This window comes from Aedes aegypti, chromosome 2, assembly GCF_002204515.2.
Source record: "Aedes aegypti strain LVP_AGWG chromosome 2, AaegL5.0 Primary Assembly, whole genome shotgun sequence".
In the NCBI taxonomy this organism is placed as follows: domain Eukaryota; kingdom Metazoa; phylum Arthropoda; class Insecta; order Diptera; family Culicidae; genus Aedes; species Aedes aegypti.
This window is the reverse complement of record NC_035108.1, coordinates 16,973,455-17,045,543: the sequence shown is the minus strand read 5'-3', so window position 1 is coordinate 17,045,543 and position 72,089 is coordinate 16,973,455. Positions and strand designations below refer to the sequence as shown.

At 38.5% G+C, this 72,089-nt stretch overlaps 2 protein-coding genes across 2 annotated transcripts; both read left to right on the top strand.

Moving 5' to 3' along the window:
* Positions 1 to 15,348: 15,348 nt before the first annotated feature.
* On the top strand, positions 15,349 to 41,195 carry LOC5563734 (superoxide dismutase [Cu-Zn]). The gene is made up of 3 exons (XM_021840038.1): positions 15,349 to 15,659; positions 40,586 to 40,804; positions 40,860 to 41,195. Exons 1-3 carry the CDS (start codon positions 15,465 to 15,467, stop codon positions 41,100 to 41,102), a joined length of 657 nt encoding a protein of 218 aa, XP_021695730.1. The 5' UTR covers positions 15,349 to 15,464; the 3' UTR covers positions 41,103 to 41,195.
* A 726-nt stretch (positions 41,196 to 41,921) lies between these two features.
* LOC110676452 lies at positions 41,922 to 50,789 on the top strand. Its single transcript, XM_021844349.1, has 3 exons — positions 41,922 to 42,548; positions 50,328 to 50,596; positions 50,654 to 50,789. Exons 1-3 carry the CDS (start codon positions 42,072 to 42,074, stop codon positions 50,787 to 50,789), a joined length of 882 nt encoding a protein of 293 aa, XP_021700041.1. The 5' UTR covers positions 41,922 to 42,071.
* Positions 50,790 to 72,089: the final 21,300 nt, after the last annotated feature.

Sequence of the window (72,089 nt, the reverse complement as noted above, 5' to 3'; positions counted from 1 at the left end):
ACAAAACTGAACGTTTGTTCAAAGTCGTCTTGAAAGGTCTCTCAAGTGACTATAAGTCACCTGAAGAGATCAAAAATGGAATAAATGATTTACTTGGATTTTCCCCAGTCCAAGTAATCATTATGAAAAAGAGAACCCAATCTGGCATTGTTCGGAAAGGGCTTTCTCAAGAATATTATTTAGTTCACTTTAACAAAAAAGAACTAAATAATATTAAAGCTTTAGAAAAAGCTAAACTTATGTTCGATGTCCGTGTGACGTGGGAACATTTCCAGAAACCTGGAGGAAATTACCAGAACCCCACTCAGTGCCGTCGGTGCCAAAAGTGGGGTCATGGTACAAAAAATTGTCGCATGGATGCTAAATGCATGATTTGCGGAGGTTCTTCTCACGCTAAGGACGACTGTCCTGTGAAAGAAGATACCAGAAAATTTCAATGCGCCAATTGCAAGGGCCCTCACAAAGCTAACTTTTGGGAATGCCCTTCACGCAAAAGAGTCGTTGAGGCTCGTGCCAGGCAGATGAAGGATAATATCCGTTACGATAACGGTCGTTTCCGGAATTTGCCTGGTAGAGTATCGAACAATGCTCATTTTTCAGTTAACGATCGCTTGATTAGGAATCATACCCACCAGGAAGATCATAATCATGCTCATTCACAAACAAATTTTAATCCGTCGGGTAGCCGTTCGAATCTTTCAATTTCGAATGTATCTACCCACGGTAAATCCTTTGCCGATATCGTAGCAGGTAATTTGAACTCTTCCCCTGTTCGTTCCATGAGTACCCATTCTACTCGTTTCAAATCAAATGGAAAAAACCCTACCGCCACAGGTAACTCCTACCCCGCTTCTTCGTCTACCGAAAATTCCAATGGGAAATCATCAGATGATATGTCTGCCTCTGATTTTAATTTTCTAACTGAACAATTGAATCTAATGATTGATGCAATGTTCAAAGCCACCACTATGACTGAAGCAGTCCAAGTAGGTGTAAAATTTACAAATAAAATTGTTATTGGATTACGTTTTTCTAATGGATCCAAATAAAAATTTAAATATTTTAAATTGGAATGCTCGTTCTCTGAATGGTAAAGAGGACGAGCTGTTTAATTTTCTTAAAGCTAATAACGTGCATATAGCAGTTATTACCGAAACTTATTTAAAACCTGGATCCAAATTTAAAAAAGATCCTAACTTTTTTGTTTATCGTAATGATCGACTTGATGGGGCATGTGGGGGAGTTGCAATCATCATTCATAGGCGTATAAAACATCAACTGTTTTCGTCATTTGAAACTAAAGTTTTTGAAACTTTAGGTGTTTCTGTTGAAACACAGTTTGGTAAATATACTTTCATAGCTGCCTATTTGCCTTTTCAATGCTCTGGACAGCAAGTTCATTGGCTTCAAACTGACTTGCGAAAATTAACTCGCAATAAGTCAAAATTTTTTGTCATTGGTGACTTTAATGCCAAACATCGGTCATGGAATAATTCTCAAAGTAATTCCAACGGCAGAATTTTATTTGATGAGTGCTCTTCAGGATATTTCTCAATTCAATACCCTGATAGCCCTACATGTTTTTCCTCTTCTAGAAATCCATCTACGATTGACTTGGTCTTAACTGACTCTAGTCATCTTTGTAGCCAATTAGTTACTCATGCTGATTTTGATTCTGATCATGTCCCTGTTACATTTCAAATATCGCATGAAGCGATTCTCAATCCTATCAGCTCCACTTTCAATTATTTACGAGCCGACTGGAATATATATGAAACGTATGTTGACTCTAATCTTGATGTTAACATTTCTTTAGAAACTAAAATTGATATTGACAATGCTCTTGAAACTTTAACAAATTCCATTGTTGAAGCCAGAAACATTGCAATTCCAAAATGTGAAGTAAAATTTGAATCCGTGATTATAGACGATGATCTTAAACTCTTGATCCGTCTTAAAAACGTGAGGAGAAGGCAATTTCAACGCACTCGTGATCCTGCTATGAAAATTATATGGCTGGATTTGCAGAAAGAAATCAAGAAACGTTTTGCAGATTTAAGAAACAAAAATTTTGAAAATAAAATTTCTCAATTGGACCCCGGCTCTAAGCCCTTTTGGAAATTATCTAAAATCTTGAAAAAACCTCAGAAGCCTATACCGGCATTGAAAGAGGAAAACAAATTATTACTAACTAATTGCGAAAAAGCTCAAAAACTTGCTATGCAGTTTGAAAGTGCGCACAATTTTAATCTAGGACTTACTAGTCCAATTGAAAATGAAGTTACTCAGGAGTTCGAAAATATTCTCAATCAAGAGAACGTTTTCGAAAATGCCTGGGAGACTGATTTGGAAGAAGTGAGAACTATTATTAAAAAATTCAAAAATATGAAAGCTCCTGGCGATGATGGAATTTTCTACATCCTCATCAAGAAACTTCCAGAAAGTAGCTTATCATTTTTAGTTGATATATTTAACAAATGTTTTCAATTAGCATATTTTCCTGACAAATGGAAAAATGCTAAGGTTGTTCCAATTTTAAAACCAGACAAAAATCCTGCAGAAGCTTCTAGCTATCGTCCAATCAGTTTGCTTTCCTCCATCAGTAAACTTTTTGAAAAGGTTATTTTGAACAGAATGATGGCCCACATCAACGAGAATTCAATTTTTGCCAATGAACAGTTCGGATTCCGCCATGGACATTCGACCACTCATCAACTTTTACGTGTAACAAATTTGATCCGTTCCAACAAATCTGAAGGCTACTCTACTGGTCTTGCTCTTCTAGACATAGAAAAAGCATTCGACAGTGTTTGGCATGAAGGTTTGATTGTAAAATTGAAAAATTTTAATTTTCCAACATACATTGTTAGAATAATTCAAAGTTATCTGTCAAATCGTACACTTCAGGTTAATTATCAGAACTCCAGATCTGAAAGACTTCCTGTAAGAGCTGGTGTTCCCCAAGGCAGCATTTTGGGACCAATATTATACAATATTTTCACATCTGACTTACCTGAGTTACCTCAGGGATGTCAAAAATCTTTGTTTGCGGATGACACAGGCCTCTCCGCCAAAGGACGAAGCCTGCGTGTCATCTGTAGTCGATTGCAAAAAAGTTTGGATATTTTTTCTTCATACTTGCAAAAATGGAAGATTTCTCCTAATGCTTCCAAAACTCAACTAATAATATTCCCACATAAACCAAAAGCTCTTTATTTGAAACCTTCAAGTAGACATGTTGTCACGATGAGAGGGGTTCCAATAAATTGGTCAGATGAAGTTAAGTATCTAGGACTCATGCTAGATAAGAATTTAACTTTCAAAAATCACATTGAGGGCATTCAAGCCAAATGTAACAAATATGTAAAATGTCTCTATCCCCTTATTAATAGAAAATCAAAACTTTGTCTTAAGAACAAGCTTTTGATATTCAAACAAATTTTCAGGCCAGCCATGTTGTATGCTGTACCAATATGGACTAGCTGTTGTAATACCAGGAAGAAAGCTCTGCAGAGAATTCAAAATAAAATTTTGAAAATGATTCTGAGGCTTCCTCCCTGGTATAGTACCAATGAGTTACATAGGATATCCAATGTTGAAACATTGGAACAAATGTCAAATAAAATAATCAATAATTTCAGGCAAAAATCGTTACAATCTTCTATTGCCACGATTAATGCGTTATATGTTTAGGTTAAGTTAGGTTAAGTATATTAAAAACTTTTTTTTTCTCTTATAAGCAGGTGAAATCAACTCACCTGTAAAAATCTGAACTGCTACGGCAAATGAAATGTAATATGTTGTTAACAAAATGTTAATAAAATCTTAGATTTGTTTTACCAAATTAGGATGATAGTGTTGTCTAATAACACAGAACACCTAGATATAAGAAATAATGAATGTAATGTTTGGAATGATACTAATAAAGAAATTAAAAAAAAAAAAAAAAAAAAAAAAAAAAAAAAACCGCTAAGCGACGCTAGTGAGCATACAAACTATGCACAAACTCTACAGATATACATTGGTATCTCATGATCCTGATCATAAAAAAGGACGATTTCTTCGGCAAGTTTGTTCAGGTTGAAAATAACTGTCAATTAAACATTTTGGAATCCAAGATGGCAGCCTAGAAAACAAGATGGCGACTTCCGGTCCATAAAAATCATTGTATCTCAAGAACATGATCATTTAGAAGTATGGATTTTTCCTACAAGTTTGTCCAGGTTGAAAATTGCTTTCAATTGAACATTTTGGAATCCAAGATGGCGGCCTAGAAAGATGCCGGATGGATTTCCGGTTCATGAAAATCATTGTATCTCAAGATCCTGTTCATTTAAAACAGGCCTGCCCAACGCCTACGCCCTCGTAGAGCAATTTTGTCACCGAATCAAAGTAGGATTCCACTGAATGATTGCAATGACAATCACCAAATACTGGATATTAGTATGCAAAATTGGCTTGAGCTATGCTTAGTGAATTTTTTACAGGATTCTGAGTGGGACAGAGTTCTCCAGATTCTAGATCAGGATTTTATAATAATTTGAAAGTGGGGTTCTGCGGAATATTAAAACCATTTTCACAGAATCCTACGCTGGATTATCTCAAAATCCAGAGCTTCAATCTTACATAAATCTTGTCAGGGTTTTTCAATTAACACTAAATAAGATTGTGACAGAATCTTACGAATATTTCTCATAGAATTCTTAGGATAATTTTATAAAATGCTGAGCAACATTCTCACAGAATTTAGAAAAATTACTAAAAGAATCCTGGGCTGGATTCAGGCGTAATCATAAGCACAATTCTCACAGAATTATTTAGATTACCATGGAAGCAAATACTATTGATATGTCTCCAAAAGATTTTTTTGTTAAAATTTATTTCACCCCACCTTTTTCTTATTTCTGCATTAAAAAAAAAAACATTGGCCCGCCGCACAATATTGTTTCTAAGATTTGGCCCGCGGTTTAAAAAGGTTGGGCAGGCCTGATTTAGAAGGAAGATTTCTTCGGCAAGTTTGTTCAGGTTGAAAATTGCTAACAATTAAACATTTTAGAATTAAGGCTAAGTAGCCCGTCATTCGTTTTGGCATCAATGATGACTTTTCAGCTTGCATTTCAAAGTGATAAAACTCAGTCTTGATAGTTTATATTGACTTGAAAAAGTATTACTGTACGCGCTAACATTAGAGTTTCCATTCCCGGGAACAATTCCCGGGAATTGAGATTTCCCGAGATTCCCGTTTCCCGGGAAATGATTTTATGTTTCCCGGGATTCCCGTATTTCCCAGGATTTCCATATTTCCCAGGGAGGTTCATGAAAAAAAAGAATTTACTATCTATTTCCAAAAAAAAAACTATCGCACAATTTACTTTTCATATAATTCTAACCAATGAACTCACTTCGTCGCTAGTTATATTTCGGGGCTGATTTTTTCGTTTTTCGTAATGAAATAGTTGTTCATAAAATGGACATCGTTTTTGACGAAAAAAAAAATGCTATATAAAACAAAGGAATTTTCGAGGGACTTTTTCTATGAATTGAGTAGACTTATAAAGGTTTCATGGATGTAACAGCCACAATTTTTAATATATAGACTCTAGTTGGATTTTATTCTAAACGATATATCAAGAATAAACTCCACGTGGATTTTTGCCTAATGATATAAACTTTGTTGTTTTGAAGCCTAGCGTTTGAAATGGTGCTAACATTTTTTAGAGAATCATGAGCAATTTATTTAGAAATAACCAATAAATTTACTGGTACAAAATACATATAGGGTTGATGTAACATGTACATATTGAAATTTGAAGCCGCATAACTAAGAACAAATATTCGAGTAAAATCGAAATATAAAGCCAGTGGCATCATTTTTACGTCAACCGAAAGCTATTTATCTCAGTTTTGTGAAAAAACATAAAAAAACGAAAACTCAAATTTTTGTATTTATTGTCACTTGTGCTACTATAGGAACACATGTATAATATAATAGTACAAGGTTAAATACAAATCAAAACCGTATTTTTTACAAAACTATTATATTTTCCCTTAAAAGTGTGGATCAAAAGCTTTCAATTAATATAAGAAAAAGTCCTGATTTATTTAATTATTTTGTTTTATGAAAAAAGAGTTTCTGTTGGTATTGATACTATAGGAACAATTGGTTTGCTATAGATACAAGGGAGCTTAAATAATAAGCAAAACTATATTTCGATCATTTTTTTTTTTTAACAAAATCGAATAGTGTGTCAATGGTACTTAAATAAATAGTTCCTGAACTTCATGTCAAAAAAATATTTTGCAACGATTTATAGCAAAACGGCCGCAAAAAGCCACTACTGCGACTATAGGGGACTGTCTACTAAGGGAACACCGACCCTACACGAAATACGAATAATTTGAAAAGAAAATTTAACCAAATTTGCTTCATTTTCACGCTTGTTATAATTTCCCGGGATCCCGGGAATTCCCGGGAAATGGTAATTTTATTTCCCGTTTCCCGGGAAATCAAATCCCGGGAAATTTGGAAACTCTAGCTAACATGCATAAAGCATGCTGATACTTTTTCAGCTCTGTCAGTGCAAAACCAACTGATTTTCTTTGATTCTAAATCGTGAGATGAATTAGCAACAATCATCAACGACGCGTACAAATTTCGCCTTAAAGATGGCGGACTGTAAAACATGATGGCGACTTCCGTTCCATGAAAATCATTGTATCTCAAGACCATCATCAGAAGCATGATTTTTTCTACAAGTTTTTCCAGGTTGAAAATTGCGCTCAATTGAACATTTTGGATTTCAAGATGGCGGCCTAGAACACAAGATGGCGACTTTTCGTTCATGAAAATCATTGTACCCAAATTTCCTGATTTTTTGGAAGCATGATTTTTCGACAAATTTGCCCAAGTGGAAAATTACTTTCAATTGAACATTTTATAATCCAATATGGTGGCCTAGAAAACAAGATGGCGACTTTTGGTCCATGAAAATCGTAGGAAATCTATAAATAATGGGTATTTACAGAAAGTGTTCTTTAAGTAGGTGTTGGGAATCGTAGTGTTACGTTCCTGTAATGCTTTCAACCATATGTTGTATAAATTTTGCATGATTGTCGTAAACCCGGAAGGAGATCCTGAACTGATTGCGTCTTTGGCAAAGTTGTTCAGGAGCACTTACCTTACTGAATCACTTTGCCGAAGACACCATCTCTCTAAGTGGTAAGTTTCAGGCTTTCTAACACTTTTATATAAAATTTCACGATTCAGAAATACCCTTAAAACAAAAGTTTTATGAACACTTACGCCACCAAGGTTCGAATCTCAGGACTTGTATAAGAGTATTTGCTCCCAATATGACAATTCGTCCGGTGGGGTGTGCTCTTGTCGTCATGATGATGGTTGGCGAGAGCAATGTCAAACTCATTCATGGTTTCAAAACATTCGGAACAAAATATTTATTTTCACCGCTTACTTCACTTATGTATGAAATTGAATGAGATCCAATGGTAGAGAATTTATTTATCTACCCAATGGTATTTTTAGGGGCAGCGGAGAATGTCCCGAAGCGTGTTTTATTCAAGCGCAAAAATCGCTCAGGCGAAAGTTCCAATGAAGCTAACCTCACATATCCTGGTTTTTCAACCTCAAACTAGTGCTCCTACCAGCCGGATCTCAATTTTTATGAAAGTAGTGCAATAATACAAAAAACAATCGTATGTAGAACATAGAGAATAGATATTACTACCTTTTCCGCCTTACTGTTTCACTGTGAACCGTCTTATATCAGGAAAATAAAACACTTTTCCCCACAGCGGCATGTGATGGATGCGAGAAAAATCAAATCTCTCATCATCTGACTAGTTGCGCTACCAAAGTATAGATGGCTAACAGCATGTTGCGTTTTGCGATTGGAAGCGTATCCCTTGAGCTACTGAAGTGTGATGCAATGTGTACATATAAAATACTTTGTTTTTAACCTGTTATGCGGCTTCTGATTGTCTGGGCTACAACATACGGTTGGGAGCGTTACAGGAACGTAGCACATCAATTTTCAACATCTAATTAACGAGCCCTGCCTGAAAATACCCATTATGCATAGATTTCCAATGATTTACATGGACCGGTACCATCTTGTTTTCTAGGTCGCCATCTTGAATTCTAAAATGTTCAATTGAAAGCAATTTTCAACCTGGAAAAACTTGCCGAAAAAATCATGCTTCTAAATGATCAGGATCTTGAGATACAATAATTTTCATGAACCGGTAATCGTTATCTTGTTTTCTAGACTGCCATCTTGGATTTCAAAATGTTCAATGGATTACCTGCTTTCTCCATTAAACATTTGACAGTTTAACAGCCGACTAAATTGGTTGGAAAATCGGTGGAGTTTAATACAGCGATCAACAGACTAATCGCCATATTAAATCGATTGACCGAGGAAATCTGATGTTTAGTAGGTCAAATTGCTTGGATTTTACTTGAAATACCGATTTATCCACCTTTTTAGTAGGATTACGTCGGCCCACCCTATTAAATCGAGTGATATTCGGTTGATCCCTGTGTTATTCTTCCATAAGCGTCGGTGCAACAATCGACTGATTTTTCAACCAATTTAGTCGGCTGTTGAACTGTCAAATGTTTAATAGGGCTGCTCTCGTCCACAGTTGATCAGCAGAAGTTTTCTCGTTTTATTTTGTATGGGAAAAGGCATCTAACATCAAATTTATCTTAAATGAACGCATTAATCGAAAAAATATTTGGTAGGCGTGATAGTCATTATCATCACGTACAACCAGTACCAAATATGTTTCGCATTACCTTTTAGCGATTTTTCGTGCAGACACTAGCGCATGTCCGTTACTGTGCGGTGAGTAGCGAATCAGGCCATTCATGTAACCCATTGAAAGTAATTTCCAACCTGGGCAAACTTGTAGAAAAAATCATGCTTCAAATTGATCAGGATTTTGAGATACAATAATTGTCATGAACCAGAAGTCGCCATCTTATTTCCTAGGCCGCCATATTGGATTCCAAAATGTTCAATTATAAGCAATTTTCAACCTGGGCAAACTTGTAGAAAAAATCATGCTTCTAATTGATCAGGAAGTCGCCATCTTATTTCCTAGTCCGCCATATTGGATTCCAAAATGTTCAATTATAAGCAATTTTCAACCTGGGCAAACTTGTAGAAAAAATCATGCTTCTAATTGATCAGGATCTTGAGATACAATAATTGTCATGAATTGGAAGTCGCCATCTTGTTTTCTAGGTTGTTATCTTGGATACCAAAATGTTCAATTAAAAGCAAATATTGACAAATATATTTACAGTTGAAATTTTAGGAATAATAATGATCAATGCAATGTAGTATGAGATAGTAGAGATTAATTTTTTTACCGGAATAATGGACGAAATTGAGGCAAATAAACTCAAATTAAATGACTAAAACAATATATTAGAACATTCATAATGGAATTTTGTTGACTTGACAAGTAACAAGAAAATAAAGAAAGGTTCAAAAACGATTTGGATAAATAAGTAGAGTGCCATCCTTTTGCTTAAATTCCTAACGATTCTTTAACGTAACTTTTCCAACTGTATCGAAAGTTTTCTCAACGAAGTTTAAGACTAGACTCGAATACAATTTATATATTTGCAGATCAAGTAATAGGACGTAACCGGAAACCGAAAAACGAACCGTAGCCTGAAAAAAAACGAAGAAAAGAGTTTGACTCTTCATCATAGAGTCATGTAATTCCTCGTGATATTATGACAGTATTACTGTATGTATTTTTTCGTGATTTTCTCGAGGAATTTCGTGAGAATTCAGATTTGTTTCCAAAGATTCAGAGATTATTCCGAAGATGTCTCCAGAAGTTCATTAAGTCGTGGAAGTCCTCCGAGAATTTTCCTAAGAAATTCTTACAAAAATTTTGTTTCGGATAGGGTGTTTTATGTATTTTGGACAGAGCGTTACGTGTATATAATTTGGCCACCTCTATTTGATTTAGCCGTAAATGGCCAAATTATATACGCGTAACGGTCTGTCCAAAATACTTTGATCACCCTATCTCAACAATATAACCTGGATTTTTTCAAGGATAACCATAGAAATTACCTAAGAGATCTGATTGTTTCTCTGGAAGAACTCCTAATATAGTTTCTGGAAAAAAATAATCGGAGTAACCCCTGAGGAATTTAATGGAGGTAGTATCATTGGAGTGCTCGAGGATTTCAAGGAGAAAATTATTTAAGCATCATTTGAAAAATCGCAAGAAGTATTTCTAGGAGAATTGGTAGAGGAATCTCTAGAAGAATTTTCAGAGAAATCCCTGTATTAGTCCCTGAAAGTATTTCAGGTGATATCTTTGGACAAATCACTAGAAGATTCTTGAAGTTTTTCCTCAAGACATGTGAGATGAAATTCTTGCATATAGCCGCGTAAAAATCTTTGAATTTTTCTCCAGAGAATTTTTCAAAAAATGATACCTTTAAGAAATTCCATTTAACTTGAGACCGAGGCCCTTGAAAAAAAAACTTGCTACACCGATTTCTTCTACTCAACATTGTTAAATAAATCTGTATGGTCAACAACTTGAATATTAAAACATGAATAGAATAAGCATAATTTGATTTTAAGATACAAATAAGAAGGGAATCATGAAATGAATTTTGTTGTTGACATGTATGCCCCAAGAAACATTGAATTCAACCTGTGAACATATAAAATCTGCAAGTATATAGGAACAATATAATTAAGAAAACAGTCAAATTAATTGAAACGTAAAATTTGTTTACGTTTATAAGCATTTTTTAACTTTATAAAATAGTTTGATTTCTGATAATGAAATCCTTAGGCAGCATTCACAAATTACGCTCTAGGAGGAGGGAGTAGGCTCAAGCGTTACGGCTCATAAAAAATGAAAAAAGGCGTTAGGGGAGGGTCAAAAATTTCCAATTTTAGCGTTACTTAATATATGGACGCTGCCTTACAAAGAACATCAAAAATATTTAGTCTATTCTAAAGTATCAAAATGCTTCTTTGGGAAAATGGCCCCCACCAAAACAATGGGTAATGGGCACGTTTGTAAATCCGTCTCTGTCTGTTTAGGTTATGAATATTATTTCATAAGTCTGTTCTGTATATTATGTAAGACTCTTGAATTAAAAACCAATACTTCTTATGTCGTAATTGTATATAAAAAAAATCGTGTGTCCCTCATGTGTTCCGTTTCCTAAGTGAACATTAGTATGGTCCATAATGATCGAACTACAAAAATATTTAAATTACACCCCCCAAATTTGTTTATTTGGACCCCAAGAAGATACTGTACATATTTGAATATAATCCGTCAACTCTGAAGGGGAGCTAAACAAGCTTCAAAAGAAAATCGACCTAATATGTGGGAAAACCTGTCCAATTACATGTTCGAGCATAGATGGCGCTGAAGTCGATGAATTTCTTCCATTATTGGTTTGGAGATTCTCCAATCAATATAGAAGAGACTACAATAAAACCGAAGTCTCTCCGTTCAGCAACAAAAATGTTATACATAGCTCTAGTTTGTTAAAATGCAGGTTATCTCCTGGAGGGAGTCTCTGAAAGTATTCTGGATGAAATCTCTGGCTAAATCGTTAGGATAATCTGAGATGAAATTCTTAAAAAACTTGTTGAATAGTTGCGTTACAGACTTTGAAAGTTTCTCTGGCAAAATGTTGTATCATAGGTTGGTTGGTTTGACTTTATTAACGAGATTTTTAGCCCTGGGCTAGTTCATCTCGGGACCAACGGCTTTACTTCCCTTCCGAAGGAAGTCGTCACTATAACTTTTTACGTCATAAGTGACTATGTCGGGGATGGGATTCGATCCCAGGTCCTCGGCGTGAGAGGCGAGTGTTCTAACCACTACACCAGGTCCGTCCCCATGTTGTATCATAATTCGCTGCAAGCAGAATAGAAAAAAAGGGACTTCAGAGACCATTTTGGTTAAAATAGACTAGAGGTGGCCCATTTTTATGTGAGAAAAACAGATAAAAAATAAATACAGTCAACTCTCCCTTACTCGGTATTCGGTATCTCGATATAGAGTTAGAGAACCATAGAAAAAGTTGATGTTCATGGACCCTTAAATCGCATGAATGCAATGAAAAAATAGTCATTTACATATGCTCTCAGTTAAAAACTCAAAATAAAAATAATTAAAACGATTTATGGAATATACAGTGAGTCACAGTGAAAATCGTCCACCCTCATATTGTCCTTTCCAAAGTTCTGTTATTATTATATATGAAAAAGCTGTGGTTTTCTAATTCATACAATTATTTGGATATTTCCATTACTTCATTGTGGCACTGTTTTTATAAATATTAAAAACAAAATGGAATCGAAAAATAATAAAGTTAATTTAAACCTCAAATATAAGTCACAGTGAAAATCGTCCACCGATATCAATTTATAGTTGATCTAAAAGAATTGTCATTTTTTCAGGTGTCAACCCTTAAACTAGTATCGAGTAGGTAAGCCTTTGCTCTTTAAAACTTTCCTGAGACGATTTGCCATTCATCGCACAAGTTTCTCATTTAGCGATCTTAATCCACTCAATAGTAAGCGTACTTTTCGAAGTACATCTGCTCGTTATTTGATGTTTCCTGGTTTAAACATCCAACAGATGCCATAAGTTCTCGATAATATCGATTGATGATTGATGGGCATTTTTTAACCAAGCTTTCGGTTTGGCGCTGTATGTTGCAGATGTTTATCCTGGTAGATGTAATGCCCATCTTTTTGAGATAAGGTAGATAGGTAAATTAAAAGCCATTTTTTACGCTAGGCTTTCGATTCTTCTTCAATGAATCAAGATAGACGTATTGAGCCATGATCCCGTCGATAAAGTGCCAGTTACTAACATCAGATACTAACATGAAGCCTCAAACTATCACGGAACTACTACCATGCTTAGCAGTTTCACAAAGATTTTTCATTTTCAGGTCTTCATTCGGTTTCCAGCAAACTATAACCCTGCCGTCAGATCCGAAATTATTAAACTTGCTCTCATCTGTGAACAGTAAGTGCTTCCAGAAGTTGAAATTCTTTCCAACGTGTGTTTCTGTAAACTTCATACGACATTTCACGTACTTCGGTGATACAAACGTCTTCCGAGTTGCAACTCGGCCATGAAACGTTATGTTTTCAAAGCACTCTACGTATAGTTTCTGGCTTTATGAGATACTTTTTCTCAGATACCTGCTTCCTGAGATACTTTTTCGCTTCAATTGCGAGTTTCGGTGCACTTATCTTGGGGTCAGCATCAACCTGACGAAGAAGCTAACGCTCAACCGCTCCATTGATAATTTTCTTCAACGATATTTTGGGTTTGATTTTACTTCAATGGTTAATTTTGTAGCGATTCATTATACTCTATACGGTAGTACACCCTTTTCCAACAAATTTGGTGATTTTCAGTTGATTTTTGCCATTTTTGTGTAGTTTTATCACAAGTTTTCTTATATCTGACGATGTCTGTTTATTTCGTCTCATTTTAATGGAAATACTTTAAAAAACTAAAACCTTTTTTATTCTTGCATAGCAGATCGTGCTTGAATGTATGTGTGTGCGCGAGTTAAAGTAATGATATGAATGAAAACTTTATAATATTACCCCAAAAATCATGCATAACGGCAAGGTGGACGATTTTCACTGTGACCTTATTATTGATTATTTTTACAAATTTAAAGCTTAATTTATTCTTTAAATAATCAATGACTTGAATTGCATACAATTATCAAGACCCTTGCCGAACTAACGTAATGAGCCATTTAATTTGAATTCTTGTTCTATACATGAATACCCAAGTAACCACAAGTATTATACCATTGCATTAATTTGGTCGAAAGTCAACATTTTTTGCATTAATAATGTTATCATGCATTTATTCAATAACTGTCAAGCAATGATGCATTTGATTAACATTGTAAATGCTTTGTAGCATTATTTTAATATAGCATTATGCTAAGCGTTTAGAGTGAATATACAGTTATGCTGTCATACAAGATTACATAACCTCATTAAACGCACTCGAATCTGTAATAAATAAGTAAGACGATCGAGCACGTTCGCACTCGCTCATTGCGTTTTGTGGGATATGGAAGAATAATGAAATGACTTTCTTTCATCTCGAACCCCCATTTCATGATCTAAGGATATATGTATTCATTCAAAATTGTTGTATTTTATCTATGAGACTCTTTTATTCATAAGGAGTGATAGGAAATGTTGATCAATTTCTCTCCCCCCGAAATCTGTTTAATGCGCTAGGGCTTTGTTTTGTGGGTTACGTTCTGTTATTTCCTCTACGAGAAAGAATGGTGATCAAATTATTTCTATTGATGTTTCATTTGGTGAGGAAAGGAAATCAATCGCCGAAGAGAATTCTTTCTATTCGTAATAACTGGGCGAATAGTAATGTTAACACACACAGTGGCTTCGTTTATAAGGAACTTTTATCCTACCTTATTACATCAGCAGCTTTAGCACAGGACACCAACGCGCCAGGCATCCAGCACACCATCATCCTAGTTGTGGGTTCGAATTCTGATTCCAACAAAATAAATTCATTCAGATGGTAAAGAAAACCATTGGAAGGTAGCCAATGGATTCATTGTTTTGTTTATTTTTAACGCAAGCCCTAAACATACATTATTTTAAGCTTATATACATCATGAACCCTAAATATACAAACATAAATGCTTTAGTAGGGCTTGTGAATTAAAACTGCTTTACCAAGTATTGCATTAATTTGGTTGTTGTGGGGCCCTTTCCCACTTCAATTATGATTTATAAAGCTCTTAAAGGTTATGTCACTTTAAAACAAAATCTGATAGCATACTATAGAGCAAACATAAAGTATTCATATATAGCTTCGTGGTTACTTGGGTAGTACGCATTACTTTTCTGGTAATGTTCAAGGTGGACGATTTTCACTGTGATTCACTGTAGAAAGCTCTCAGTTAAAATTGTAGAAGAATTCATAACACTAAGCTGGAAAGCCCTGTGCACTGTTTTGTATGGAAATATATTCTAAAACATATCAATATCTGAAGATATGTGCTATAGTTTGTGGAAAGAAGGTCGACGGGGTCAACAGCGACGACAATCGTTGATCCATGAAGTTGATTTCATTAAGTTATTAACCATCGTTTTTTACTTTTACAAACATACTATCGGTAACAGGAATGAGCTCTCAGATCCGCTTATGACGTTCATGGTGCTGCCCAGGCCCTACCCAGAGAACCCCGTCAACCGTTTCCCATCAGAACAGCCGAAGCTTATTAATACAACCCCCGGGCAGATGCGTTCGCTTAGTCTTGCTGAAATCATTAATCGCGCAACATCGGCCCACCCGCACGCCAATACGTTCAGAGATCCATACGCGGTTCAAAACACGGTCGTAAGTGCCAAGTGACAATGACCAACGGTGGAAAGTACGCACCCTTGGCCCTGCATTTCCTAGTCGTTTGTTCCGTTGCATCCGCCGCGAAGTTCGCCCGTGCTATAACCGACGATGTGGAATTCATTACCCCTCGAGGGTTGGGACTGGGTCCAGGCGGATTGGGGCCACTAGGACCCGGCGGATTCAGAGGCATCGAGATTCTACCCCGAGTAAGCAATTGGAAAATTGGGACAGGAAATTAAACGCCCGTATTTGCATCTAACCTGCACCTATCAAAGTAGGCCTTCATCGAAAACGGGAAGATTAACTATCTCCGCACTGCCTACTTAGATTACCCGATGTGCCAGTGACCAGTGAATTATAGGCTCTATGAATTGAGTGATTGTGAGAAAATTCTGCGGAAAAGTGCATTGTTGTGTTGTTTCTACGATCTGCGATAGCGACCGGAATGCAGTTAAGGCTTAACGCACCCGGCGACGCATTCGCTCAATGAATGGCGCACGTCAGAAGTGGAACAACGAAATGTTCCCATCACGGGCCATGCGGTCAACGTTCATTGGTCATAAACACGTGCAAATCAGCATTTGCTGATTCTGGGAAGTTACATTGTTACACGGGTAAATGGGCGTTGGAGAGTTGTAGGCGTTTGGAACAATGTCGTATTTGAAAGATAAATACACACGTTACCGAACAAGAATTTCAGAATAAGCTACTGGTGTGAAAATTTCTTCAAAATGCATAGAAGTTTCCTTGGGAAATTCTAGGAAAAATAGTAGGGGTAGGCGGGGCAAGATAAGCACCCTTTATTTGGGACGTTCTAATTTGATATGACGGTCAAAAATGTCGACTAAAAATTAATATCACAACGCAAATATTGTCAAAGGTTCATAGTAGTCTCAAAATTTAAAATTTGATCGTTTAAAAGTTTTATTATTGTTTCGTAAACAAATTCATTCATACTTGTTTGGCCGTATAGTTATAGAACAATTTTCTGTAAATAAATTGAAGCAAAACTTTTATCAAATTTGATTTTGTTTTATTTGAACTTCTAGTTACCCTACGCACAACGAAAATACGGGTTTCTGGTCACTTCATTGGCTGTTTTGATTCTAGGATTTTATTGCTAGTAATGGACCCCTTAGTAGCTGAGATTCACTTTTGCCGCTTTTTTTGTAATGATATCTTAAACGAATATACCTTTCGTATATCCTGACAACAAGATTCACGTCTCTACTTCATATTACGCACTAAAAATATACAATATTACTCGATTTGTCCCGTCAAACATGCGTTTGAAATGCGGATGTTTATATTCCTATTATGGACGCATCATATTATGAATCCTCGATTTGATTCCCATGTTATCCGGCTCGCATCCGACATGCATATTATGGACCCAACTGGAACGGCTAATCTGGTGTGATTTCATTTACAACTGTTTAAATATCTGTATTTATCTAGTGCACACAAAGAGCTGCTTTAAGGGTTCCGGGCCATTTGGCCGAAATTGAAAACAATAGTGAACTATAGTTAGCATGCATTTGTAATGAATTTCAAAGAACAGTTTATTCTTAAATAAGCATAAATCATCACTGATATACAGCTCTTTAGTGTTAGTTCAAGTGGTTCAATGAACAGTCAATGCTGAAAGAATCTAAATGTAAGCAATTACCGGGTACCCCCGTTGGTATGACCACATTTAATCTGAACAATTTTTAATCTGTACCCCGCTTATTTTGCACATCGTTCAGATTAAAAATGGTTCAAACGTCATTTAGCTCGTGGAACGGAGTGAAGTAAGATGGAACACTGTGGAACGGAACGCAGAATCAAAACAAAACAGTGAATGAGGTAACCAGAAACACGTTTCTAGGGTAACTAGATGTTCAAATTAAAAATGAACCCCGATGGTTTGCATGAGGTACCGTTCAAATTAGCGGGGGTGCACGGTATTCACTTTTCTGCTAGCAGTAATAGCTGCCAGCATAGGTTTTCGCATTGCGTTTGTAATTAGCTTTTGACAGTTACTAAAACGGTTTACGACTTATTCGTCTTTGTGCAGCATCGATTTGCTTTAATCCTTCTGATAGTAAATTAATTAATTTCTGGCAACCACAAGTTTGGCTTCTTTTTTTTTAAACGGAGAAACAGTTAAGCTTCTTTAACATATGTGTTCACCGCCTCGTTCGCCTAAGTTCCATTAGCTATGAAAAATATTGAAATATGAAAGAACAACCTATAATCAAAAAAGGGAAAATCTCTTTTGAAAATTTAAGCTAGTGTTAAGCAAATTATTGTTATATGAGTATAGCCATAAAGAACTGCCGATGAATCAAAGAAGGTCAAATTTCCATTTAAAATATAGGCTACCCAGTCAACATTTTGGTCGGTATAACTTTTGTTATACATCATTCTATATGAATCAATTACACTTGGCATGACTTTTTCAGACTTTCTGCGATCAGATATACGATGCCACAAAATTTGGATGAAAATAAAAATAAAGGTTCCAGCTAGCCTCGAACACGGGACCTCTGGATCATATACCAGACACCTTACCACTATACCACCAAGTGTTTCATGATAGAGTTCTGATTATTTGCCAATATCAATGCATGTTTCATGTACAACGACACTTTCTTTGTTGTTCTTTGAGGCCCATCGTGAGCAGGTACCAAGTTTGGGTGTCAATTTTTGCTAAGTTATTGCGACTCCATATGATGTTTTCTGGATTGATATATGATCTGTCAGTTTTTACAACTTGACGCGATTCTATGTTGCTCTATTTACGACATGTTTTGTTGTCAACACAGATTGTCGTTTATGAATCGTAGTGGGGATTTAAATACAACTTGTGTTGACATTGCTGATAACGCCTTATTTGGCATATTGTGCGATTCCGATTTTTGACGTACGAATATGTGATTTAGGATGCACATTCTTATACGATACGTGGTTTACTGGGTAAATTATTGCCAATAGTAATGAAACCAGCACAAGTTGAAAGAATAGCCTGTGTTTAAAAGAAGGAATAATTTATTATAAAATTATCAAAAACATTTCAAATCCTAGCACACCGCTGGTAGCCCAAAATAAATAAGAGACAAACCAACAATGAGCGCAGAGTCTTGACGCGAGTTCACAACTTCGTCCTGAATGAACGGATAGTTTTATGTATTCTTTTGGAGCACTTATATAGCGATAAACATGACGTTCCGCCACATCATAAAGATCAACAAGGTAACTAGCCGATCAGTTATTGGGCCACACTTATGAATTCTACACATCGGCGTTGAAAAAAAATGTTTTTTTTTTTGTTCTTGATTTGACCAAACGACCCTTTCGGCCAAATGGGTTGAAGAATAATTAGCCCTGTACAAGCCCTATATCGCCGATTTAGAGCGTTAAGTGCTTGGTGGTTATTGGATACTTTGTTACAAACAAGTATACGCCTATAATCAACATTTTATATTTCAGTTTTTTAATGATTATCTCCGGCAATAATCTCAATAGAATAGTTGCGTCATATGAAACTCCATCTATTCAGGCATCAATTTACTGGAATATAAATTCAGGATAAGGATGAATTCAGCAACGTTCATTCAATGTTTTTCCTCCTACCTGCAAGCTCTCAAATATTTTTTTTCAGGAATTAATATTGGTGCTTTTTCTAGGATTATAACATGAATAACTTCAAGAATTTTTTTTTATTTATTTAATTGCTACGTCTTGGATCAATACCTCAATCCGCCAGACTGTTACGTTTATTTTGTGAGAATTTCTGGGATTATGCCACAAACAAATCATCTAGGAATTTGTCAAAGGCTTCTTAAGGGAATCCTCAGTGGTTTCTATACGATTCTTTAAAGAACCAATAATAATTTTAAAGATTCCTTCGTGGTTTACCCCAAGCATATTGTTGGCGATGTTCTTGTAGCCTGTAGTTGTAGGTACTGTTCGATGACTATCGATTTTGCACTAATGTGCGCACCCGCGAATACACCTGTTCGGCCGTATTTAGCATTCGAAACCCGGTGATACGATCACTAAAAAACTTTGTTTAATTGAAACTAAACCCTCGAAGTGGACTGTATATTATAAACCGACACCGGCGGCGAATGGTAAGCAACTGAGCTTTCTCCTATCTCTGCCTTATCAGGGATGCTGCGAGAGCCTATCTCTTCGCACACGGTCACTCATTGAGAGTTTATCTACCACATAAATTCCATATTCTGTTCTACAGTAAAGGCCAAAAATATAGTTAATTTAAAATAATCTCCCTAACATACCGGCCGCCTTGAGTTCACTCAAAACAATTAATTCAAATATTCTAAAGGTAAAGAAACAATTCAAAATGTGGTACTAGATAATTCACGGTTCCTTCAATTCTCGTCGAACTCTACCCGAGCTGATGCATCCACTCGCTTTGCGATTGGGCCATTCAGCCGGTCTGAAAGTCAGCGATAACTTCGACCTGATCTGTTGATTTCCTGATGATGACCTTTGGTGGCTTCACTACCCACAAACTTCCGCTGCCTGGAACAATCTTGAGGACCTTGACCACTAGAGTTGATCCCCGTATCCTTGTTTCCTGTTGGAGAATAAGATGGCTTAAGTCCGACGCTAATGTTGAAAGATGAGGGACGTAACTTAGGAGTCGCCCCCTGGCGATACCAGATGAAACTATCTGATTTGCCGAAGTGTGCCCCAAATGGGGGCGTGAAACGATTGAGCGGAAGTTGTAGTGGTAGAACGAGCTTGAAGGCATCTCCGATTATCGTTGACTGCCAGAGATTGATGATGATCCGTGGAAGAGTACTTGTCCGGCGAGTTTGCGTACCGTGGGTTGATGCTGATGGAAGGAAATTCGATTGGCTTCCGAAATAATACTTAACGCTAATAAACATAACTTGTGCTGCGGCCCCTGGCATATACGACGTTAACCGTCGTGAATCGCCAATTGTTGCCCCAAATGGGGCCATACTTAGCTGTGTTGATCTCCAGTGATCTCAGCGATGACCGCAAACGAATTGGTAGAGTTGATCCGTATCTGCCAAAGAATAACAGCGATTGGGATCCGGAATTCAAGATTGGATGAATGAAACATAACTTAGGTGTCGCCCCCTCGGCGGATGTGGCTAGGATGCCACGGATTGCCAATGGATGCCCCTAATGGGGGCGTACTTAGCTTCGATGAGATTTACAGGATAGAGCGACGATATAAGCCAGAACAGATGATGGCTCCACGCAGGATTCGTAATGTAGATGAACACTGTCAAGGGAGAACGCATCAGAATGGACCCGGACACACAAATGATAGACTACATAACTGTAGGGTTGCCCCCAGGCAGTAGCGATATTCTATACCGCAGGATGCCTAAAGATGCCCCATAAGGGGGCGTAAATACTTAGTCCTGGTCTTCCTCGGTCTGGTTGTCGCGTATCGGGAGAATACAGATTTTCGATATTGCCCGTTGAAAGCGACCGTCCTGTGTGCGAACGGCGACAACCCTCACGTTCCCGTCTTGGCCAGGGTAGATCTCCATCACTCGTCCCAGCTTCCACTTGAGCGGTGGAATGTTGTCCTCTTTCAAAAGAACCATAGTCCCGACGTTAAGGTTGTTTCGCTGCCTTGTCCATTTGTTGCGTTGTTGGAGGTTTGACAAATAGTCAGTAGACCAGTGTTTCCAGATCATCTGACTGTAGCGCTGCACTTTCTGCCATCTGGAGAGTCTACCTTCTGATAGGTCCAGAAGATTTGGCTCGGGTATCGCAGTAAGTGGACGTTGGATCAGGAAGTGTCCTGGGGTTAGCACCTGCAAGTCGGCTGGATCGTTGCTCAGCGGAGTCAGAGGCCTCGAATTGAGGCATGCCTCTATCTGTATCACAACTGTCTGCATCTCGTCTTGACTTAGCCTTCTAGTGCCGATGACCTTCCGCATATGTCCCTTTAGCGACTTGACTGCGGCTTCCCATAAGCCACCGAAATTGGGTGACTTGGCCGGAATGAAGTTGAAGGTGATGGAGTTTCGCGCTGCTTCTGTAGACAGTCGTTCTTGGAACTGCTGCTGTCTAAACATGCGATTGAGTTCACTTAGCTGCCTACGCGCTCCCACGAAGTTTGTCGCATTGTCGCAGAATATTTGTTCCGGCCTTCCACGTCTGGCAACAAACCTCCGTAGAGCAGCAAGAAATGCATCAGCTGTAAGGTCCATAACCACTTCAATGTGGACGGCCTTGCTGACCATACAGACGAACAGGCAGATATAGCATTTTAACGGAGCACCCTTTCGTCTCGCATTCTGCAGCTCGAACGGTCCGCAGTAATCAATTCCCACACGTTGAAATGCAGGGGCTGGCGATACTCTCTCGAACGGTAAATCACCCATCAACTGCTCGTGAGCTCGTGGTTTTGCTCTGAAACACTTTATGCACTCGTGAGTCACCTGCCTAGCCAGGTTTCGAACGTTCAGTGGCCAAAATCTTTCGCGAACACAAGATATCATCAACTGCGGTCCTCCGTGCAGCAGTCGATGGTGATAATCGATCATTATCAACTTCGTCAGTGGATGCCGGTTCTCCAGTATGATCGGGTGTCTACGCCCGCGGGAGACTGGAGCATTACCGAGCCGGCCGCCGACGCAAAGTACTCCATCGATCATCTTCGGGTTCAGGGTACGAAGTTTCGATGCTGGCCTAACAGCACTCGTTGCTGCAAGATCCGATAACTCCAATGGGAAGCATTCCGACTGAGCTAGTTTTACTAGAACTAGTAAGGCTTCTTCGTGTTCCGCGACTGTGATGATTCCCGATCTCCGTTGCTGCCTGTTCTGGGGTTTACAGTTGAAGGAAAACCGGCGTAACCAAGCAGTCAGACGAACGAGGTTCGAAAGGCTCGAACGTAACTTGAATATCTCACTTGGAGGCAGAATCTGCAGAACTGCTGACACTAGCGGTCTCTCCTCCAGAGTAACTGAATCGAACTGCTGTTCATGAACCTGTGCGTTTTTCGGCCAATGGTGAGTTTCCTTTCTCAGCCATTCCGGACCATTCCACCATAGCGAATTATTCGCTATCTCAGCCGGAGTGGTGCCTCGCGAAATTATATCCGCGGGATTCTCGATTCCTGGAACGTGGTTCCATATTCCCTCCGTCGTGGCATGCTGTATCTCCGATACACGATTGGCAACAAATGGCTGCCATCTAGACGGATGCGAAGATATCCAGCATTTTACAATTGTCGAGTCCGTCCAAAAGAAAGACTTCGCAGCTATCATCATGCTGGAAGAGACAGATTCAAAGAGATGCGCCAACAATAGCGCTGCTGATAGCTCCAGCCGTGGGATATTCTGCTTCTTCTTTCTTTTGCTGAGGTCTTCCAACGGCGCAATCCTTGACTTGGCCATTAGAAGATTGATTGTGACTTGACCGTCTTGATTCACGCAACGCAAATATATCGCAGCTCCGTACGCCTTGTCACTTGCATCGCTGAATCCATGGAACTCACACGAGACTACGTCTTTTCTGAAGTTGATCCATCGAGGAACAGATATGGCATCCAACTCACGCAGATTCGTTCGGAACTCCAGCCATTTCAGCTGGAGCTCACCGCTTAGTGGTTCATCCCAGGAGTATTTTCCTCTCCAAAGATCTTGAAGAAAAAGTTTTCCGAGGACTATCACTGGACCAACTAGGCCGTAGGGATCGAAAAGGCGTGCTATCTCCGACAGCACAATACGATGCGTAATTGGCCCACCTGGCCTCCAATCTGGAACCTTCATCCACAGCGTATCCGTAGCTGGCTCCCACGTGAGCCCTAGTGTCTTCACAGTTGCCTTCTCATCCAAATCCAGCTTCACTCGATCGTCTCGAAGACGCAAAGGGATTTCCTTCAGAACATCCGGATTGTTAGAGTTCCATTTCCGCAGATTGAACCCAGAACCCTTCAGAAGTTCCAGAACTTCCTTACAGAGCTGTTGACTTTCCTCAACTGTGTCCGCACCTGCAAGCATGTCGTCAACATAGAAGCTCTTCTTGACCACCACTGATCCCAATGGATATCGCTCTGCTCCATCTTCAGCACACTTGTTCAAGCACCGCGTGGCGAGGTAAGGCGCTGATGCTGTTCCGTATGTTACGGTGGTGAGCTTGTACGCTCGCAATGGTTCATCAATCGAGTCTCTCCAAAATATTTTGTGTAACTGCTGATCGGATTTGTGCTGCCATACCATCCGGTACATTTTTTCCGCGTCTCCTACTACTGCATACTTGAACAACCGGAACCGCAACAATATGCTTCGGAGGTCGTCCTGAACAACAGGTCCCACCATCAGAACGTCGTTCAGAGACACACCTGTGTCCGTTGAACAGGATGCGTCGAAAACTACTCTTAATTTTGTAGTAGTGCTGTCTGGTTTGATCACTGCGTGGTGTGGAACATAGTATTCTGGACCCGGCTCTTCATCATCGCTGGCTACCTCTTCCATATGACCCATGGAAAGGTACTCGTGCATGAATGCCGTATACAACGAGAGATCGGCTTCTTTTTTTTTAAACGGAGAAACAGTTAAGCTTCTTTAACATATGTGTTCACCGCCTCGTTCGCCTAAGTTCCATTAGCTATGAAAAATATTGAAATATGAAAGAACAACCTATAATCAAAAAAGGGAAAATCTCTTTTGAAAATTTAAGCTAGTGTTAAGCAAATTATTGTTATATGAGTATAGCCATAAAGAACTGCCGATGAATCAAAGAAGGTCAAATTTCCATTTAAAATAAGGCTACCAGTCAACATTTTGGTCGGTATAACTTTTGTTATACATCATTCTATATGAATCAATTACACTTGGCATGACTTTTTCAGACTTTCTGCGATCAGATATACGATGCCACAAAATTTGGATGAAAATAAAAATAAAGGTTCCAGCTAGCCTCGAACACGGGACCTCTGGATCATATACCAGACACCTTACCACTATACCACCAAGTGTTTCATGATAGAGTTCTGATTATTTGCCAATATCAATGCATGTTTCATGTACAACGACACTTTCTTTGTTGTTCTTTGAGGCCCATCGTGAGCAGGTACCAAGTTTGGGTGTCAATTTTTGCTAAGTTATTGCGACTCCATATGATGTTTTCTGGATTGATATATGATCTGTCAGTTTTTACAACTTGACGCGATTCTATGTTGCTCTATTTACGACATGTTTTGTTGTCAACACAGATTGTCGTTTATGAATCGTAGTGGGGATTTAAATACAACTTGTGTTGACATTGCTGATAACGCCTTATTTGGCATATTGTGCGATTCCGATTTTTGACGTACGAATATGTGATTTAGGATGCACATTCTTATACGATACGTGGTTTACTGGGTAAATTATTGCCAATAGTAATGAAACCAGCACAAGTTGAAAGAATAGCCTGTGTTTAAAAGAAGGAATAATTTATTATAAAATTATCAAAAACATTTCAAATCCTAGCACACCGCTGGTAGCCCAAAATAAATAAGAGACAAACCAACAATGAGCGCAGAGTCTTGACGCGAGTTCACAACTTCGTCCTGAATGAACGGATAGTTTTATGTATTCTTTTGGAGCACTTATATAGCGATAAACATGACGTTCCGCCACATCATAAAGATCAACAAGGTAACTAGCCGATCAGTTATTGGGCCACACTTATGAATTCTACACATCGGCGTTGAAAAAAAATGTTTTTTTTTTTGTTCTTGATTTGACCAAACGACCCTTTCGGCCAAATGGGTTGAAGAATAATTAGCCCTGTACAAGCCCTATATCGCCGATTTAGAGCGTTAAGTGCTTGGTGGTTATTGGATACTTTGTTACAAACAAGTATACGCCTATAATCAACATTTTATATTTCAGTTTTTTAATGATTATCTCCGGCAATAATCTCAATAGAATAGTTGCGTCATATGAAACTCCATCTATTCAGGCATCAATTTACTGGAATATAAATTCAGGATAAGGATGAATTCAGCAACGTTCATTCAATGTTTTTCCTCCTACCTGCAAGCTCTCAAATATTTTTTTTCAGGAATTAATATTGGTGCTTTTTCTAGGATTATAACATGAATAACTTCAAGAATTTTTTTTTATTTATTTAATTGCTACGTCTTGGATCAATACCTCAATCCGCCAGACTGTTACGTTTATTTTGTGAGAATTTCTGGGATTATGCCACAAACAAATCATCTAGGAATTTGTCAAAGGCTTCTTAAGGGAATCCTCAGTGGTTTCTATACGATTCTTTAAAGAACCAATAATAATTTTAAAGATTCCTTCGTGGTTTACCCCAAGCATATTGTTGGCGATGTTCTTGTAGCCTGTAGTTGTAGGTACTGTTCGATGACTATCGATTTTGCACTAATGTGCGCACCCGCGAATACACCTGTTCGGCCGTATTTAGCATTCGAAACCCGGTGATACGATCACTAAAAAACTTTGTTTAATTGAAACTAAACCCTCGAAGTGGACTGTATATTATAAACCGACACCGGCGGCGAATGGTAAGCAACTGAGCTTTCTCCTATCTCTGCCTTATCAGGGATGCTGCGAGAGCCTATCTCTTCGCACACGGTCACTCATTGAGAGTTTATCTACCACATAAATTCCATATTCTGTTCTACAGTAAAGGCCAAAAATATAGTTAATTTAAAATAATCTCCCTAACATACCGGCCGCCTTGAGTTCACTCAAAACAATTAATTCAAATATTCTAAAGGTAAAGAAACAATTCAAAATGTGGTACTAGATAATTCACGGTTCCTTCAATTCTCGTCGAACTCTACCCGAGCTGATGCATCCACTCGCTTTGCGATTGGGCCATTCAGCCGGTCTGAAAGTCAGCGATAACTTCGACCTGATCTGTTGATTTCCTGATGATGACCTTTGGTGGCTTCACTACCCACAAACTTCCGCTGCCTGGAACAATCTTGAGGACCTTGACCACTAGAGTTGATCCCCGTATCCTTGTTTCCTGTTGGAGAATAAGATGGCTTAAGTCCGACGCTAATGTTGAAAGATGAGGGACGTAACTTAGGAGTCGCCCCCTGGCGATACCAGATGAAACTATCTGATTTGCCGAAGTGTGCCCCAAATGGGGGCGTGAAACGATTGAGCGGAAGTTGTAGTGGTAGAACGAGCTTGAAGGCATCTCCGATTATCGTTGACTGCCAGAGATTGATGATGATCCGTGGAAGAGTACTTGTCCGGCGAGTTTGCGTACCGTGGGTTGATGCTGATGGAAGGAAATTCGATTGGCTTCCGAAATAATACTTAACGCTAATAAACATAACTTGTGCTGCGGCCCCTGGCATATACGACGTTAACCGTCGTGAATCGCCAATTGTTGCCCCAAATGGGGCCATACTTAGCTGTGTTGATCTCCAGTGATCTCAGCGATGACCGCAAACGAATTGGTAGAGTTGATCCGTATCTGCCAAAGAATAACAGCGATTGGGATCCGGAATTCAAGATTGGATGAATGAAACATAACTTAGGTGTCGCCCCCTCGGCGGATGTGGCTAGGATGCCACGGATTGCCAATGGATGCCCCTAATGGGGGCGTACTTAGCTTCGATGAGATTTACAGGATAGAGCGACGATATAAGCCAGAACAGATGATGGCTCCACGCAGGATTCGTAATGTAGATGAACACTGTCAAGGGAGAACGCATCAGAATGGACCCGGACACACAAATGATAGACTACATAACTGTAGGGTTGCCCCCAGGCAGTAGCGATATTCTATACCGCAGGATGCCTAAAGATGCCCCATAAGGGGGCGTAAATACTTAGTCCTGGTCTTCCTCGGTCTGGTTGTCGCGTATCGGGAGAATACAGATTTTCGATATTGCCCGTTGAAAGCGACCGTCCTGTGTGCGAACGGCGACAACCCTCACGTTCCCGTCTTGGCCAGGGTAGATCTCCATCACTCGTCCCAGCTTCCACTTGAGCGGTGGAATGTTGTCCTCTTTCAAAAGAACCATAGTCCCGACGTTAAGGTTGTTTCGCTGCCTTGTCCATTTGTTGCGTTGTTGGAGGTTTGACAAATAGTCAGTAGACCAGTGTTTCCAGATCATCTGACTGTAGCGCTGCACTTTCTGCCATCTGGAGAGTCTACCTTCTGATAGGTCCAGAAGATTTGGCTCGGGTATCGCAGTAAGTGGACGTTGGATCAGGAAGTGTCCTGGGGTTAGCACCTGCAAGTCGGCTGGATCGTTGCTCAGCGGAGTCAGAGGCCTCGAATTGAGGCATGCCTCTATCTGTATCACAACTGTCTGCATCTCGTCTTGACTTAGCCTTCTAGTGCCGATGACCTTCCGCATATGTCCCTTTAGCGACTTGACTGCGGCTTCCCATAAGCCACCGAAATTGGGTGACTTGGCCGGAATGAAGTTGAAGGTGATGGAGTTTCGCGCTGCTTCTGTAGACAGTCGTTCTTGGAACTGCTGCTGTCTAAACATGCGATTGAGTTCACTTAGCTGCCTACGCGCTCCCACGAAGTTTGTCGCATTGTCGCAGAATATTTGTTCCGGCCTTCCACGTCTGGCAACAAACCTCCGTAGAGCAGCAAGAAATGCATCAGCTGTAAGGTCCATAACCACTTCAATGTGGACGGCCTTGCTGACCATACAGACGAACAGGCAGATATAGCATTTTAACGGAGCACCCTTTCGTCTCGCATTCTGCAGCTCGAACGGTCCGCAGTAATCAATTCCCACACGTTGAAATGCAGGGGCTGGCGATACTCTCTCGAACGGTAAATCACCCATCAACTGCTCGTGAGCTCGTGGTTTTGCTCTGAAACACTTTATGCACTCGTGAGTCACCTGCCTAGCCAGGTTTCGAACGTTCAGTGGCCAAAATCTTTCGCGAACACAAGATATCATCAACTGCGGTCCTCCGTGCAGCAGTCGATGGTGATAATCGATCATTATCAACTTCGTCAGTGGATGCCGGTTCTCCAGTATGATCGGGTGTCTACGCCCGCGGGAGACTGGAGCATTACCGAGCCGGCCGCCGACGCAAAGTACTCCATCGATCATCTTCGGGTTCAGGGTACGAAGTTTCGATGCTGGCCTAACAGCACTCGTTGCTGCAAGATCCGATAACTCCAATGGGAAGCATTCCGACTGAGCTAGTTTTACTAGAACTAGTAAGGCTTCTTCGTGTTCCGCGACTGTGATGATTCCCGATCTCCGTTGCTGCCTGTTCTGGGGTTTACAGTTGAAGGAAAACCGGCGTAACCAAGCAGTCAGACGAACGAGGTTCGAAAGGCTCGAACGTAACTTGAATATCTCACTTGGAGGCAGAATCTGCAGAACTGCTGACACTAGCGGTCTCTCCTCCAGAGTAACTGAATCGAACTGCTGTTCATGAACCTGTGCGTTTTTCGGCCAATGGTGAGTTTCCTTTCTCAGCCATTCCGGACCATTCCACCATAGCGAATTATTCGCTATCTCAGCCGGAGTGGTGCCTCGCGAAATTATATCCGCGGGATTCTCGATTCCTGGAACGTGGTTCCATATTCCCTCCGTCGTGGCATGCTGTATCTCCGATACACGATTGGCAACAAATGGCTGCCATCTAGACGGATGCGAAGATATCCAGCATTTTACAATTGTCGAGTCCGTCCAAAAGAAAGACTTCGCAGCTATCATCATGCTGGAAGAGACAGATTCAAAGAGATGCGCCAACAATAGCGCTGCTGATAGCTCCAGCCGTGGGATATTCTGCTTCTTCTTTCTTTTGCTGAGGTCTTCCAACGGCGCAATCCTTGACTTGGCCATTAGAAGATTGATTGTGACTTGACCGTCTTGATTCACGCAACGCAAATATATCGCAGCTCCGTACGCCTTGTCACTTGCATCGCTGAATCCATGGAACTCACACGAGACTACGTCTTTTCTGAAGTTGATCCATCGAGGAACAGATATGGCATCCAACTCACGCAGATTCGTTCGGAACTCCAGCCATTTCAGCTGGAGCTCACCGCTTAGTGGTTCATCCCAGGAGTATTTTCCTCTCCAAAGATCTTGAAGAAAAAGTTTTCCGAGGACTATCACTGGACCAACTAGGCCGTAGGGATCGAAAAGGCGTGCTATCTCCGACAGCACAATACGATGCGTAATTGGCCCACCTGGCCTCCAATCTGGAACCTTCATCCACAGCGTATCCGTAGCTGGCTCCCACGTGAGCCCTAGTGTCTTCACAGTTGCCTTCTCATCCAAATCCAGCTTCACTCGATCGTCTCGAAGACGCAAAGGGATTTCCTTCAGAACATCCGGATTGTTAGAGTTCCATTTCCGCAGATTGAACCCAGAACCCTTCAGAAGTTCCAGAACTTCCTTACAGAGCTGTTGACTTTCCTCAACTGTGTCCGCACCTGCAAGCATGTCGTCAACATAGAAGCTCTTCTTGACCACCACTGATCCCAATGGATATCGCTCTGCTCCATCTTCAGCACACTTGTTCAAGCACCGCGTGGCGAGGTAAGGCGCTGATGCTGTTCCGTATGTTACGGTGGTGAGCTTGTACGCTCGCAATGGTTCATCAATCGAGTCTCTCCAAAATATTTTGTGTAACTGCTGATCGGATTTGTGCTGCCATACCATCCGGTACATTTTTTCCGCGTCTCCTACTACTGCATACTTGAACAACCGGAACCGCAACAATATGCTTCGGAGGTCGTCCTGAACAACAGGTCCCACCATCAGAACGTCGTTCAGAGACACACCTGTGTCCGTTGAACAGGATGCGTCGAAAACTACTCTTAATTTTGTAGTAGTGCTGTCTGGTTTGATCACTGCGTGGTGTGGAACATAGTATTCTGGACCCGGCTCTTCATCATCGCTGGCTACCTCTTCCATATGACCCATGGAAAGGTACTCGTGCATGAATGCCGTATACAACGCCTTCATTTCCGGGTTTCCATTTAACCGCCTTTCCATAGCTAGGAAACGTTTCTTCGCAATTGCCTTCGACTCTCCAAGTTTTTCCAGCATGTTCTTCTTCTTCGGTAGCGTTACTCTGAACTTTCCATCTGAATCCCTGGTAGTCGTCTTCTGGAAGATCGCTTCGCATGTGGATTCCTCAATCGACAGGCAACTTTTCGTGCGACATGATTCCAACTCCCAGAATTTGGCTAGCTCCTCGTATAGCTCTTCAGTAGTCACTGGCGAGGAAGCAACAGTACTGTAACTGACCACAGACGTTTCAGGAAGACCGCCGGCGACAATCCATCCCAGCCTTGTATTACGTAGAATCAATCCTGAATCAGAAATCCTCCGCTGTGCGTTCAGCAGAAGGTCGTAGAAGATGATGTTTCCAAGAATGACATCGACGGCTCCGGATTTGTTGAAGGATGGATCCGCTAGGGTGATTCTTTCTGGCATATTCCAGGAAGACACATCAATGTTTTGCTGTGGCAAATTTGACGTCACCTTCGGAAGCACGTAGAATTTCAGCTCACACGACATGTACGATGAGCTGCACGATGAAACTGATGCTAACACTGCTTGTTTGCTGACAGATGAACAACCACCCACTCCGTCGACCGGCAAATTTTCTCGTAAACGTTGAAAATTCAACCTTTGTGACAGCGATTCAGACATAACACAGATCTGAGATCCGTTATCCAACAAAGCGCGTGCAAGAACGGTGTTTCCGTAACGATCACCGAGCTTCACGATAGCGGTAGATAGAAGCGCAATGTTTGACTGACGGAGTGTTTCGAATGGTGTAGCAGTGGTGTGTACAGTTGGAGTATTGGTGGGAGGTGCATTTTGCGAAGATGTACTTTGTGTTTGTGTAGACTGTGGAGTGTTATGAGACGTGTTCCGGTTTTGGGCCTGATTCGGATGCTGGGGTGGTGGATTCGCGCTTTGAGGTCTTTTCGGTGGGCCTTGGGAGGAGGGCTGACTCGAAGTTTGCTCTTGTTGAACTGAAGCCACGAACGGATGAAGCAAGTGATGATGGTTTTGACCACACTTGCCACACGAAGATCTCGAACAATCCATGACGTAGTGCCCTGGCCGTAGACAGTTCAAGCACAATCCAAGCCGTCGAACGGTTGCCTTCCTATCGATGACCTTCATTTTCCCGAAACGCCTACACTGTTCGATCGAATGTGCTCCACCGTTACAGATTTGACAGTTTCCACTGGGCGATACAGCAGCGTGAACCACTGGAGGCTTGACCGGGCGCTTGAAGTCACTGCTTTTTCGTGCAGACGTGGACTGCAGTATGGAACAGTGATTCTCCAGAAATTCCACCATGCGCTGATAAGTAGGAATGTCCTTTGAACTATGGTGAGTTTCCCAGTGACGAATCGTATCGTCATCCAGCCTTTGGGAAAGCATGAACGCTAACAGAGTACTCCAATCGTTAGGCCTCTCTCCTAACTTCTCCAATTGTTGAAGGTTCACCCTGAACGTCGTCAGAAGATGATTGAGTCCCTGAAAGCTTTCAGTCTTCATTGGCGCGACAGCGAAGAGAGCTCTCAAATGCTCCTGAGCAATCAGTTTATGATTCTCGTACTTCGCTTCTAGAGTCTCCCACGCAAGTGTGTAGTTCGCAGCAGTGACTTGGATCTGATTGATTTGTAGCAGCGCTTCGTCCTTCAATGAACTTCGTAGGTAGTTGAACTTATCAATCATATTTAGTTGGTTGTTGGTGTGTATCAACGACCTGAAGTTGTCCCGGAAATTGATCCAATCCGAGTGTTTTCCAGTAAAGGTTGGGAGTCTTAATTCCGGATACTTCATCCTCGACGGCTGACAAACCTCGGCTCCTGCTTGTCGTTCAACTATCACCCCTTGGTTTCCGATCATATTTGTATGGAGTTGCTGCTTCAAGCGAAAATACTTGTTCTCGAATTCCTTGAAGATCTCTTCGTTCTCCCTCTGTCGAGCCTCGGCCATGGCTGCTTGATCGACTGGAGCATCATCTACACCTTCAGCACCAACAGCACCTTCCACTTCAACAGTATCCAAGTCATCAGTAATAACTTCGATTTTCACTCGCACTTCACAATATTTATTGTACACTTCGTCTAATCTCTGCATTCGAAACTGTAGTTCATTCTTGTCGCGTTGGTCATCGTACGTTCTCAAAAACTCCTGTATGTTGTCCAACGTAACCCAGGCATGACGTTCCTGCTTCACAAGTGCTCTAAGATCCGCAGCTGGCATGATGACTGGAAGCACTACACAATCACTGTTAGCAAAACTCACTCCCGAGACCTCAAACGATCGCGCGAATTGACAGAAGACAGGCCAAAATTATCAAAGTGAATTAATCACTTTCCAGCAATCTCAAATTGTGCCTTCAAAGGCAATAAATCGGAAAACCAGAGAATCTCAAACACGATCTCCACAATATCTACTTAAATTGTACAATCTTGCATGCGATTTATATGCTCATCAGGAGCGTTTTGTATTTGTCTACCCTAGGTAGAGCAAGCACACCACTGGCAGGCGCACAATGCAATCCAAGCCAGGTACCTCAACCACTCAACCTCTAGCACACACTGTACTTATCTGACGTCCTTTGGCGATCTCCAGATGTCCACTTTGGGCCTTGGGCACAGCAATGATGGTCAGCAGGAACAGCGAGCGATGTCTCCGATCCTCTAAATCGTCTCCAGCAACCACACGTGCAAATCCAACGGCCACAGAAGCGACGGCAAAGAATCCTCAGCAAAGGCGACGTTTTGAATTTTCTTCTATTATCACCACACTGCCCGGGCAATCACATTCACTTTTCAAGCGACGTCCCCACACCGGCACCACAAAGCGAATAAACACAATGCACTTGTCTATTGTCCGGCAGTTCGATGACCGGTATCGAACCCAAGCGACGCGAAAGGCTATTAACGGGTTTGGCGTAAATCCGGGTCGTCAGGACCAAATGTTCGATGACTACCGATTTTGCACTAATGTGCGCACCCGCGAATACACCTGTTCGGCCGTATTTAGCATTCGAAACCCGGTGATACGATCACTAAAAAACTTTGTTTAATTGAAACTAAACCCTCGAAGTGGACTGTATATTATAAACCGATACCGGCGGCGAATGGTAAGCAACTGAGCTTTCTCCTATCTCTGCCTTATCAGGGATGCTGCGAGAGCCTATCTCTTCGCACACGGTCACTCATTGAGAGTTTATCTACCACATAAATTCCATATTCTGTTCTACAGTAAAGGCCAAAAATATAGTTAATTTAAAATAATCTCCCTAACAGGTACATTTAGGAAAAAATTCTGAAGAATTTACCGAAATAATTGCTCATAATTTCCTTAGGAGATTTTTTTTTTTGAAGATTTTTTCCATGTATTTTGTATAGGCTGAAATGCGCCAAAAAACGAGGTTTTCATAGGTTTTAGTATGAAAAATAGCTGAAAAGTGCAAAAAATCAAAATTTCCCCGATAGAATATTTTAAAACCTTCCGATTATGAAAATATGGATCAAATACTGATCTCTAGCGAGAAAAACTCTTATGTACATTCGATTTTTATAATCGTCTGGTTCAGACATAGCGTGAGACACCTTCAGCATGGCTTTGCTCTGTAGCCGCGGACTCTACCCGACTAGAGGCATATAACAAAAATATAATAAAATTTTATCAGAACATGATATACATATCTTATTGTGATATAATTCTGTTAGATACAGCTATCCTCAGAAAAAATAGAACATAAATATATAACACAGACAAACAGACGTCACACTCTCATCATTGTCCATCGACTACCTTTTTAACGATCGATTCAAATTTATTGTAGGTGGTTAATCCACCACCTGCAGCGCTCACATCATTTTTGTTCGTGTTTGACGTTTACACACTACCGCCATCTGTTGGCCCATCGGCCAAACACAACGATTTTAGCATTGGGCGTACATGTTCTCTCGACTATGATTTTGATCGCGACTTGTTCTAAGTGTTACGTCTATTTGTCTGTGAATATAACATAATATGTTATATTTATTTTGAACATGTTTCTATTAGTTTATGTTTAACAATTTTATAATTAAATCAAATACATAGCAGTGCATTAATAATATAACAAATAAGTTAATAACATTTGGAAATTCACCTTTTTTTGTCTTATGATTGTTCGGTTTTAAATTTTTTCGTCCTTTTCTTTTACAAAGCCAGATATATTTTAATGTATGTTTTTAATTAACATTCTTCATTGTTTCAACATTTACATAAAATATATTTATATCTTTGATTACACAGCGCAACAAAAATGACATTTTTGCGTGTCTCAAGAATCAAATTATGTGTCTCTAGTAGATTTTGGGTTGCTAAATCTAATGCCGTTTTCAGAAATTTTCCAGCACGTCACAATTTTTAGCTACAGGTCGCCAAAGTTGTATAAAACATTGGTTTTATTGATGTTTACCTAAAATTTGAGGTATATTTTATCAAACTTTTTTGTAATCTTATCCACCAAGCATGCTAAAAAGGACTTAAACTTTCGTTTTAGATGTATTTTCGTTGAAATTTCACGATTAAATTTAGATAAAACCGATTTTTTCAACATGCTTGCAGTCTTCATACAAAATTCTTCGTTTCTCTTATAAGGCAAAATACAAACCATCAAAAAATAACTTTTCCGAATGAAAAGTATTATAAACTTTGATGATAAGTGTTGTTATACACATAAAGTTTGAATTCTGTGGCAAATTAAGCAAATAAATTGCCTTACAAGCTGGCAAACTTGCATGCAAGTTGGCTGAAATAGTCAATTTTTGCATTTTCAACAACCAATATCTCAAAAACTAGACGTGCTATGATAATTCTGTAAACGGCAATGGATTCAGCAACCCTTAATCAGTGCCGTAGCGTGTGGTTGGCCAGGTTGGCACCCGCCAAGGGCGCCAGCCTTTGGGGGGCGCCAAAATGCATCACGCATTTGATAAATTTTAAAAAAAAGATGTATTGAACAATTTCAATAGACATTTTTTAAAGTAATATTGGGCAATTCCTGAATCAATTTCAAAGATTGTTTGATATTTTGGATGAGCCCCATACATTATTTTCAAAATTTAACATTGTATACAAAATCGTTCGATCGTTCAGTCTGTGCAGCCTATGTGCTGAAGACGGTGTAAATTGTCTTTTTTTTTAAAATTAACAAGGCACACGGAGAAATATTTTTACCTAATTTTTGAGTTTACTTTACCCAAAATTAAGTATATCGATTATAGTTTCAACCCAAAATCTCTCGGTTTTCTCTTTCTCCCACACGAATGTTGTCAAAAATAGAGAGAGCTGCATCTACCCAATGGGGGTACTTTGGCCCAATAAGCCAAATTTGGGTAAATGCAACTTTTCTTATGTTTGGGTGGAAAGAACTCAATTTTGCGTTAAATCAACCCAAAATTGAGTATATTTTTCTAATGGAATTAAAGCCAAACTACCTAGTGGGGACCTTGGAAATTTAGCCAAAATTGAGTTATTGGGCTCAACTACGGAATTGCGTTGAAACAACCCAAAATTGAGTTGAATTCCGTCTCCGTGCAGGCTCTTTAGTGGTGTAAACATCAAGTTTGATTGTAAACATGTGACGTCACTCCTATCGTATCAAATACCATCCGGACCACTAGATTTTTGTTTGCTAATTTGTTCGAGGTGGATAGGAATGACGTTGTCAAGTAGCTGTCAGTTTTCGGAATATATCAACTTCTCAATATAGTACACCGTGCTCTAAGTGATCTTCCTAGTATTTATGAAAGCCGTTAAAACTGGTTTAAGCATGAAACAAGTTCGTTGTGTTTAATTGGAGTTACATTGAGAATGGTAAGCTAAACCCAAGCGCCATTCATTAAATCTCCTTGCAATATCGATTGCTCTGGTCAAACACGGAGTAGTAACAACTACCTAATTGTACTATCATCTATGCTAATGCTCAATTGCGCTCCTCAATATAAACCTGAGGAGAAATGAGGAAATATTAAAAAAAATGATAAAAATTATGGAGACTTTTGAATACACAACACAAATTAAAATTGAACGTGAATAAAAGTTATTGCGTAACAGATATTTTGTTTTCAAACACAATGTCACTGAACAACAGATTGAAATCTAACAAAATCCTGAAGAAAACTCACAGAATGATTCACAGGGTTCGCAGAGTACGTACATAATTATCACAGAAAATCCTGAACAGGTCTTTCACATGATGCAAGAGGAGTTTCTGGCGGATTTCTTCTGTAAATTTCTTTACAGCTGGGCAGAATATTCAAAAACTCAACCTGGGAAAATTGCCACAGAATACTAAACCACATTTTTAAAGAATTTCATATCAGGGAAGAGTATAAACATTAATTAAGAAGCATGACATTTTGTTTTTTCTGGCATGAACTAGAGTATCTATAAAGAAGAGTGACGTCATGTTCCAATTTTGACAGGTCTCCTGCTCGATTGGAACGCGAATTCATATGGAAATGACAGTTCGCCGCTGTTCCAATTTTGACATTGACGCCACTCTTACTTAAATCCACTCTGGCATGAACGTATTCTACACTGACTGACCTTAGTTTGATTTTCTCGACAAATTTTGATTTATTAGAGATGAATTACACACACTTGTATCCGAGCTTGTATCACTAAAAATAGGCAATTGAGTAAGCAGTGCTTAAAAACTCGTAGCGAATTCCGCTTTTGTTTCCAAGCACATTTTATTAATACATCAAACAATTATCTATTTTTCCATGTTACTAGTTACGGATTTACTTCTTACGATTCTTAAAAAGAACTATCTTGTGCACCTTCTATAGATATATACCAAATATCTATGTAATCCGGGGTATCATTGATCAGCGGGGTAACATTAATCGGAATGACCCATCTCCTAAAAAGTTCGTATCGCCATTTATTGATGGAACATTTCCAAATCATGAATGGTGCTTCTCTTTTTTATATTCATAAGCTAATGAAAGTGAAGATTTTTGCGTAAATTGCGTTTACCTTTTGCGTAAATTTGTCAACTTTTCGAAACAATTATTTCAATGGGTAGGGATGATACTACCGAACATTCATGTATCACACAAGTTCTGCTAACGATATGAGCAAGGAAAGTGTGGTTCTTACTAAAAATGGCATCGTCGAAAACGATTCCGTTGTCAAAACTTTCATAAGTATGCTCAATTAGGCAACATTAACGAATTACTGTAAAGAATATAGAATTCCCTTAGGAAATTGCCTACCTTTAGGCGTATTCCGTGATTCGAGGTATTTTTAATATCAAAATAATCCAAAAAGTAAATGACTTGTGAGCGTTTGGCCTTCATATTTGGCTTCGGGGGCCATGATTTGAGTAAGTAATGACATTTTCAATATTACCGAACATTGTTCACATAGGTGATCAATGTTACCCCAAATCAGCTTAATCAAAAAATCACTTAAAACATTTTTTTAAACATGCTTAAATCTTTCAAAAAAGAAAATGTTGTATATAGTCTCGACCTATGGGTGGCAGTACTTGTTTTAAAAATATAAAATTTGCCATATTGATATTTTATTTTATAACATCAACACGTCATTTCCAACTCTAAATCCACTTTAACTGTAACGATAACGTTATATACTGCTTATTGGCACAGGGTTTACAAGCCCTGTACCAAAGCGTTAAATACTAATATACGGTCAATTTCAGGGCTTGTGGGTCACAGTGCCTAAAAGCATTTAAAAATATCTTATGATGCTAGTTGGCACTGAAAAGCCGTTGAACGACTCATAAACCGCTTTAAACAGTGCTAAGTGGTTATCTGGGTAGTTATACAGTAATACCAGCTTTATGTACACCGTTTATTTTACGTTTATTTTACGGAAACTTTAATCACATATAAACTTGCTCATGAACCCATAAAAACAAAATTGACTTAGGGGCGCCGAAAACAAGATTTGCCAAGGGCGCAGAGAGGCCATGCTACGGCTCTGCCCTTAATTAAGTGAATAGAGGTATTTTGATGCTGGAGACAAAAACGTGTTCCGCAGTGTTATCATATCATGTAACCTTTTGTTAAACGTTAACTAACTGACGATAAAAATGAATTACTTTGTTTTCATTTGAGGAGAATGAAAGAAACATCTTTTGGATTTGTAAAACCTTCCAAGCGTTATCAGTGTGTTATGGTCATTATTTAATTATTGACTAATTGCAAGTGAATAATAATCCCCTTGCTGCTACACAACCCCAATTCAAAACACTTGATTTATAGCAAAACAAACATTGTTTCTGTCTATTGCTCGAAATATAATGTTTTATTAGAATTGTAATATAATTGATTAAAAACTTGTAAGTAAATGAACTAATCCGTATATTGCACAGTATTATAATTTTGATACATTGTATTAAAAATTATAACTGGATTTGATATGTTTTTGATAGCGTTAGCGTTAGCGTTAGCGTAGTTACGGTATACTTCGTAGATTCGATACTAGCAACATTCTTGTTTCTTTTTAATAGTCTCATCCTGACTACTTTCAGGAACAAGGCAGGGGAGTATACCTTGTTCAAATCATTAACAAGAATACTAAAAGCATGAATATCACTATTCCCGGCCACGCCCATCTTTACCGTAACTTGGGATAGGGGAAGGAAATGTTGATGTAGCACTTACTTAATGAGAGGCCACCGACTCAGCGACACCCTCATAAGTGCTACGGAGTTGGAGGTTGGGGAAGGTATATTGTCAGGATTCGCCTAGAAAGCTAGCGATAGACCATAAACATTTGTTGTTTAAATGTTTTCAATTTAATCTTTTGAATGCCGGCAATCAAAAGAGAAAACAATAGTTTATTTATAGTATAAATAGCATTTCGCAAAATGCTTGTCGATTGTGCAGTAATATTTTTGCTCAATAGCCAGTAAAAAGCAAAACCGATGCCTCCAGAGTCATCGGATTGTATAAAATAACGATACGCGAAAAAAAAAATCTCCGGCGACGAAAACACGCGCAAAATCGTGAGCAAAATCTTTTGGACGACGCAAAACCGAACTGTTCTGCTTGGGCTTCACGAAGCACTACCCAGCAAGACGCTCCGAAACAGGAAAAAAAAAATCTCCGGCGACGAAAACACGCGCGAAATCGTGAGCAAAATCTATCGGACGACGCAAAACAGAACTGTTCTGCTTGGGCTTCACGAAGCCCTCCTGGATTTGATATGTTTTTTGATAGATTTCAAACTCATTTTGTTATATTCATTATACAATTCAAATAACTTTTTGTTATAATTTTATTTTAACAACATCCTGCATCATAATTGTAACAACCTACGATCGATGAAATCTTTATATCATAATAACATATGGTGATATAATTTTGTTATGTACCCATAGTCGGGTAACCACTCGGTTAAGGAAGGCCTTCTCTACCAGGACCAATACTCAGACGGACTAAGCAATGGCGCCCACATGAACTCTGTTTTTTTATTAGTATTGTGACGTGGCAGTTTTTGAAAAGTACCCATATTGCCTTGCTTCTGAGAAAAGCAACTCCAACAGAATTTGTTTGAAATAGTAGTGTAGTAGTTTCATTATTAATATTGTCTAGTCGAAATGATTTTAAATAATTTGTCATTTAAGTGTTCTTTTTAGTTATGCTATTGTGATTACTCCTGCCTTTTACGTAAGATTAGAGTCTTAAACGTCAATTATCGTCAAGCTTCAACAAAATTAGGCTGTAGTAGTTCTAGTTCATTTCGTTATTCTTGTAGTAGTATTTATTGATCATTATATTCATATGTCCTTAAAGAAATGGGTCATTTTCTTGTTTGTTCAACAATTTCTCGAAATTAGCAATGAACGATCTCAACGTCTTACTTTCTCTAGTCATTATTATAATGAATATTTAATAGTTAAGTCGTTTTAGGCTATTACAGTCTCCTACAAGATTCACTTTTCGGTGGCAAAAGCAATGCTTCACAACGCCTTTTGTATGCAAAAACAGCATTTGATTACTAACTTTTGTCACTGACTTTACATCCTATGTAACACTTTATTCAATCGTTTTTAAATTAAATTATTTCTAATTTATACCAACATAAAACCTGAATTGATTCATGGGATTAATTAAACTATATCAATTCCAGCCGGAACCGTCGTGGAAGGCCGGAGCCACACTGGTGGCCGACAACCCGGAACAGCAGATCATGGGCACCATCTCGTTCAAACAGTGGGCACCGGGCCACGTGGAAACCGCCATCAATGCCACCGGTCTGCCAGTGGGCAAACATGCCGTCCACGTGCACGCTTTCGGTGACATGCGCGAGGGCTGCAAATCCACCGGACCGCATTTCCGTAGCAGTATTGTGAGTATTCCTTGTTAGTTAAATTACGCCATTGCTTTAATTCATCGAATTGCAGATTGGAAACATCGAAGTCAAGGACGATGGCAATGCGATGATTGATTTTCACAGTCCCTACATCAATCTGTTCGGTTTCGCCGGAATCGTAGGACGGGCCATTGTGATCCACGAGAAACCATCGGAGATCTACCGCTTCCCGGATCTGTCGATTAACAATCCGGTGTCGTTCCAGGGCGAAGAAGACACGGTTGGAGCACGGATTGCCTGCGGTATCATTACTATTCTGGATAATGTGTCATAGGCGGGGTGGTACACTTGTAAGACTTATTCGAATCGATTTATATTTTATGTGATATTCAATAAAGTTTCGCTTGTATTATTACGAGATATATCATCACTCGATTTTGAAAATCATATGTCACAGAAAATTACTCAATTAGCATTCAAGGTAAATATATCTTTCCGTTGTAATGAATACCTATAAAACGTATAGAAGAGTTGAAACCGTAGCCACTTTTAACGAAACGATGAAGCTTTACATGGTTCCATTGATGTTGTACGTTTGCAGTTGTACTCAGGCAAGCAATTACCAAATGCAAGTGATAAGAGATTTGCTATACCAATTCCGTCGATCGAAAGTGTTATTGAAAACCTGTGGTGATTCTGAAGAACAAGTTGTTTTTCATAAATTGATGAATTTAAGGAATGAGGAAATCGAATTTAAATATTTTGGAGTCCTACACAAGAATGTTAGCCATCGTACAGTTACCATTATGGATTTGTCTTGTCATAACTTTAGTGAGGAATATAACGAGACTATGCAGAAATTCAAATGGATTCTGTTTGACAGCCATGCTGTGAATCAGAATGCTACGGATGTAGCGATACCTCAATTGATACATAGTGAAGTGTTCCTGATCACAGAAAATGCAAACCATTATAACATTTGGCAGTTTTCCAAATTATTTCCTACATATCCCACAACCAGACAGCTGTACGCGTCCTGGCGATTGGATAGTGTACCACATCTCCAATTGAACAGTGAAGTCTTCGCCGACCGCTGGAATCTCCAAGGCGCGCGCCTCAAAGCGTCGGTTGTCTGCTCCAGTTCCGAATCAACACCTCAGCAAAAGCCGACAAGGCCGTAACGACCGCCTTAGCAAACATTCTCAACGCCTCAGTCACCTTTCACTGTACCCCGAACTGGAAACAAGGTTTGATCCATGATCTACGCACTGGATCAACAGATCTTGGTGCAACACCGAGCTACATGACCCCCGATCGCTTGAAATCCGTCCAATTCCTTGCGATGACCGGACCACTCAACTACAAATTCATCTACAGATCGCCCAAGCTATCCTACACGGATAACGTATTCCTACTATCCTTTCACGATCGCGTTTGGATGTCCATCGGAGCAGTAATTCTGCTAGCAACGGCCCTACAGCTGATCATAACGCACTTCGAGCCAGATCACCCCGGACAGCTCGGAGTCAGCGACGCCTTGTTGAACATGATCGGTATCGCCAGTCAACAGGAGGCGTTGATCAATCCGCAATCGGTTTCATCCCGCACGTTGAACATCGTTATGTTGATCAGCTTGATGTTCCTGTACATTTGTTTTTCGGCTAACATCGTGGCGTTGATTCAGTCGCCGACGGCACGAGTTCGAACGCTGGGTGATTTATTACGGTGGGGATTCCAACTGTCGGCCCAGGATAGTGATATTAATCGGATTTTTATGGCGGTAAGTTGAATTTACATTTTTTTTAACAATTTCAACACTTCTAGACATTTTTAAAGCATGATGAAGCTATTCCAATATCCCACTAAATAAGTGCTAGCAATACCAAAGTTTAAGAAGTTTTATTCAAATGAATTTGATTTGCTAATGATGGAGTTTTTTGTTTCGTTTGTAAGAGTGTTCATCATCGCGAACTGAAAGGAATTTTCACGTGCATCAGTATGCTTCATTGGCGTAGGAACAGGGGGGGCCAGGGGGGCCTGACCCCCCTCCAGGATCATCCAGCCCCCCCCCCCCCCAGAATTTTGATGATAATACAAATAAAAAAACAATTTAACATAAAGCAAAATTTTCTGAATCAATGTACGTGACTCGTGTTATTGATAAAAATCTCTTTAGTGGTTACGTTATTTTATGTTGTTCAACTATAGTGAGAAAACCTCGCTTGTCTTACACAGCATCAGCGAGGCGGTTCTGAGTTTGGCGAATCGCACGACACCCGAAAGCTAAATCATGCGACCGTCGATCAATTGGTTACTCTTAGTACTAGCTTCTTGTTTCTTGCATAAAGCAGCATATTTGATTTTTGTATGTCTAATATAACATTCAAAAGTATGATTTGTTCATAAAGGATGTAGTGAATATTTAATTATTATTTATTACATTTCTTCGCACTAGTCGCACAGACTGATACTTATGACAAGCGAGGTTTTCTCACTATAGTTGAACAACATAAAATAACGTAACCACTAAAGAGATTTTTATCAATAACACGAGTCACGTACATTGATTCAGAAAATGTTGCTTCATGTTAAATTGTTTTTTTATTTGTATTATCATCAAAAATTCTGGGGGGGCCTGGATGATCCTGGAGGGGGCCAGGCCCCCCTGCCCCCCCCCTGTTCCTACGCCAATGATCACTCTACTACGTACTGTCAACGATTTATTCACTCTATTTTGTTACCCTGCTTAGCCTAAGGAGGTAGTGGGAGTCAGTTATATATTTTTGTCATGTACTTGCTCACCAATCAGTGATCGATATTAAATTTCTCTCTGATTTGGAGGAAACCCTATTCAAGCTGTCCGGTGATGATGATTTCCCATATGAGAATTCACACACAAATAGATTAACTTCAACTCGTATAATATCCGAAAAAAAAACAATTGAAAAAAGTTATCAAATTCCAAAATGAATTTCTCAGACAAAACATAGCGGGAATTTTTGTTAGCTTAACATTCAAGGAATTTCGACATGGCAAAGTTTTCGTCAGATAATGTTAGAAGTTTAACCTTGTGTGAAAAAATGTAACAAAATCGACCATAGTGTTTTATTCGAGCAATAAGCTCTCTCATTGATTTTGATTATTTTTTTTTAGTATTTTTGCATGAATAAATTTATTGCTTTAGGTGAAGATGAATCGAAGCCACACTTCAAATTTTCAAGAGCACGTATCTGGAGAACCAAACATCCATATAGCTGGTGGTGACCAATCGAATAGGTTTTTCAGCTCAAGCGGGTGTTTGGTTCTTCAGATCCGTGCTCTGTGTGAAGTTTGGCTTCGATTCATCTTCACTTTAAACTGCTTAAATATTTTTCCAGGAAAATTATTATTTCATAAACTATTAGCTTAATTTCCAACACAATTAGAACAAAACTTTTCAAAAAAAAATTTCGACGTTCTTTATAGAATTTCAGTACAATCAAATTCCTCAGAGAATATTGAAGGGTGGCTTAAGAACTTCTGCAAATTATTCAGTTAATATTGTGGGACTTATTCATACTTTCAAAGCGAATTCCATTCCTTCTTTGTCTACTTTTATTTGCAAATAGGTTTCCGGAAAATGTTCCCGGTTAACCTAAATAATGTTGAACGGCTAATCAAAAATTCAGTTTTCCCTCGGAACTCCTACAAAAATTTATGATTCTGTCAAATCTAATACTAAGTTATTTCGTTGAAAGTTCTTTTACAAATTCTGTTGTGAATTTCTTAAAACAGTTTTCCCAAAAAATACATTACAAATTCTTCAGCCAAGTTCATCAAAAGCCTTGAGGAATATTACAAAAATACTTCACAAATTGCGTCAAAAATTCTTCTATATGTGTTTCCTAGAAATTTTGCTTCAGATCACCGGATTATTCAAGAATTGGAAACAAAATTGTTATTGAAATGTCTCTTGCCTTCACATCTTCAGAGTATTAGCGGTAAAGGAATCTGTAAAGTACATGTAGAAATAAGTAGGAAGGGGCAAACATTTTATTTGATTTAAAAAATTTTTAATTAAATTTATTTTGTTTGTAGATAAATTGGATAGGTTTTAACTATACTGTAATTTACCTCTAATGAAAAGTTTATGAATTATATTTAATTGTATCATTGCCCTACTTGTTAAAACATTTTGTTGTATCTCCTTTGACGCTTCGAAACATCGAAAAAAAATCTTGCCATACCCCAATAAGTGTTGCTTTCTGAATTTAAAGAAAGGCAAATTATAGGAGTTATTAAAAAATTGCAGAATCCTTAAACGTTTGGTTCCTGATTCCTGAAAGTCCATCGGGAATTCCTCAAACATTTTTTTAAGATTAAAACTAATCAAAATCTCAAATTACAAATTTTACCATAATACATCGTATTTTATTTTCGCGATAAATTTCTACAAAACTTCAAAATAATCGACAATAGACCCTTCAAAAAAGTTTGTTTGGAATTTCTAAAGGTAGGAAAAAATGAGTTCACCATAGTATCATTAAACTTCGGAGTTCATAAAATATATTAAGTAAGATTTTAGCTAGAAATACCTTCAGTAAAAATTCCATCCTTTTTAACACCAATCATTTTCTGTTTATAACAGACAAAGAAAAAAGAAGAAGATTTTTTGGAGTTAATCCTACAAGGACCACTTAAGCTTTTCTGTGAGGTACATTGTCAACAAGTTTTTGAAATTCTATGGTTTAATTCTTGAATTAGACGACAGGTAAATAAGAATATTTTTCCGAATTATATTCAAGATGAATTAAAAAAAAATACCAACAACGTTCTTCCAAACCTACTTTTGTATGTGTTTCTTTTGAAATTTGATATAAAGTGATTCGTAGAGGAATTTTTAACGCAATCCCCCAAAAAAAAGACGAATTTCTGGTGTAATTTTTTAAACAAAAACTATAGAGCGGACAAATTTTAAAAAGTAATTTATGGAAGAATCCTGAGATAATTAATCAAAAAAATGGAGTTATTCATATCACCGAAAAAAAAAAAATACTTGATGGAACTCCTGAAGAATTTTTTTAAGAAGTACAAGAATGAATTGCAGAATCTAGTGACAAGGAAAAATCCCAAAAGATTCGTTATTGCGGTTCAAAGAAAAAAAATAATCTGGAAAATGCTAGGATGAATGTTTGGTAAATTTTTCGGAAGAATTTTAGGGAATCAATAATATAAATCTCAAAGAAATCCCTGAACAAATTACTCGAGAAATGTTTGAGTATTTTTGATGAAGACAGGAGAACATTTCATAATTAGGCATTAAAAAAATCGAAAGCGTTTTGAAGGAAGGCAAGATGTTGCTCTCTGTCTTTGAAGAAATCTAAAAAATAATTATCTGTGATAAAATACAGATAGATCTGCGGAGAACTTGTCTGAGAAATCATGAATAACATTTTCCCAATTGAATTCATGTTAATTGCTCATGAAATTTGTGTGGAATATTACGAGGAATCTTTACAGTAACACCTGAAAGAGTCAGTATTTTTTTTTTGCAGGAAGTCTGTATAATTTTTTGCTACGATTTTTTCAAACAATCCTGTAGAGAAACTTTAGGAAGCACTTCAAAATTAAAGTTGGGAGAAAACTCTTGATGAAAAAAGTTCGTGCAAGGAAACCTTGCTTGATGATCTTGAAGACAATTTTGGTCTTCTCTGGTGGAATACTTCATGAATGTTTTTAAGCAAGTCGATATAGATTCTTCGAAAAAATTTCTGGAGAGATCAGAAAGTCTGGAAATGATTTTCCGTGGGAATCCCAGGACAAACTTAATGAAAACTGAGTGCTTGGAAAAAGTACTGAAAAGTACGAAAATAATTCATGAAGAAATTCCAGTAGTAATTCTCAGAGGAATCTCTTCAAAGCGAAACGAGACAAAATAACAAACAAATAAAATCAGTAAAAATTTGTTGAAACTATGAAATTTGTAAAAATTGTGGTTGTTGGTAGATTACTTCCGTAAAACAAGTCTTAGGCAAGATGGACCAACCCATGGTCTAAGCCTGAGCAACAGACAAAAAAAACAAGTCTTTGTTAGGCCCCCCCTAGGCCCCCTCCAGAAAAAAATCTTGGCTACGCCAATGGTATGCTTCTCCTTGAAAGTTTTTTAGCACTGCCGTGCTCGTGCAAAAAAAAAAAGATTATGCAGCATGCATTTCCATGGGTCATTTGGATGCAGCTTCATGGACATAAAAAGTAAATTTTATGACAACATGTTAAAATGAAAACTAATTTTACCGATGTTTTTACAAGTAGAGGTAAAGTGGGGCAAAAGTTCGAGTGGGGCAAAAGTTCGAGTGGATTTCTAGCTCAATTCAAAACAAATCTTATAAATGTCATGGTGGTTCGAATGCTATTCAAGTAAGAGTTTCTTTTTAAGATTTCTAGCTCGATCAAAACAAATCTTATAAATGTCATGGTGGTTCGAATGCTATTCAAGTAAGAGACTTTCACTCCAAATATCATAAAAATCGATTTCGATTTGGAAAAAGTTATGGCTATTTGTTGTTTTTTGACGTGAATATTGTAATTTTGGTCAAACTTTCGTTGCATGGAACCAATTGAAGATGAAATATTTTTCAATAAGGGCGTTTCTAGGCCTATCATAAGGTTGCTTTGAGGTGTATTAGTTTTTGCATAAATGCTTGAAAACAATTTTTGGCCCATAGTGGGGCAAAAGTTCGAATCAACGGGGCAAAAGTTCGACCCATGTATAAAATCACGGAAAATTTGCAAATTGCCTAAAATCCACATATTATCTTCAAATTTAGTTAAATTTGTCTGATCGTGTGGAAATTGTCACCAAAATTTTACATTTCCACTTAGTTTTGCGAAAAAACTGCCATTTTTGAGTACATTACAATTAACTCGGTTTTTGGGCCAATATTTTGATGAAAATTTAGTGTGTATTTTTTCGTTAAACTTAAGTTTACGGCTGGTGTAAGGTATGCCTGTCATAAAAGGATCGATATTTTTGTGTTTAGCCAACGAACTTTTGCCCCACACTAGATTCGAACTCTTGCCCCATCGGTGGGCAAAAGATCGAATAAATCAATCAATTTTGAAACTGTTATAACTAAAAATGAGTAAATATTTTGACACAAGTTAGTTCAGCAAAATTAAAGCCAATATGTTGAAGGTTCACTGTATGGTATTTGTTTTGTTTTAACTGTTATTGTTTTCCTGGAAACTTTGATTATACCACTAAGGTCGAACTTTTGCCCTACCTTACTCTATTCGTATTCATAAAGTTCTGACCTGCAAAAAAGAGTCAAATTCTAAAAATATGCTCAAATTGATTGAATCGTGTTAATGGTTGTTACAAAAGTCATTGATACATATTCGATAATAGCCCATTCACAAATTGTATAACGTTGAAGTGGGTGGGTGGGTATGCCTCAAGATGCTACAGCTCATACAAAATTGTAAAACTATTCATACAAAATGTGTTACGAGGTGGGTATCAAATATGGCCATTTTGTACATTTTTGTGCTTATTCTGCGCGGCGTGTGAGTCGAGACGAGTCGCTCTCACCGCGAGTGACGTGAGACGACTAATGTTAATCAAATGGGAGCGAGTCGACAATTGTCACCTCATTTCGACTCGTGTCACCTCACACGCCGCGCAGAATAGGCACGTTATTCGAAAATGCTCAAGAGCTCTAAAATAAAACCTCTCTTCTGATGATAGCTCCAGAGCTCCACTGATTTTCCACGTACTCAAGACTAACTGAATCAGATAAATGCAACGCAATAGTTACATAAATATAATATCTATACACATTAGATTAACCCAACACTCAATTAACTATTTTAATAGTAAAACTATTGATGAAAAATCATTTTTCTATTGAAAAACAAGTATTTTTTGCTGGTTTCAAATAATTCAGCCCATTTGCAATCCTATTTGTTCAAGCAGTTTTATAAAAAACACTTTTTTCGTAGAGAAATAGTCGATTAAAGTCATTTTTTTTCGAAAATCAAATATTTTCCAATAATTTTTAATTAAATGTTCAATGAAGCAGTTCTGGTAGCGACTGAGTGTCTTGATAATAGAAAATTAAAAAAAAAACTCTTCCCTGAATAAATAGACTAAAAGGAATCGAAAAGAGACAGAAATCAGACCAAACAATCATAAAAAAATAAACAAAACGAAACCTGATTAAAAGAGAAAAGTATTGCATATGACCAGACATTTCTCTTGTTTTGGAAATTTCTCATGAACATAACGACAAATAATTTCTTTAGCTAAGATGAATGGATAGATAATTATATTTGGGAGATTTTTCTTTTTTTCCTCAGAAGTGATTATTTTTATTAAATCTCTCCAAAAATTTTCTTTAAGGAATTTTTCAAAAAAAATGTTTTGGATATCTAAAAATAAAACCAAAAAATTACCATAAACAATACCTTAATTCTACAGGATTTTATCCGGTGATTCTTCCATCGGTTTTTTCTAGAACATCCTCCAAGACGCCCGTTTAAAGCATGTTGGAATATTTAATCAGAAAACTACTCTAGATGTTTTTTTTTTACAAAATTGTCTTTCAGCATTTCTTTTAGATTTTAACTAGAAATTTCTCTGAGGATACCTTCAGGAATTAGTCCAGAATTTGATCCTAAGATTTCTTTGGGAAGTCATCCAATAATTCTAAAAGATTTCTCAGAAGCTTTCAAAAAACAAATCTACCATTCTTCCAGGAGCTTTCCATGTATTTCAGAGTGTGAATGCAATTTTCCAGAAGCTAAGAATTGACGAAAAATAAAAATTCTTGGCGTATTCCTAAAGCTAATCTAGGGTGTCTTCTGTTAAAACTTTTGTAAATTTAAGTAAGAAAGAGAAACTAAATAAGAAAGAAAAAAATCAATTGAGTCTCTGGATAATATACCGCAGGATTTTGTGGAGGAACTTTTGGAAAATCATAGGACGAAATCCCTTTAAAATGATCGGAGAATTTCTTTAAAAAAATCTATTGTATTAACTAGTATGGGACCTTAAATAAAGTTTTCAATAATCCATGAGGATTTTTTGAGCAATCCTTGGATGAAATACTGAAGAAATTCCGAGAAAAAAAAACTAACTCGCGACTCATTCTTTCCCCGACTTTCTCCGGAAATGATTGCATTATATGACTGAGCTACACAGTTCAGAAACCCCATTTTGGCCACTTTGGAAGAATAGTTTTTACTAGGAGATGATTAGTTTTGGAATTCACATTTCAATACTAACGGCTTGAAGATATTTCAAAATCTCTACGCATAGTAATTTCCGATATTAACCTACGTCGTTTTTTTGGCCACCGTCACATCATCACCGAAATGGCTGAAACTACTATGTTACCAAGAAAAATAATAGAATAATAAGTTTTTGCTGAAAATTTCTCTAAAAGCTTCCCCTACATAAGTTGTTTTGAAGAATTTTGTCAAAAAATCTTCAGGAAACTCAAAAGAAATTTTTCAGAAATTTATTGAGAAATGCATTCTTTTTACTTATTTTTTACAATGTTCAAAATTTACCCAACAGAACGAGTCCAATTCCCTACGAAACACCATCTACACCACCATTCCGAAATTCAACGGTTTTCTCCCGGTGGCCAACGGAAACCGAACGGATACGCAAGGTCTGGCCGCATTCCACGGCGACACGAACCAAATCTACTACCGCTACATGATCGACCAGTTCGACGAGAACGAAAAGTGCAAATCTGAACGAAGATCAATTTTTCTACCCCCGCTACAAGGATACTACACCGTTGCGAAGGATTCTCCTTTGGCGGAACATGTTAAATATGGGTAATTGGATGTGTTGCTATTTTAATAAGCTTTCATTCGAGATTGATTTACTTTCAGACTATTGAAACTGCGCGAACTGGATTTCTTGCAGAGGGAAATCGCAATGCATTACCAACGCAAACCAGCCTGCATAGGAGAGAAACCTTTTCGTTCCGATTTCGATGATCGATTGCCATTTTCAGCATTCAATTGATGGGATGGGCTTTGGTACTTACGATCGTTATTTTTTGCGCTGGAAGTTACTGGAAACGGTACAATGCGAACCTGTTTGTTGTAAGGTGGATCCAACGGAAAATCGCAAAACATAGAAACAAATGAATAATTGGAAATATCTGGTAGCTAATAGCCAGGGTATGATCGTTTTAGCTGGTCGTCGCGTGGGTATAGAAACCTTTTAAGATTTAAGCCCCCTTTAGTTTTTTCCAAGCTCAGTAAACTAATTCACAAGAGGACGATTGAGATCGAAGGTAGTTAAAATGTCTTGCACTGAGAGTGATAAGAATCGTCTGCACAGACTGGTGAACAAATCCGTACCTGGCGGATGTGAAATTTCTAGTTGGCAGAAAAAGGAAGCTCATCTACGGTCATCGAACGCTTTTGACCTGCGCTAGTGAGGTATTCAGTCGATGTTGGCAACAAGCGCTTTCTGAAGATTCGATCGCTATTATCCATTGGTTCATTGTGTCGGATGTGGAACCGGACATTTTTCTGGACGTGTTGTACTACATATACTGTGATGAGTGTAACATTAGCGAGAAGAACGTGGCTGAGTTGTTTTACGCTTCGGCCAAATACCAATTATATGAACTGCAGACGAAGTGTGTAGAGTTTATGATAGCGACTACGAAGGTTAAGCGAGTGGCTCCAGATATTCTTCGAAGAGCGACGCGAAATCAACGGCTGCGAAAAGTTCCGAAGCACAAATCGTGTCGAGAGCGGAGGAGGTATTGCGACATCCTCGTTTCCTCCAGTTGGGAAGTTCGCAGGCGTAAAGGAAATCTTGGAACTGAAGAAACTTCAATGTACAAATCGTCAAATTGCTGGAGGGCAGTCGATCGTTGGATAGAACATCAACCCGAATCGCAGAGAAGTGAATTTTGATTCCCTTTGGTTGTCTTTACTGCTGAAGATTGACTCGGACAAGAAGAATCAAGTGCGATCATTTGAACAAAAGTTACAGCCTCGCATTTCCGGAGCGATCGTAGCATCTCGCGATGTTATTTCTATACGGATTGGGGATTACACAGGGATCGATTGTTCGGAAGTTCAAGAATGTGATGTATGCTGTTGAAAATCGAGATTGGATGCTGCGAGAAGGACGTCGTCGGGAATCGATTTCGTTAAGAATTCCCGATCAAAGCGAATAAACAGAATGTTTATTTAATCAGCTGAAATTATCGGAAGGTGACACAATGAAATTCACTGTTCAAATATCCGGAATGCCGACGAAGCTGCGCCAGCCTGGTTGCGCTGATAATCGTAATAGAACGCCCCTCAATAACCAAGGGAGACCTGAGAATAGTTAGTAGTGATAATGCACATTTTGTAACACCCATAGCCTACCTGATATATGAACCAGTGAATGATTCAGAATTTGAATAAATTATTGTTGTAAATTTGAGAACCAGGTGTTTTTGTAACGCCCTTTTTCCCCTCAGACAGTCAATGGATTACTTTCGAAGCTAACTCAGAAAAGTCTGCAACAATACTCTGAAAAATTACCATTTTATATTAAAGAAATAGTCTTAAATAAACTAGTGGAATAATGTACAACAATCATAGATCAGTTCACTCTTGTACGATTCTGCATTTTTTTGCCTTGCATACGCGTTAGTCGAAGGAATATGGTACGTACACGTCGTCGTTTAAAGAGGTCATAGGACACATAAAATACAAATACATATATCTAGAGACAAAGCATAGACTTATTTTTAGCCGAGCGGAAGAAATGCATTTTGTTGCAAATACCTTCAGTTTTGTACGGTCCGTCGTAAACGGAGGACACTCTCTCTTTCTCTCAGCCACCTCGGTGATGGTTTCCATGTTTTCCTTATTGTCTTCACAATCCAGTTGGTGGCGTCCTAGAGAGATTTAGGAAGAAAAGAATGCTTAATTGGAGTTTGTTACAGTGCACAGTGCGGGTCATACCTTGGGTAGAATGTTGGAGATTTGTAGATCCTTGAAGTGTTTTCGGTCTTCATCGAGCACATTACTTCGAAGGGTGTAGAGTTTCGAATTTCGTCGTTATTCAGGCTGGAAATAGTAGCTCAAATCCTCGTTATCCTATTTGTAAATAAAAAGACGTTGTGATCGATAAAATGCATTTCAACGTTATTAGAAGTTTTAATAGCAATAATGATTAAGTACGACATTTTATATTCTAGAGGTAAACTTTTGTGACGAAAATGGAACTCAAAAGATATAGGGGGAGTATGCTCCGGACTTTGGAGCTTAGTCACTTATTTCGTAAAGCTATAAGGGGTGGGGGGTATCCTAGATGTTACAGCTCATAAAAATTTTTGAAAAATATTCTGCAAAATGCGTTTACGAGGGGGTAAGTGGGTTTCAAAAATGACTATTTTTTGGCGTTATGAAATTTTGTGAACACACCTTTTTTGTTTCAAAATTTATAAAATTCAAAAAAGCAGGGTGACTTGTTGTACTTTCCGGCTGCAAAAGAGAAACAATGGTTTTTCTAAAACGGATTCCGGTTCAAAACTTGTTTTTAAAATTATTTTTTGCATACAAACTAGAGATGTACCGAATATATTGAATAAGGTACCATGGGGCAAATGGGTAATGGATTCGCATAGTTGAGGATTTCTTTTCCAATTCTAGAGACTTTTAAATTGAAACAATGAGGGTTGTTTTATTTTTTAGCTTGACTCCCACCATATATAAGCAGCATCTAAAATGATTTTTATGAAAAATTAAAAAAAAAAATACAGAAAAAGTTTTGAAAAATGTCTCCTTACTTTTGACTTGCCCCAAAGTGGGGGCAAGTGAAAAGTTTACCGTTTTGAAACAATAAATTCAAAAACTAAAAGTTATATTCACGATTTCATTTAGCTTTAAACACTTGTTAAGGCTTCCCAATGAACTAATAACATAAGTAACATGTAAACAAGAAAATGTTATTCTTTTCACTTCAATTTTTCTTCTGTTCAGTTATGTTAGTTTGAAATGATTCGACAACATTATAACTGCACGTTCCAATGTTAGTTCTTACATTAATAGGACAGCAAATTGCATTTATGCTCTGTAAGAATTTCCCACCGCTCGTTATTTGTTTTTTGAGAAAGTCGATATGACGTCGGATAACTCTTCGGGAGAAATCAAACGGAATCTTCAATAACGTATTTAGGGTTTAAACTAATTTTACATAGACATTCCACGAGATTTCCGTGTGTTCTCTAATATTGCAACTTTTTCAGTCAACGTCTTCCTTTTAATTGGCTGCCGAAGTTGACATATTGATATTGTAATGTTTGCATCATCTTTTAGAGAATTTCCATGATTTTCTAATAGCTTTTAACGTTTGAAGTATTGTGTTTTCTTGAATATCAGCACGTTATGTTTTTTATACGATAATTGCGAATCATGTTTACTTATGGCGACCTAAAGAGAAACACAAATCAATCTCTAATGAATAACTTTTCACTTGCCCACCTGATAAGGAAATTGACGGTGTTTAAATTCAAATATTTTTAGGTCTACGTCGAATTAATTCTAAAACTTTGTTTATTGCAGTTTGAAACTGTCTCAGAGGACAACTAAGAGTGGTACAGGAAATTTATTTTCCGCAACTTTTTCACAGAAAATATTAAAATAAAGATTGTACGCTCTCCAACTTGTTACGGAGTAACAGTTGACAGACGTTACAATTTTTCACTCAATTTATGCAATAAATGGCGAAAAACTAAAAGATTAACCTATGATAATGTTCCTATCCTCAAAACGTTTGTATGAGTTAAAAACGTAATAATTCAGTAAAATATATAAATGTTTTCATCTTGCACCCATTTACCCACTTGTGCCCCGCGGTACCTTAGTTAAAAAAATATTATTCCGGCCAAACGAATAATGCCGAATATTAGGTCCGAATAATGAACCTAATATTCGGCCAAACAAAATCTTAAATATTCAGCCGAATAAACACCCGTTATATTTGTCTAATTTCTATATATCTCTTATTTTCATATCCTGGAATAAAAAAAAAACGGGTTTTGCTAGTAAAAGTAGGGAAGTCTTCTAACGGTAAAAAATTGAAACGGAATTATGATAAAAATTTAATGATCGTCTTTCTGAGCTTTTTGAAACCGGTTTGTACAATTACAAAAAATAGATAAATCGCAAAAGATTTTTCGTATTTTAAAGTAAGAGATATGTATTCTAATTGTATAGCACCTTTTTCCTAATTTCATTTTTTGTTTAAAGAAAAAATCCAATATAACGTCATTAGATTTCCCATCCGACTTTTGGAATGTTTCAAATAATTGGAACAATACAAAATTGCAGACCAAACTGACGACCATAATAAAGGAATGAACGTGAGCAAGTGTCCACAATAACCAAACAATTTAATCAAAATTGAAAAGTGCTGATATAATGTTAACAGTTTAAAATTAAAAGCCATTGAGTCCAATATGCATATGGTACTTACAGCCCCAAAAAAAAATGGTTATAAAGCTAATCAGTTTAACTATGGTAAATATTTGGCTACCCCCCCGTTTACAATAAGTATTTGGCAATAAAGCCATTTGGCATAAAGTCGTTTGGCATAAAAGGTCATTTCGGCAATAATGGGCCATTTGCATAATGATTTGGCATAAAAAAGAAAAGAATTAGAAAAATTTCGGGCCGAATAAATAATTCTTATCGGCAGACCCGAATATTTCAGCAAAATCAAAAATAATCGAGAATTGGCCGGCCGAATATTCGGTACATCTCTAATACAAAACTTATTTTACTACCGAATTTCAGACGGATTTGTCTGACAAAACCCCCATAACGAGAGAACAATAACGGTCAAAGTCCTCAACATTCACTTATTTTGATGTTTATTTTGTTACTAATTAAAGCTCTATGATGGAACAAGCAACCACAAATAACCGTCAAACGGGGTCAACTTACAACTTGAGCATGAGCATGATGACCGCCCGCGCAGATGCCTACTTCCCGTTATTTGCAAGAACAGCTGTACTTACCAGGGAACCAAAAGGCTACTGGGGATCAGTAGCATAACTCAATGTGTAAGTACTGGTTCTGCCATACTCGCAATACAGTCCATCAGGAAATCATCCGTCGAGAAACGCAACTGAAGCATTATCGTAAGAAGTATTCGTAACGCCGCTGTGGGAGCAGAAAATTCTAGTTGCATTACTTAACCACATTAATCAATTAGAGTACAAGAAAAATGAACAACTACTAAAATATTGTGCATACGATTATTTTTTTATATGCAAAATCCAATATAGTTGTCATGGGACTCGTTATCGAGTATTTTTCCTCATCAAATTTCAAATATACCGCCGCATACAGTCCATTAATTGGGAATCGCTTACTTTGTTATCGCCGTCCTTGACACATTTATTTGCCAAGTTTTTACTATGGATTCAAGGTACTTTTCCCTTTTGCTAACTTTAGTTCATTTCATATTTTAATGGCAATTCTTATTATACAATATGAAACAATACCGGTGGTGATAGTGACAGTCCTCAAGACCATTTCTGGGTTTGATGAAGCGTTCCCGGTCGGCCCCATAGAAGCATTTTGGATTCAACCGGCAGCACGTTGGTGAATGTAAACACAGTACTCAAGGCGGTAGTTTGATTAGCCTTGAATTTCTACGAGCTGTTGGACATTTCTTAGATCCATAATGTGGCTTTCAAAATGGATATTCTTATTCTCAGCATTAGATATCTGTACTGCATGAACCAGCTCGACGATACCAGTGGTGGATATGCTAATTCTCATGTCGGGCAACAAAAAAGCCTCCCCTTCCAAGTCGTTAGAAAAGATGAACCCTCCGGAGATTTCGTTGATAGGTAATGATCAGAAGAACGAAAGTTATGACAAGCTGTGGACTTGAACTTGGGAGAAAGCTATTTATCTATTTTTAATTTAGACTCTCTAGGATTAGATAAATGTTTCTATCGCCAAATCCGCACTAGAAGAATTCTAGACAAAAATGAAAAAAAACATTTGCTTATGGAGTGGAGAGGTTCAAAACACGTGTAATTTGTAGCATTTATATTTCTTATTGGGATGAAAACTACGATGCAAAGATTACAGAAACCATAACAATGAATAGGTTTACGTTGAAATTTCGTCCGTAATCCTACTAAGTGAGACTGTTATGCGGGTACTTTTCATATGGGACGCACATGATTTGGTATTTTTTTCAGCTTTTGTCGCATACAAGATACATATTTCAGCTGATACCGATGAAGTACACTAAAAATAATAATGATCATGAAGAAAACTCAAAACGTGATGAAAATTCCAAATGGGACTGTTATGCGAGTTAGACAGTGGTGCTCTCATTATATAACAAACAATAACGACGGCCTCCTTCCGAATAACAGGTCAATGGATCATTAAATAACCAAAACGGCCGCTATGGAAGCTAGATAGCGCCACCGTGCCTTGTGGTGTTTGACAGCACAGCAATGGCTGTCACAATGTTAAATCCCATATACAGTGGCGCCTTTGTTTTGAATGCGGTGAAACACTGGACAAAAAAACTACCTTCAATGATCTATTTGGGGATGAGAAGGGAAATTTTAACGTGGTTACTTGCTTCCATGGAGCCGAAGGAGTCCTGCTCAACTTCCACAAGTAGACGACTGGGATTTGGATATGATAGGTTTCGGGTAAAGGATTCGTTTTGTGAACGATAAATATTTACAGTCATCTCTCCCTTACACTCGATATTGAAGGGACCATCGAGTTAGGGAGGTATCGAGTTACGAATACAAAAGCAGTGGCAACTGCGTTCCAAGGGGACCATCCGAGTTAGCCATGAACATACAACTTTTTCTATGGTTCTCTAACTCTATATCGAGATACGAATACCGAGTAAGGGAGAGTTAATGTAATTTGAAATGAAATGTGCCTAACCGAATTCGCGATATTAAACTCGTAAAAAGCATTGAACGCGCCGAATCAAGTGGAAAAACAAGCAACCAAGGTCGAAGGAATGCAAACACTACACCGTCCAACGGGGTAAACTTTGACACAAAGGAGTGAAACTTGGCAAAAACATCTATATGCAACCAAATTTACGTTGAAATCTACGACGAAAGGATAATTCTCTTCCAATGGACTCGCTTCCAGTCACGCCCTGGAAGTCCCAACTTGGCAAACAGCCATCGTGTGCGCGACCTACTACCGCGAAGTCGACGGCATTGGTCCGGGTTTCTCTACTGCATTTTATTTTTGCTTGTCGTTTTTTTTTTTCCCGGCATTCGTATCTCGTGGACGCAGCTCCCAACCCAGCTACATGCGTATATAAGCTTGATGCATCCCCGCTTCTTTATATAAAGGTACCGCAGGGCAAGTGAGAACGAAAAAAACGATGTTCAAACACATTGTTCAATCAAATTTCAAAAAATGGTCAAATATTTTTTCCAAATTCCAACAAACACAGTCACGTTTTGGGCAACATATTTGCTGGTGTGGTGCATGAAAACCTAAATCGAATAATTTCGAAATTTGAAAACCTTGGAAGAAAGTTTTAGAATGAGCCAATGGTCCCACTTGCCTCGCTAAGCGGGCAAGTGGGACACACCATCCAGTTTTCATGGCGTCAATCATACATCAGTAAAGTCAACCATTACAATAAAGGATTGATAATTCATAGATTTTTAATTTTAAGTACATATTTGATGTACATAAGGGATCAACCATAAAATACCGTACGTTTTGGAAAACCTTTATTTAATAAGTATGTTCACCTACATTTTAATATTACTGAAAAATTCCTCAATAAAAGCGTAAGAGGTATTAAACATGTTTCAAAATATAATTATTTATAAAGTTGTTAATTAAAATGTAGAAACATAACCAATCAATATGGACGAAATTATAAAATATGTTTTTGTTATATTAACATGCCTGCAAGAAACGCACCTTATGGGTGGAATTGTTTTCCATCTCTACTTAATTTTGGTAAGAAATAACAAATAAAGTTCAAATAAAATAGAAAAGTAATCGTTTCTCTGATACCATTTCATTTCAGCTGGTGTGTTTGTCAATTTTTGAAAAGTCGTATTTCATAAAATAAAAATAAATCTTAAAAATAAAAGAATAATAACACTTTTTTTCTCCCTCCATGCATTACGTAATTTTGAGGTGATCTTTTTTGGATAAAAAATCATTTGTTTGAATGTTTTAGTGGCTAACTCTGTAGAGAAATGTATGAAAACGTGTCACGAAAAGTTTTTTGATTCTGGTTTTTTGTTTTGGATAGGTCCCACTTCCCCAGGTACATAATATATTCTGGGGTAAGATAGACGCATGATTCGAAAATTTCATATGAAATGAAAACAAAATACTGGTTTATTCGTTTTAGCAGCTTGTAATAATACTCAAAATTCATAAGCATACCTGGGAAATTCGTATTTATAAACACGTTTATTTTTTTGAGAGTCAAAAAATGCAAAGACGTAAACGTGTCACAATTTTATCATAGCAAGTTTGAAAATGGCGCTGAACTGACAACTGTTTACATGAACCACATGGTAAATAAAATAACAATATGTTTAGTACTAAATACATTCCTTGTCATTGTATCCTTCAACTTTTAGTTAAGAAATACCCCCATGAAAAACTTTTCCTAGTTTGAGCTATGACGAAACGCCCCACTTACCCTTATTCTCAACTTTGCCCCGCGGTACCTTACAAGTGGGGATTCGCTCGTTGGGGGTTTCCGCTACCATGGAATGAACTCGATGGTTGGATGTTCGCTGGTTGGAAAAATATTCCAACTAAAAAGCACTCAAAAATGTCAACCAAAAAATGTCAACTGACTTTGACGTATGAGTACCGTCGCATTGCAGTCTCATATATAGAAACAAATGCGTTATGGTACATGTGCGTTTCGTGAACGATTTTGCTCTCTCAGATGCGTAAGTGTGGGAGGCATTTTTCACCAGCTGGTCATTTGTTCCAACTAACGGATCGGATTGCTAGATGGAAGGGCAGTCGTGTTCCAACCACGAATCCCCCTGCTGTACTTGGTAATTCATGAAATTCATGCGGTCTGCAAGAGCTTGAGCTTGGGCTGGATTGGTCGCCGTGTTGCTGCTTCAGTATCGCCAGATCAGCTGCACTTACACAAGGAACCACTCAGAAATGACTGCTTGGGACTAACGACCTATCAGTTGCAACCCTCAGATCTTCTATTTTTGGCACACTGGCGCCTGCCACGTCAGAAATGCAGACAATGAGTGGGAGGGGGAGGAATTGATGAAATGCAATTAAACTGGCTCCCACAGTAGACCGCGGATATACCCCTGCATCTACGGAAGGTTTATTGCAGGAAGGTAAATGTATGGCAGAGAGGCTTGTTGTTTGGTTAGCAGCCTGCCTAATGTGTCCAGGCGTAAAGAAAGGCGTGCCTATAATGATAGAAGAATGTATGCGTATAGAAACGGTTTTTTACCGTCTCGGGTTATTAGCAAGTGTGGAAGAATAGAAGCACCCATAAACCAAAAATGCTGTTAAATGTCAATGAATAATACGTTGACTCTGACATTTTCATACTGCTGAAATCATCCATCCTCCGTGAAAAAAGTGCATCGAAAAATGTTTTTTTCTTGCTGTCAAATTTCTTAATTTTATCGGTTGTCATAATTTTGCTGACGCCTGACGTGCCATGGATGCACAAACCACGTCAATGATTCATCAAACGCGCCCAGATGCAAATTATCTTGTTTATCGCCGAGTCATTGTAACCTTCGAACAGCAAAACTCAAATTCAATCTCTGATGAGAACTTTTCACTTGCCCCACGTGATTAGAAAATTGACGACGTTTAAATTTAGTTATTTTTTAGGCCCTCGTCGAAATAATTTAAAACTTTTTTGTTCAGTTTAAAAACTGTCAGAGAGGACAATTAATGAAAATAGGCAAAAGAAAATTATTTTCCGCAACCTTTTTCCACTGTCGTAATGTAACTGAATGGACTCAAAAGATTTACGCATGAGTTTGAAACGTTTAATTCACATAGGGCAAGTTGTACCATTAGTGTGCACCTAAGGGAAAACTGCTTAGAACATGATGATTAAGATCATGAAATAAATTATTTTAACATATCAGTTGATAGATATGCGAATCCTTCATCATTCAAACGTTATAAAAATCACGATTCATTTGAAAAATTTCCGCCTATAAAAAACCTTAACGCCAATAAAGGAACACTGGTTTCCTTTAGTGAGGGTATCTTTTAAGAATGGTTCATTTAGTGGTGCAAACCATCTGATTTCCTATGGGACCCTCCACTAATGGGTACTGAATGCTATAGGTGCAAAGGAGCAAAATAATTGTTTTAGATTAGTTTTAACCGTTAAATTTCAATGAATATTATTTGATTACTTTGTGTCATTTTCGCATCATAGAAAAATATGAACATAATCATTTATTAGTGGCGAAACAAAGCCAAAACATATATAAATATACAAAAAATATGAATGGGCACATGACCCCAGACAACAAAAATGTAAGTATAACGAAATAACCTTTTGCGTTATGCGATGCTTTTGCGCAAAGTTTCACATATAAGAGGGTCCGGAAAGGCCTCATACGTACAAAAGTGCAGGCGATATTTTATGTGAATGAAAAATACATGCAGTGTGGTTAGATTTTATTGAGAACCAGTCTGTACTCTTATGGCGACTTAATTTATGATAACAAAAGTTTTATTTTGACAGCTGCCTTTTGCAGATCGAAGTCCAATTTACTTTGAATATACGGGACGAAACTAACGTTTGAATGAACTCATGAAATGGCGATTTTTTTGTGGTTTATCCCCCATGCAGTGGCGGGTGTGATGGCGATTTGTTGAAAGAAACGACTGTTTTCGTAAACTGTTAATGCGATTTCTGATTGTCTGGGGACCGCTTGCTTCCACTCCTCCGGTTGCTGTCCGGTGCCCAGATTTTTGATCAATCAGCTCAGGCGGCCCTACCTTCTCCAAGCCCATTTGATGAGTTCAGCTCTAATACCATCCTTACCAGCCGCATTGTTGCTCCTTAAGCTGGTTTGGTGGCAATCCTTCAACTTCCCTCAATTGTGGAAACCCAGCTTGGTTTTCCTTCATCCGCCGTGCTGACGTTTTCCTCCGCTGACGTGGACCCTCTGTGCTTATATTATCCGTGCCATTCAGATGTTCATCGTAGTGCTGCTTCCCCTTTTCAATCACCCTCAAACGTCATTCGTCAATCATTATCCCCTACACATTTCGGGCTCGCGGCACGAAGCCTTTTTCGGTGTGTTAAGCTCCTCGTAGAACTTGTAAGCTTGCATGCCGAATTACTCCTAGCCTAGATGGGACCACCAATCTCCAAAGCCTCAGGGTTCGGCGAAACGCTCGTGGCGTCTCCGCGAAAGAAACACATACGATTGGCCCAAGTAAAACTCCATCTAATTTCCTGTACACTTCCCACCTATTCTTGACATTCTTTTCCTGTCCCTGACTACTAAATTTCCTCTCTATCCTTGCGTCCGTCCTCACACAGGACGACGCCTTCCAGCTTTTTTATCACTACTCCTACCTTACTCTTTATTCGCTACTTCGGGGCCTTCGCGGCACTGCAGCACTTCTCCGCTCCTTGACACTGAAAATTCTGCATTTCCTGGACCAGGGGGCGGAACGACTCTATGCTGTGCGCCCCTAGCGAGTGTGGTGACGAGACCTCGGGCTTCAAGTGTTGAATCCGTGGATTCACTGGAAATACTGGGTTTCCTAAGTGCATTCGGTTGTTCGTCTGAGGTAACAGGTCTTCAAACGGCGGACAGACTAACTGGTGAGTAGGGACAACGCAGGACATGACGAGGAATGCAAATGGTGAGACAATTAGAAAGCGGTACGGTAGGGTACGTCGGGGTTATTTAAGGACGGAATTTACCTGGATGGTTACTTCCTTTCTTCTTTCGTCGCAATATCTTAATCTCTATAATTCTTCAAAACTTCCTATATCATTTACAACTTTTTGGACAGCCACAACTGCTGTCTTCCAAAGATCACCAGGCTTATGAAGTATCGTTTTGGTAATCGTTGACGCCGAACCTTTTGACCGTTGACCCTCCTCGTTCATGACGTAATCCGCCTCAATCAATGGCCCCCATTTCGAAACACCTCCTGGCCGCCCATTCGTGTGGTTTATCGTCGCTTCCTGGTGTAACTAGCGGCACTACTTTTGTCCTTTAATTGGGTGGAACAAATGGGGGCTGCGTTCGTGGGGAGTTTCTGGGACATTCATTTTGCTATAAAGTATTATTTGGGGTAAATTATTAAATATAATAAAATTTTTTTTTAATTATCGTATACAAATTGGGCGAAGGGTCCTCAAGATTTTCCATGAAACTTTTTCCACAGGCAGGCTCATGGATAATATGAATAAGAAAAAATTGAGAAAAATTCAAGGGTCGCCTATTTTTCCGGAAACTCAAGGTGAGGAAATTTTTGTTTTCCCTTGACCACTACTTACTTTGAAAAATCAATAACCTCAGACGAAGCCATCGTAGAAACAAAGTTTTTATATGAAATTTAAAAATTTTCTCAAAAAAATCAAAAAACTATGAAGCTGGAAAAAAGTTTTCCACAATATTTTTCCATCGTTAGGGGAATTCATAAAAGAAACAGCTGGAAAATCTATGCCGAACTCGCAGAAAATTTTTATTAAATATTTTTGGAAGGAAACTTTTAAACTTCAATTCTAGTAACTTTTAGGATGTACTTTTTTTTTTTGTTCCTGAGTTATGGTAATTTTGTGAAAAATGAACCATATTAGCCTTTTTCTTTAAAAACGCAATCGAAAGCATCAGAATAACAAGTTTTTATTCAAAGCAATTGCAAATTTTCTAAAAGATCTGAAGAACGTATGGGATTGGTTTTTAATGAGTAATAAGTCGGATTGGATTTAAATTTTTCCATGAAAACATAACACGTTAAGCAAAGCTGAAAATCTGTTTCTTTCGCATTCAAGGGATTTCTTCTCAGAACCTTTCTGTGAGATTTTTCAAAGTTTTCTAAAAATCATTAACATTTTCCTCTTGTTGTAATTTCACAAACGAGGAGAAAATAATCCAAAAAACATAGCTTACTTCTTCAACGTTGCTTTCAAATCTAAGCGATTGCAACAAATATAATTTCTTTAATTTACACTCCTCACCAGGACCTCAAGTACAATCATCTTACTATCTTGGACATATCATTTGACTAATCAAAAAGGTGTTATAGATTTTTTTCTGTATTATGAATTCAAAGCATTAGTTTTTTTCAATGCATCAAACCATGAATTTCAGGGGTCTAATTTTATAAGTCGAGTCGATCAAAAAATGACTCGACTGGAGTCACTGTCGACCGGAAAATTCGTCGACTACAGCTCTGTCACTCGAGTTTTTCGACAGTTGTCCACTCTATGTGACTGGATAACTACATGGTCAGTCGACGGGTTGAACACTGAAAATATGCATGAATTCGACAATGAATACAGACGAGTCACATGAACTGCTCGATTTACAAAATAGGCCCCTCAATATTCTCATTGTATCATGCAAAACAAAAACATTCATGGCCGATGAATCCTTTGTATAAAACACATTGTTTTTTTTTTTTTTTTTGGTTTAAGTTTCCAGAACGATGTGAAATGAGAACAGATTCTGTTTTCACAGTCTTAACGGTTTCCAAATATTGTTTATATAAGTATCCAAAAAGGGTCAAGCAAAAGGCGTTTTTTTGAACATTTTGGCGCACTCCATTGGGTAGACCTTAATAGATAGGTACTTTCAAAGCCAGGAAAATGTCGACTGATATCATCCACTTAGGTAAAAATTTGAAACTATGTCCTGGACATCTGAATCCATGCGGGTCGTCCTACTTTTGAAAGGTGGTTTTTTTTTTTTTTTTTTTTTTTTTTTTTTATTGATAACAGAGTATTACAATTATAATACTTAATAATACAGGTTTGCTTTTTGCTTGTTCAATAGTTCTGAGCCTAAGCTTACATTTATGTTACTTTTCCAAGCAACGGTTGAAAAACTCTCTAATTTTCCCATCTCAAATTCACGGATTTCTTTTCTTAAACAAATACAAACTAAGGCTGTGGGTAACCGTTTCAGATTGAAGCGATTGCTTTGACTGCTAACCACATAAAGCCGCATTTTCATTTTTCTTTGAATTATCTCTTTCGTAATGGAGAATATCTTCTAAGTTCTGCAACCTTATTTCACAATGTTTTCAAAAATTTCGTTTTTGTCCAATTTGGAGATAATCTGGGTGGGGGACATTGTTCAAGATCTGTGAACATTATTATCGGAAGCGCCGAACACTGGTCGCAGGCGCTACTTTCCAATCCTTTCAAATGTTATAGGCAACAAAGTTTTTCCTTATTAGATATAATATTATTCCAGAATGCGAAACCAGGTAGCTTTGTCCGTCAGAACAGATAAATTAAAATTCCAGGTTTCTCCATACAATCTCCCAGCTAATCATTAGGATCATTCAAAATTTTAAACAGCTTGGAAACAATATTTTTCTGTGAGAATATAAATGTCCTGTAATCAAAAGGCGGTAGTAAAGTGATATTGGGCAATAATCCTTAATCTTTCGAAATTTCAAATTAAATCCTTAATAGCGAGAGGCAAATTTTGGGCGTTTCAATTTTGTATTATGTATCTTTCTGATGTATCATTATTTCCCCAGTCTATTGCATTTTTAAATAAAAAAGAGAACTTTGTTTTCGTTTCCTGGGTCCTACTAACCGCAGCCCACCCTGATCATAATCTAAATAAAGCTGTTCTCGTATTGGTTTTAAAATATGATCCTTTCCATAGAATTGACCCACACAGCAATTTGATTTCAGCTATGTGCTTTTTTGCAAGGAGGAAAAACCTGGGCCAAGTCCAAAATTTCGAAAAGTACGAGGAATTAATCAACCAGCTTTCTCCCATAAATTCAAGTTCTCACACTGTGGTACCTGTAAATTCGCTTTACAGCTTTGTATTATTCTGGTCGTAGTTAGAATTTATTAATTGAAATCTAATGCTTAGAAAGAAAACTCTATCCCAAAAATTTTGAGATGATTTACTTCTGGAATCTGTTTGTTGTTGGGCCTAAAACGCATTTATTGATTCTATAGTAAGCAGATTTACTAGGTATTCATTTTTAAATCTTCCAAACGATTCAAGGGAGCGCAAATTGAACGAAGCAATCAACTCTTCGTCGTTTCCTTATGAAATATTAAATGTTCGTCAGCATAAGCAATCGTTTTGATGAACTGTATCGTAAATAAGGACACCTATATGCTATCAATTTAATTTACAGAGTAGTGGTTCTATATATAATACAAATAAATCATGCTGAGTGGGCAATCCTTGCCTGACAGATGAATTTATGTTAATATCGTTTGCAGAGAAACCATTGAATTGAACTTTAGAAAGACCGCGCTTCTGTAATAGTTTTTTACCGCACTCAAATGATACGGTCCTGGAAAGTTAAATTTTTTCAAACTTTTCCAAAGATAATCGTGGTCAACTTTGTCCAACAGCTTTTTGGAAAGATCAACACGTGCACCAAATGCACCTTTGAATTTCAAAGTATCATTAGCAACGAAAGTATAATTCTACGAATGTCCTTTCAGATTATCAGTACATGATTTTTGCGTAAGCATGCTGACTGTCCAGCACTCACTAAATCTGCTAAGAAAAATAATACACGCATTTGCTATTATCTTTAGTGAATCAACTTATAATCACAATTCAAAAAGACTAATAGGCCTTGTAATTATTATAAAAATGTGTTTGCTACCACTTTGTGTATCAAATGTAATTATAACCAGCTGAAATTCTCTCGGAAGGGTGGTCAACTCCAGACAAATAATCATTGAAAACTTTTAAATAGATCTTCCCCTTTACCGTATCAAAGTTTGTAAATAAAACTCGTAAATTTAATCGCAATCTGGACCTGGGCCTTTTTCTTTTTCTTGCAATAATTTTAAAGTATTATACATTTCCTCTATCGTAAATTGGTTTAACTAATTCTCTTTGCTGTTGAAACTGTCAGATGTTTTGGTACATTGTTTAAAGGATCCTCTTCCAAATTGAGAGAATATATTAGTTCGAACCATGCTTTTTTCAATTGTTCTGAAAAAATATCCATTGATATTTGCTTTAACTTACCAAACATCACCTGTTAATTACATTCCCTCTAAAAGTCTTAAAATTACCTGTTTTAAGAATTTCCTTTGAATCTGGGCAGAAATTTGAAATATACTTATTTGTTTCCTTCTTGAGTTATAGAATGGATTCCTGAATTGTACTGCAGAAAACTTCATCCTATCAATGCTCATCTCTAATAGCCCTAGATTTCCTATTTTCATGTCCTTTAAAACGTCCTTCCACAAAGACACGCCTGTTATGCAAATTAATTTAAACTGAAATAAAAATAGGATTTTTTTCTTGATGTGTTCTTCGATTTTCTAAACAACCAGCTATTCAGATTTGAAAAATTGTTTTGTTTTAACTTTTCCACTACCTGAATTCCACCAATTATTTCTGCTAGCGCAATATGACGAAAATGCCTTCCAGGAGTTATATTTAACAGAAAAATCATTAAACAAACGCGATCGTCCTTCAGAAATAACCGAATTAATCTTCCAAAATAAGCCTTACCTTTGAATAGGAAGACTGTTTTGGGTCCACCTTTAACCTTTTAATATACCGGCAATGATCGAAGAATGGAATAGATAGAGTTTCGGGCACTCCAAAACTGATTCTACGAATCCCAAGGACGTAAAATCGGTCTAACGAGATGCTGTCCAGATCTGTGAAATGTAAAATGATTCTGTTTCAATTCCTTCAAAATATCCTTCGCATTGGAAGGATTCCACCAGCGCCTGAGACCAGCTGAATCATTGAAAATTCTGTAGGAATCTGACGCGTTCAAGAATACAATTAAAGTCTCCACCAAGAAACGAATACGAAACTCTGCAGAATTTACTCAGTGGACCGCTAAACATTTACAAAATAAATCTCCCGTTTTCTTTTTTTCTGTTAGTTCCAGCGAAGCCCGGAACCGCAACAATATGCTTCGGAGGTCGTCCTGAACAACAGGTCCCACCATCAGAACGTCGTTCAGAGACACACCTGTGTCCGTTGAACAGGATGCGTCGAAAACTACTCTTAATTTTGTAGTAGTGCTGTCTGGTTTGATCACTGCGTGGTGTGGAACATAGTATTCTGGACCCGGCTCTTCATCATCGCTGGCTACCTCTTCCATATGACCCATGGAAAGGTACTCGTGCATGAATGCCGTATACAACGCCTTCATTTCCGGGTTTCCATTTAACTCGCCTTTCCATAGCTAGGAAACGTTTCTTCGCAAATTGCCTTCGACTCTCCAAGTTTTTCCAGCATGTTCTTCTTCTCGGTAGCGTTTACTCTGAACTTTCCATCTGAATCCCTGGTAGTCGTCTTCTGGAAGATCGCTTCGCATGTGGATTCCTCAATCGACAGGCAACTTTTCGTGCGACATGATTCCAACTCCCAGAATTTGGCTAGCTCCTCGTATAGCTCTTCAGTAGTCACTGGCGAGGAAGCAACAGTACTGTAACTGACCACAGACGTTTAGGAAGACCGCCGGCGACAATCCATCCCAGCCTTGTATTACGTAGAATCAATCCTGAATCAGAAATCCTCCGCTGTGCGTTCAGCAGAAGGTCGTAGAAGATGATGTTTCCAAGAATGACATCGACGGCTCCGGATTTGTTGAAGGATGGATCCGCTAGGGTGATTCTTTCTGGCATATTCCAGGAAGACACATCAATGTTTGCTGTGGCAAATTTGACGTCACCTTCGGAAGCACGTAGAATTTCAGCTCACACGACATGTACGATGAGCTGCACGATGAAACTGATGCTAACACTGCTTGTTTGCTGACAGATGAACAACCACCCACTCCGTCGACCGGCAAATTTTCTCGTAAACGTTGAAAATTCAACCTTTGTGACAGCGATTCAGACATAACACAGATCTGAGATCCGTTATCCAACAAAGCGCGTGCAAGAACGGTGTTTCCGTAACGATCACCGAGCTTCACGATAGCGGTAGATAGAAGCGCAATGTTTGACTGACGGAGTGTTTCGAATGGTGTAGCAGTGGTGTGTACAGTTGGAGTATTGGTGGGAGGTGCATTTTGCGAAGATGTACTTTGTGTTTGTGTAGACTGTGGAGTGTTATGAGACGTGTTCCGGTTTTGGGCCTGATTCGGATGCTGGGGTGGTGGATTCGCGCTTTGAGGTCTTTTCGGTGGGCCTTGGGAGGAGGGCTGACTCGAAGTTTGCTCTTGTTGAACTGAAGCCACGAACGGATGAAGCAAGTGATGATGGTTTTGACCACACTTGCCACACGAAGATCTCGAACAATCCATGACGTAGTGCCCTGGCCGTAGACAGTTCAAGCACAATCCAAGCCGTCGAACGGTTGCCTTCCTATCGATGACCTTCATTTTCCCGAAACGCCTACACTGTTCGATCGAATGTGCTCCACCGTTACAGATTTGACAGTTTCCACTGGGCGATACAGCAGCGTGAACCACTGGAGGCTTGACCGGGCGCTTGAAGTCACTGCTTTTTCGTGCAGACGTGGACTGCAGTATGGAACAGTGATTCTCCAGAAATTCCACCATGCGCTGATAAGTAGGAATGTCCTTTGAACTATGGTGAGTTTCCCAGTGACGAATCGTATCGTCATCCAGCCTTTGGGAAAGCATGAACGCTAACAGAGTACTCCAATCGTTAGGCCTCTCTCCTAACTTCTCCAATTGTTGAAGGTTCACCCTGAACGTCGTCAGAAGATGATTGAGTCCCTGAAAGCTTTCAGTCTTCATTGGCGCGACAGCGAAGAGAGCTCTCAAATGCTCCTGAGCAATCAGTTTATGATTCTCGTACTTCGCTTCTAGAGTCTCCCACGCAAGTGTGTAGTTCGCAGCAGTGACTTGGATCTGATTGATTTGTAGCAGCGCTTCGTCCTTCAATGAACTTCGTAGGTAGTTGAACTTATCAATCATATTTAGTTGGTTGTTGGTGTGTATCAACGACCTGAAGTTGTCCCGGAAATTGATCCAATCCGAGTGTTTTCCAGTAAAGGTTGGGAGTCTTAATTCCGGATACTTCATCCTCGACGGCTGACAAACCTCGGCTCCTGCTTGTCGTTCAACTATCACCCCTTGGTTTCCGATCATATTTGTATGGAGTTGCTGCTTCAAGCGAAAATACTTGTTCTCGAATTCCTTGAAGATCTCTTCGTTCTCCCTCTGTCGAGCCTCGGCCATGGCTGCTTGATCGACTGGAGCATCATCTACACCTTCAGCACCAACAGCACCTTCCACTTCAACAGTATCCAAGTCATCAGTAATAACTTCGATTTTCACTCGCACTTCACAATATTTATTGTACACTTCGTCTAATCTCTGCATTCGAAACTGTAGTTCATTCTTGTCGCGTTGGTCATCGTACGTTCTCAAAAACTCCTGTATGTTGTCCAACGTAACCCAGGCATGACGTTCCTGCTTCACAAGTGCTCTAAGATCCGCAGCTGGCATGATGACTGGAAGCACTACACAATCACTGTTAGCAAAACTCACTCCCGAGACCTCAAACGATCGCGCGAATTGACAGAAGACAGGCCAAAATTATCAAAGTGAATTAATCACTTTCCAGCAATCTCAAATTGTGCCTTCAAAGGCAATAAATCGGAAAACCAGAGAATCTCAAACACGATCTCCACAATATCTACTTAAATTGTACAATCTTGCATGCGATTTATATGCTCATCAGGAGCGTTTTGTATTTGTCTACCCTAGGTAGAGCAAGCACACCACTGGCAGGCGCACAATGCAATCCAAGCCAGGTACCTCAACCACTCAACCTCTAGCACACACTGTACTTATCTGACGTCCTTTGGCGATCTCCAGATGTCCACTTTGGGCCTTGGGCACAGCAATGATGGTCAGCAGGAACAGCGAGCGATGTCTCCGATCCTCTAAATCGTCTCCAGCAACCACACGTGCAAATCCAACGGCCACAGAAGCGACGGCAAAGAATCCTCAGCAAAGGCGACGTTTTGAATTTTCTTCTATTATCACCACACTGCCCGGGCAATCACATTCACTTTTCAAGCGACGTCCCCACACCGGCACCACAAAGCGAATAAACACAATGCACTTGTCTATTGTCCGGCAGTTCGATGACCGGTATCGAACCCAAGCGACGCGAAAGGCTATTAACGGGTTTGGCGTAAATCCGGGTCGTCAGGACCAAATGTTCGATGACTACCGATTTTGCACTAATGTGCGCACCCGCGAATACACCTGTTCGGCCGTATTTAGCATTCGAAACCCGGTGATACGATCACTAAAAAACTTTGTTTAATTGAAACTAAACCCTCGAAGTGGACTGTATATTATAAACCGATACCGGCGGCGAATGGTAAGCAACTGAGCTTTCTCCTATCTCTGCCTTATCAGGGATGCTGCGAGAGCCTATCTCTTCGCACACGGTCACTCATTGAGAGTTTATCTACCACATAAATTCCATATTCTGTTCTACAGTAAAGGCCAAAAATATAGTTAATTTAAAATAATCTCCCTAACAGGTACATTTAGGAAAAAATTCTGAAGAATTTACCGAAATAATTGCTCATAATTTCCTTAGGAGATTTTTTTTTTTGAAGATTTTTTCCATGTATTTTGTATAGGCTGAAATGCGCCAAAAAACGAGGTTTTCATAGGTTTTAGTATGAAAAATAGCTGAAAAGTGCAAAAAATCAAAATTTCCCCGATAGAATATTTTAAAACCTTCCGATTATGAAAATATGGATCAAATACTGATCTCTAGCGAGAAAAACTCTTATGTACATTCGATTTTTATAATCGTCTGGTTCAGACATAGCGTGAGACACCTTCAGCATGGCTTTGCTCTGTAGCCGCGGACTCTACCCGACTAGAGGCATATAACAAAAATATAATAAAATTTTATCAGAACATGATATACATATCTTATTGTGATATAATTCTGTTAGATACAGCTATCCTCAGAAAAAATAGAACATAAATATATAACACAGACAAACAGACGTCACACTCTCATCATTGTCCATCGACTACCTTTTTAACGATCGATTCAAATTTATTGTAGGTGGTTAATCCACCACCTGCAGCGCTCACATCATTTTTGTTCGTGTTTGACGTTTACACACTACCGCCATCTGTT

Bases quoted from the DNA above. Each gene is read 5' to 3' on its own strand.
- LOC5563734 (XM_021840038.1), top strand. From the start codon at position 15,465: ATGACCAACGGTGGAAAGTACGCACCCTTGGCCCTGCATTTCCTAGTC. The intron at 15,660-40,585 runs GTAAGCAATTGG...TATCAATTCCAG, and splicing joins GCATCGAGATTCTACCCCGA to CCGGAACCGTCGTGGAAGGC. The intron at 40,805-40,859 runs GTGAGTATTCCT...ATCGAATTGCAG, and splicing joins CGCATTTCCGTAGCAGTATT to ATTGGAAACATCGAAGTCAA.
- LOC110676452 (XM_021844349.1), top strand. From the start codon at position 42,072: ATGACCCCCGATCGCTTGAAATCCGTCCAATTCCTTGCGATGACCGGA. The intron at 42,549-50,327 runs GTAAGTTGAATT...TTTACCCAACAG, and splicing joins TTAATCGGATTTTTATGGCG to AACGAGTCCAATTCCCTACG. The intron at 50,597-50,653 runs GTAATTGGATGT...ATTTACTTTCAG, and splicing joins GCGGAACATGTTAAATATGG to ACTATTGAAACTGCGCGAAC.